This window comes from Malurus melanocephalus, unplaced genomic scaffold (genome assembly GCF_030028575.1).
Source record: "Malurus melanocephalus ecotype Western Australia unplaced genomic scaffold, MMel_1.1 scaffold_261, whole genome shotgun sequence".
Classification (NCBI taxonomy): domain Eukaryota; kingdom Metazoa; phylum Chordata; class Aves; order Passeriformes; family Maluridae; genus Malurus; species Malurus melanocephalus.
In genome coordinates this window covers 243957-308383 of record NW_026623493.1, presented here as the reverse complement: position 1 = coordinate 308383, position 64427 = coordinate 243957, and the positions used below count along the sequence as shown (strand labels likewise).

The following is a 64427-nucleotide window of genomic DNA, read 5'->3' as shown; positions in this document are numbered from 1 at the left end:
GTGAGGGTCCCGGCGGGGCCGCGCTGAGCGTTGGGCGCTGCCGCCCGTTCCCGGGCCTCGGAGCCGCCTTGGCCGCTTTGTTCCGATCTCGGGTCAAACCCCGGGGSAATGGGGACAGCCGGTGCGGGAGCTGTGCTCGGGAGCGCTCGCCCTGGCTCGCCGCGGCAGGCTGGGGCACAGCGGGGACGGAGCCGGCTGCCCCCACACGGGCGGGTCGGGGCTAAGCGCAGCCACCCCCTCGCTGCTCAGGTTGGGCTRAGCTCAGCTGGCCCTCAAGGCGACCCGGGCACCCCCTGCTGTCGGGGCAGCCCGCAGGCTCCGGGTCCCGGCACCGCCCGCGCCCCCGGCCGGTCACGGCCCCCTCACAGCTCAGCCCCGCCAGCTGCCCCAGCCCGGCTGCTGCTRCAGCTCCAAAGAGGGTAGGGGAGCACGGGTTATAATCAACAGAATTAAAAATAGGCCTTGAATAAACTGAACACCCGGAGAGGCCAGAAATTTCTTGTGCAGCTGGCACGTTAGGAGGAAAGTGAGTGATATTATTCAAACAAAGGTAATCCCAGACACCACAGCGCGGGAGCTGCGACTACCAGGCAAGTACCTTTAAACTTGTTTACAAAGCAACCCCCAGCGAAGTGAGCGCCTGCACCGAGCAGTGTAACCCCCCACAGCCTGCTCCGCCAGGCAGCTCCAATATTTGTGAAATTAGAGTTTGCTTTCTAGCTGGACTTACAGCTTGAGGATCTCTCGCTGAAAAAGATGCTTAAGAACCCAAACCCGTTTGATTTAAATACCAAWCTGGTTTGTATTTAAGTTTCTTACRGAGCTATCTTTAAGATAATTGCTCTGAAGCATTGTATGTGGGTTGCCTCAGCTGATGTTCACAAGTCGATCCTGGGAAGGGAGAGACTGTCCAGCCAGTTACACTTGAGAAAATGTGAAACAGACTATGAATAAAATGCTAAGTTCAAAAACAAAACTTGGGAGAAGCAAAATAAGAGTTTTTTTTCTTTTTTTCTTTTGTTAATATTTTAAATGCTGTTTATAGTTCGGGACATTTATGGGTTTTTTTATAACTAGGATAGAATTTTCAGACAGAAATGGGATTTTTAATATCAGCAGTCTTCCTCAGATCATTTTTATTGAGGAAATATGCTTGTACGGCTGTGGAAGCCATTGTGATGCTTGGAGTAAAAGAGTACAGAAGGAGAAGACTGGGTTAAATKAATTCCTACTAAATACCTACCAGCAGACTTGCTGTCTGTATGGGGAGCTGGAGACAGAATTGTACCAGGGTARAAAGGATACTGTGTCTATTTATAGTGCTGCCTTCAACACCATAGGAATTCAAAGGAAAACTCCAACTCGGCACACARTCTTCTCATCATCTTCTTCTGACAAGATTAAATGGGGCCTGAGATAATTTCCCCTAAAAATCTTTCCTAGGAAGGATCTGTTCCTTGGTGCAACAAGGAACTACCATGGTACAAATCACTCCAGAGGTTAAGTCCTCACCCAGTCAAATATCACCACTTTTCTTTCGGTAGTCAGAGGAAGGGGAGAAAGAGACTCTTACAAGCCTCAGCACTTAAGCAGGAAAGACCAAAAATATTTCACCTGCCATGCATCCCTGCTCCTTATACTGTCCCCTGCCCTTCTTTCTCACACTAGGTGCTCTGGGGCACTTGCAAACCAAAGGCTAAGTGTAGGTCCAGTGCAATCCCAGTGCCAGGCAGCAAAGAGGAATAGGAGCTGGATACTGGCATACAGTCATGGTTATTCATGGTGTAGCTTGAGATGAGGTCCTTACCCTGTGTGCTCCTCTTGCTGCTGCAGAACCATCCATCTCTGGGAAGGAATGGTCTCCAGTAGGTGTGTGGAGCACCTATTTATCAGTAGAAACTATCTCTAATGTTGAGAGTACAWATGAAAGCAGCTTTGGAAAGGGTATTAGCAAAAATCTGAGTGCCACTCTAAAAAACAGTAGACTCCTGGAGTTCCTTAGCTCCATTCTTCTCTTAGCATCATGGTGCCTCAGATGTTTCCTTCTCATCTTCCACCTTCCAGTTTCTCTTTAATAAGATCTGCTTTTTTATTCTTCACAAAGCACTACCTACCCTGTCTCAATGCTCCTCTTTTGTAATTCTGTTACCARGCTGTCTGCTAGGTGGGGAGCAGAAGGTGCAGCACTTGGTGCTGCCTTTGAGGTACAGGTAATTATTATGTGCATCTGTTATTGTGGTTGCTGCCTCAACAGGTGGAAAACATGCTGCTCTCTGATAGATGGAAAACATGCTGTTCTCTGATAGATTCACAGCACTCCATGCTCCTGCCTTGTCTTTTCTCTAAAGCTAGTCGTGTGGTGTTCCTAAAATAACAAACACAGCCTCACTGCTGCCACAAAAACCCCTGGTAAATATATTTTTATGGGAATGAAGTATTAAMGGATTTGAACACTTACTCACTGAAAGCAAAATATGAGCAGTAAGGTTGGGTAAAGATTCAAAGGCTGGTTTGCTTCCTTTCCCTGGGGCATATCAAGGCTATACTGTTTGCACTTTGGAGATGGATAGTGGGGAATTACTTAACCCAAAATGATGGAAACAATTCAGACTATAATAATATAGCATGAGAGTTTCTCATATTACATCTATTCCCTATACTGCTGGCTATACTCTGCCTTCAGATTCACGTGCACAACTCTCATTGGAATCTGGAGGAACTGTATTTGAAGCCAAAATGCATTTCATTGTCATTCTGAAGTCTCTCTGCAGTTTAGTGGCTAATCTCTGAGCTCGAGAACTGGGAACAAAGCTTGTCTAAACATTTCCCAGTGTCTGTCTCTGTGAGATTCCCATCTGTTGTGTTTTATTTTGAATTTAATCTTCCTACTTTCCTAAAAACACAAACCAAAAACAGACATTTCCTCTACCCCGGAGTGCAGAAGTCACCTAATTTCCCAGCAGGTTCTCTCACAACATACAGTGGATCCAAGTTTGTCTAAAAAATGCTACAAGCCCTTTGTGGAGTAGTGAGGGAGGAGACTGGAAACGCGGGCCAAATTTCTGAGTGTTATGAACACCCCAGTCCCCCAAAGGGACTCCATTTCCTGTTTCCTCTCTCCCAAAAATGTCACCTGGCTTTGGATTTCATTAACAGAAATATACATTGCTTGAGTCCAGCTTCTACTTCTTCGGTTTGTGCTTCCTGCTGACAATGCAGAGACTACAAGAGCCACAAAAGCTGAGTCTGACTTTGGGACTTCAAATTTGCTACAATAGCAGAGCAAATTAACTGGAGAGCATGTTAAGTGGATTGGGAGATTGTTGTTGACCAACAAATCTTCATTAAGTTCCAGCACCAAGCTGTGCTGCACCTCTAATGAAACTGATCATTGTTTCTCCTATGTTTCAACTATTTCTCCACCAGGTTTAAATGAAATTGAAACCTTCTTGAGGTCTAATTAGACATAAAATACAATATTAATCCATCTTGCTCCATACATAGAGTTTGGAGGTGTTGGTGCATCTTTCAAATAGGCCAAGTTTCACTCTGTTCACCACCAGTTACTTACCGCCTTGGTTTTTGATAGCTCTTTTATTTACTGCCAGTGACTCATGGAGACTTTGTTCACTGGTTTAATGTGACTTTCGGGATCACTGGTTTGCATCACCATTACTGGTTTGCATCTCCAGATGTTTCAGTTCAAGAGTTGCCAGTATGAGSCCCAAGAATTCATATGATTTGCACCTCCCAAAAGCAAAGCCTGTRCCCAGAATAACATAAGCTTTCACAGGATTAGAGCAAAGTCCTGTTGTAATTATGTTTGTGATTGAAGGGAGCTATCACAACTGGGATCTCTGAGAGACTTCCCCACAGACCATTACCAAAATACAGCTCCATAGGAATAACTCAGGTGCCAGGTTACTCTGCTGTACGAGCTTTAAAAACACTCTGTCCAGTTTAGGACAGAGAGGTTCAAGGGAAAAATGCAAAGTAAACACAAGGAAGTACTCAGCCTTACTGAGAATGACACAGCCTTATCATCTGCAGGGTACCTGCAGAGCAGGATCCTCTGTCCCAGACTGTCTTTGCCACAAGAGAAGAAACAATTWCTGAGCATCTCTTTTAAGTACAAGGTAAGAAGCAAAARGTACCTGMAAATACAGCATAAATGGGGAAGTTASYCTTCAGTATTATTCTTTGACAGATRCTATTTATGGTGGCAAACTACTTTTTGGATGTGGAGCTTGGCCATACCCCCTACCGTATTGTCCTCAGAGTCACATAACWCTTGAMCAGTTCAGATGGCCCTCAACCTTTCCCATATAGAAAAAARAGAATCAATTATTTGGGTTTATGCAGTAGCACCCCAGTACACAAACTTACGGGTTCCCAGCACTTGGGCACTGCAACCTTCCCTTCACTTGCCTGTTTGTCCCAGGCAAGACTGGAGAGTGCAACCACAACAGCTGCCTTCTAATGGGATACAATTTTTTTTTTATATATATATTAGAAGTTACCTGTTTTCTATGCTGTAGAAGAAAATATGTTCTGTTTTGTAGTGGGTGATCTATGACATTTGGGGGAACATTTTTAACTGCTAGTTTGTTTTAGAAAAATGGTAAGAGTTAACCTGAAGGAGGAGAAATGATCAAAAATACCTAAAATCCCAAGAGCTAASACAATTGCTGGGAAATTTTAGACCTCAAAACAGCTCTGCTACAGAATATGATGAATTCCTATTTTTTCCCCCTCCACAGGCTTATTAGTGAGATTTTACAATGAGAAGAAAGCAATTTGCTTAGCTGACTTGGGATTTCATCTCCTTCCATTGCATTACTTAGACTATACACAYATCAGCAAGCAAGCCTCAGCTGTGTTCAGTCTCACTCTGACCTTGGTACTAATTTGATTTACTGGTTTTAGTTCTCAAATAGTGTATTACGTTATAACTCAAAGGATCTGATTAGAACTAGCCAGTATTTTAATGATTTATGAGGGGCATCTGGGACTGCATGGGTAGCATCACATTGTGTCACTGCTGTAGGAGGAATCTGTACTGATCATAYCAGCATGCTCCAAGACAAGAGCGTGTCAAATTCCTATAAGCCTTAGTTCACAAACCTCATCTGACAGGTGGCCAAGCTTGCACTGGGACTGGCCATAGTTCTCATGGTGGGAATAAAACAAAACAGCTGGATTGCTTCTAGCCATTGCATTATGAGAGGATTTCCATTCCTTTCTCTTGTTCTATTTCTATCTTGCAGTGCTTAAGAAGGTGTTTATCCTTCCCAGTTTTGTAGCCAGAAACCTGGGCCACAGGAACTTGCAATCAGCTCTGTGGTTTATCTGTCTGCCAGAAGACATTGGTGTGAAATACAGGCTACTGGAACTAACCTTCCAAACCTCTCCATGTCCTGCCATGGCTATCACATTGCTAGCAAGTCTCAGATCAGAGAGGCCTGGGGTGTGAGAAAGATAAAGAAACAATTAGCACAGTTAGTTTAAAGCCATTATGTCGCTGCATATAATAAGAGATTGTACTATTATTTTTTTTTTTAATAACTGTAAAAAACAACTTTGCAAGCACAGAAAGAAGGGTACCAGGAGTAGAGTGATAAAATAGTTTCTTGTCCTTGGTTTGATTTTATGTGTTCTGAGTTTTCTTTTGAGTATGGAAGGCARCATCTTCCAAGGTGCTTCTAAAAAGCCTCGTACTCCAGCATGGAGGTCTAACCTTGACCATTACTCAATTCCTATTATAAACTGCCTTTCACTCACTAGAAGTGAGTAAAAGCTTTTGACCCACATTAAACCCAASGGCAATTCTTTACTCAGGTCCAGCTATCACTACCAGTGTTTGGCAGCACTTTGCCCCTAGGCTGCCTCCCAGCTCAGACTTGTGGAGAGATGTAGAAAATCATCAAGCTTAATTTTACCACTACCTGTGCAGCAGCAACAGCACTGTTTCTCACAGGATCACTATAATAACAACTATGAAAGGCATTCCAATGCCCAAGAAACACCAGGGGATCTTAGCTGCCTACTGTTTCCCATATTACTTCCTAGCAGATTGCTCAAAACTCCTGCTGTACCAGTGTAGGGGATGTCTGCTATCTCCTGTAGGTTGGGTAGCACAGAGCTGTCTTTGTGGTGCTGGTAGAGACCACAGGACACGAACAAAGAGCAGTGAAAGAGCAGTGAAACTTTCAATGCCCTGAAACAGGAAAGAAAAAAAAAAAAAAAAAAAAAGCAGCAATATATTGTTTTTAAGATAGAAGAACATACCAGAGCTAGTCACAAGGGAGAAGGGCTTTGCATTGTGCCATCCTTTTGGTTAGATCCTTGGGGCAGAAACCATTCATTTGTAACGGGATTCTTTGAGTTCTGAAGCCTGATGTTTTCAGTTCTGGGCTGGAGGACACTGCTGCACTAGTTATTGTTAACAGCAGCCTCATTAACCTTCAGATGTGGGCTGCTAGATTCTCTTGGGCCACAGGACACAGACCTAAGGGACTGCATTCCAACTGGGGTTTTGTGCAAGTCACAGCGCAGGAAACCCTTGGCCTCTAAACCTTGGCAAAGCAAGAAAATACCATGACTTCAAGTCATTTAGGATGTGACSTGGGGAAATTAGATGAGGCTAGATTAAGAGTATGCAACATGGAGTAAATCTGAAGAGCCAAACCATGCTTGAGAAGCTGGAAACARCACTGGAAGTGACACTTTGTCCTTCTTTGAATAAGCTCAATGTAGCACGCCCAGCAACACCCCTAGTTTTCTCATGCTGTGTTCAGCTGGGTGTGAGCTGTCCAGGTCAACACCCCTTACCTAGCAGACTGTCTACAAAAGAGTGCAGGATTTGGGCTGCATGGCAGTCACAGTTTCACCCCAAACAGCCATGGAGGTGGAGCAGAGAATGGGCCTGTGCTACAGCATCAACAGGCTCTATCTCCCATGCAGTGACAGAGTGAGGCTGAAGTGTATCACCACAAAGGTGAGCCTCCAGTCTACTAAGTCTGCATCAGAGATACAGACTCAGCACATTTCAGGCCTTCTGTGAATAAATTCAACCTTGTTCCTCTCCCCAGGGTCATGCTGTACTAACATCATCCAGTAGYGAGAGCAACACAGGCTGCAAATATCAGTAAAGCATTGCTACAAGCCATGAACAAGCAACTAGGATTTATGGTCTTCAGGGATGGTGAGGGTTTTGGAGTAGTTGTACCAAAAGAAGCAGTGTCAGCCAGACAATCCAGCTGGTTCTACTGGCAGCTCCAAGAGGAAATCAAAGTGGCACATGTTGCTCCTGATTTAGAGCCACCTGCATCAAGTTGCCATCCTGTCTTTCAGAAATGTTTCRTCTTTCAATTTTTCCAGTAAGCTTCTGAGAGTGCTTCTAGAAGGACAAATGTGGAGTTTACCAATTCAGAGAATACCAGTTTTCACCCCCAACGTGTTATTGCTGGAGGCAAAAGAGATATAACAGTTCTTGAGCCCAGAAGAAGGGCCAACCTTAACACAGAACAACTACATTTTAGGTAAGCTTGTCTTCGAGTGCAAGCCCAGTGATATCAAGAGTGTTTCATAGCATGTCTAAGAGCTATTTAGTGCTACAATGCTGTAGATTGGGATTTTTGTTTTCTCAAGTAGTGAAACATGTCACTACTGAATGGAGGATGGAGTTACAGACTGTCAGAATTGACAGTGAATTCTGATGGCTGAAATTCATTGCAGGAGAGGACACCAGCAATGATGTTCGATGTAGGAGCAGTAGCCTGGCCAGGAGCTAGAGAGACTATCAAATAAGGGCATGGTGCTGCAGTCACAAATAGCATGGAGATATGGTAGATGCATTTTGGACCAGCTACTGCCTTTGGGTCATATAAAGTGTGTCGGCTGGTCTAGCACATCAGGTTGGGTTAATGGGTGTAAGAATGCACTTGGCAGCTGAGAGCAGAGGTACCAATGGGCTCCAGAGGGCCTAGTTCTGCAGCTGAACTTCTATGCTCACAGCCAAAAGCCACATCTTTACTGGGACTAGGGCTGGAAGGGAACTGACTTTGCTTTACTTGCTTGCCAATAGCCAAGTTCAAGTCCTTAGAGCTCTACAATGCTCTTACTCCAGCTGATGACTTCATGAACACCTAGTGCTGGGAGGAACACAGCTCCCTGCACAGCCTTAAACTCTATGTTTCCCTGCATATGCAATGACATCATTGCCACCTGAGGGCCTAAACTCTGGTCTTGGCMGGTAAAAGCCTTTTGGGTCACCTTACATTGGGGTTCTTGCTCTCAATGCATATTTATGTAATGATTGCTGGATGGCTGTAATTAAATGACTGTAAAGCACTACCTAAAATGCACCAGTAATAAATTCTTAATAGCTGATGCTATAACAAGCAGTTACACAAAAAAAAATATCGTAACATGCAGATTGTTAACAGTGTCTGGGCCTGTTTAATACTCAGCTTTAAATAGTTACAATGCACAGTATTAAAAGGGCATGTAAAATTTGTAACTAGTAAATAAAAAGTCCAATTCAGAAACAAAATATACCCAAGTTTCAGTGGTATAGAAAAGCTTGGGGTGGATAAACTATCTCCCCTTACCTCTGCAATCCTTCTGGTGGTGCTACCTATTAGCCATGGTTTCTGTAAAGCATACTACATGTACGTTCCTTTGCCTGCTACAGATTCTGTCCTGACTCATAAACATGGTTAAGATTCCACTTACAAATATGCAACTATGTACAGCAAACTGTGGGTTTGCATTTTGTGAGGAAGGGATGGATCAGGGAAAATTAATTTTGCTGTTCTTATTTTTCACTTCTCTTATCCACTCAAAGCTGCTGTGTGGGCAGTAACTCTACAGCGTTGGTTTCCCATGGCTAAAGAATGAAATAAACACAGGTTCAAGACCCAGAAGAGTTAGCAAAATCAGCAGGTGGCCAGGTTTTGCACACTTGGTACAACATTGCTGCACATCAAAGGATGGCTCCGTCTGTCAGCCACTGTCAGSAATGCATACATGGCTGGTGTATACAAATGTACTAACCAGCTGATGACAAGAGAATATTTTATACTACAGTCACAGAAAAAAAACCCTGAGGCCACCCTGCCTTGGGGCCTGCTTGCTAATGTACATCCTAAAACAGTCAAGATCATCAGGTCTGRGAACTCTTGCCTGGCCCACAGACTTGCTATGAAAGAATTAGACATTTTTGAGGCTTTTGAGGCCTGGCAATGGATAATATCAGTGGAAACTGTGGTAAATTCAGCATATTTGAGAACCAGGATGGGTTGATTAATTTCTTCCTTACATTTCAGTAGTGCTTTGCATCAGAAATGTAACTTCTGATTTCCCTGGATGGCACACAAAGAAAATTTTACTTGGACAGAGGGGAGGTATCACAATTCCTTTTAAGTCAGGACAGAAAATTTTCACCAGTGCAATACYGAGAGGAAAAAACATCAGATGTTTTCACCTGCCTTGTGCTGCTCAAATCTGTCCAGTACAGAGATTTAGTCTCTGCTCGTCAACACAGGCCTTGCGTGGTCTGTGGAGAACAAGTCCAGCTAATGGATTTTGCCAAGTCACACCAGGTGTGTGCCTTGCTCTAAACATATAGCTGGATTACACTTGTGGGTCTGGAAGCCTCTACTAAATTTGGAAGTGCTGTTCAGATTACATCCTCCAGCTGCTGGAGAGATTTTCTTACAAACAGTTGGCTACTCAAATGCCTTATGCCTCCCTAGACACTGCCTCTATCTCAGCTTTCAAGTCAAGCCTGCCCTACCTCAGTCATCGCTGTGTTTGATTCATACCATCTATATCTCATAGTGCTCCTAGCAATTGATAAATTATGACTCCAGCGAGACTATTGGGTTAAACACTAAGGAAGAAAGAATGATGACAGTAATACTTGTCATTTGTGTGGCAATGTAGCAACACAAAACCTTCTCTCAAACATACGTTATCTTGGAGGAAGCTTTAGGGGATAGGCTTTCTGAGAAATATTTATGGCTTTTGAATACATGATGGGCGTGAACTTGACATGACCTGCTTGGCCAAGCCCTGGGCTTCAGCCTAGTCTTTTATCACCACAAATCAGTCTATTTGAAGTATAGTCAGACTGATATCTTCACTGGGATGGCAAGGTTATAGCACATACCAGCTTGAGAAAACACAGGATGGAGGCTACTTTGCTCTCAGGATTTAAAGACTCAGAAGTATCTTTACTAACACCATAAGAAAATGTCTATGTTCCACCCATACATAAAAATCAGCACAGGCCCTAGKATGATTAAATTATTTGATACATGATTGAAATGAGAGCATTGGCATCCTTGTATTATACACAGCCCCTTCCTTTATCTTGGTACTGGAAAATGCTAGTTAAAGAAGAAATTGTAAAGGCTTTCTACTAAATGTCCTAGACACAAGAGTTGTTTTCGCTCCTGACCTACAACAGCATCATGCTGCAGGATTTTCTGCTGCTTAATCTCAGCCTTCATACCATCCTCTCAGCTTGATCTCATATCAATGTAATGTCAAACTGTCAAATTATACTGACTTTTGATTTTGTTGTTTAATTAAATATAGTGGAATTGGGGAAAGTTGATAAAATGTGCCATATATTTCCAAGGACTGATAAACCTGTGAAGGAATACCTGTCTCTAAAGACTCTCTCCTCAGCATGACAYTGAATAGCATGAATTATGTTGCAGRTAAAGCTATAGTCACTGAATTAAGTGAGACCCAACCAAAGCATCCACAGTACATGCAGTCTGTAGAGGCATTCACTGCTGGGCAGATGGGAAGCCTAGACAGTCAGGAAGGAGGCATTATCTGGGACCTCTCACAGGACCACTTTCCTTTCTTCCTGGGATAGTTGAATACAAGGAACCATTGACWAAATGAAGCAGAGTCACCAACGCACATCAATCCGGGGAGGTGGCACATACAGCCTGTGTCATACCCGAGGTCACTCTGCATCAGAATGATCTGATGGGGCTCTTTGATTGCAATCCTCCTGCTAGTTGTAATAAAGGAAATTCTGATGCATAGCTCAGATACATTTACAGTTGCAATACAAACCAATTCAAAATTCATATAAATGTAATGGTAAAAGTTCTCCTATGTGATTGTATAATTACCATAATACAACTCCAGTAGGGCAAAGATCAGGGATGTTTTATGTCATCATCATTCAGAAATCAGCATTTTGGAATTGTGTTGTTTATTCATACAACACATATCTCAGAAGCAGATCCRCTGTAGAAAGTCAGTATAGAGGAATTAAGCTGAGAATCATTAAAAACATGTTTTTTAAATGAACAGACATCACGTTATTACATGCAATCATTTTCCTATCACACTAAACTTTTTAATCTGTCCAGGTTCCTTATAAAACATTACACAAAATTTTAGTCATAGCATTGTTTTCTTTAAATAAATGCATTTCAGTAATGACACRTGCATGTATAAATTTAGTGAGGTAAGATGTTAGATGGATGCTAGAACTGAGTAGTTATCTATTCAGAAAAAAATTGCCTTGTTTTCCTGTTTGTAAATTTTTTATGAAAAGCTATTATTTTTTCAATGCATTCACTATTCAACATATTAGTTGAATACTCCYACTGAGGCTTCTCTGTTTTTGAATCATTCACAGCCTACTAGCTGCAGTTATTTCACATTTGAAATTTGAACTCCAGTCCTTCCTTTTTATTRGACATAGGGTTTACACAAACTGATGCTGTTCTCCAGATAAAAAATGTGACCAAAATGAACATGAAATAAGTTTTGTATACAACATCAGCAGTTCACATCTGTGTTTCAACAGGAGTAAATTCCTTAGCCGTAATACAATATCCATGTGAGCACAAGCTGAAAGTCATCTTAGGATAATTCTGAAGAAGCAGTCCATCCTATAAGGACCATTATTCCACAGCTTTCAATATCCACGTAGCACACAGTACCTCCCTTTGCCCAGCCTATGCAGTTATGTTCCCTCGTAGAAAGAATTTTAACAAAACAAAACAAGTCTCTGAAGGAGCACTTTTCAATAGGTGCACTATACATTAGAGTTATCTGCCCAGCTCCTGTTAGTTTTAGGAAAGCAAGGCTGGCAGCAGCCTTTTTATACAGTGGAGAGGGCAAGAGAAAAGGATGACAGGAAGTACTGAATAAGAGAAAAACAAAACAGTTTAAAGCAACTTCACAGGAATGAGAAGTGCCCTAGAGTGGTCATTAACCACCCTGCAAGAAATTAGGTACATCAAAAAAGGGCAACATTTGCTGCAGATATTATGAGGTGGGAAGGATTGGAGGAGGCTGTTATTCTTGAAAGTRCTTAATGAACTGGCAGATGGCCCTGTGGTCAGGGCACAGGAAATCAAAGTCCCATTTCTGCTGCAGACCTCCTGTGTGGGATCAGAGAAATGTCCAAGATCACCAGCAGGAGCCAGGCAGAGCTGGCATAGGAGGGGGGACAGTGGGGTGGCCAGTGTCAAAGCAGCAATCAAAATCAGTGGGAGATGCCTGTTCCAGTAAGGAATTCCTCCATTCTCCTCTTGCATAAAACCATGCGAAATGRGCAGGAACATCTGCTTTTGTTTTCAGAGTAAAAGCTGACACTGGAGGAGATATGCACATTCCACTGTGGAACTCTTTGTAATGCTCTTGTAACAATACAAGAYCATTCTGGGAACATCACTTGGTGTAAACTTACTAACTTACTGTGTCCAAGAGGCCAAAGCTGCCATGAAAGCGGCAGAAGGAGGTGTACKGAAATAACAGAGGGCTCCTCTTGGCAACTGGGTGGCAAGGCACATCACCCCACATGCATGGCAGAAGGGTGACTTGTAGGGACTGTTCTGTGCCCTAACTCTGACACTTCCCTCCTTTTCTACAGATGTGTCAAGGAATTAGTTGCTCCATTTGCCCTTCAGCAAAGCGCTATATTAAAATGAAGGTGCCATGAGGTCCCAAAGCAATCTGGCCTTCTTGCTCAGTCTTAGTGCATGCAAAATAAAATTACACCAAAATGTGCACTTTGAGCTAGAGAAAATACCTTGTTGGGAAACTAGAAGAACATTTCACCACAGCTGGTGTTTGGAAAGGAATTGTCAATGAAGGTGCTTGAACTTAAATACAACTTATTTGATAATGATATGTTCAGCAGAAAAATGAAAKATTTCAGATTTGCTGTCCTGGACTGTTCTACCCCAAACCACCCCTCAAATCATTTATATAGAAGACTGTGCCAGAGCAAGACTGACTCACTGACTRCAACTTCACCCATGTCCTTGACAGGTGCTTCTGTTTAAAGACTCATGAGTTGACAGACTTCCTACTATCTCTGTAATGCAGATGTTTGGTTCATWTTTAGAACATACCAAAAGAAAGTTTAATATTTTCTTAGAACAGAACTCTGGGAAAAATATAATTTCTATTCCCCTCTTAAAAAATCCTCCCAACAGTTCAAATCCACAGGAGGAACCACTATTTCAAAAGAAACGTACCATATGGAACAGTAATTCCAGAGATAAAGTGATGCCTAAAAAATTGTTTCTCCTTGTAACTGAAGCACATACTTCAAGACTGGAAATAGGACAGTTTGTGGAAGGAGCAGAGAGGAGAGGAATGCAAATTAAACAACTTGCTAAAAAAAATAAATTAATGCTCATATGAATGACAGCTGGACTCACTGTAGCTCATCTAGATTTTTCTAACATAAGCATTTGTCATGAGGACAGCCAGTATGGCTGGTGAATACTATTGGAAAGAACCAAACTACTCCTTACAGAGTTTTCCCCATTGAAGTTGACAATAGCTAACCAGTGAATAAGATTTTGCACAAGTGGTTCTACTCAGTCCAGAGCAGTTTGTGGGGCAAATTATAAAAGACAAATCAGATTAAGTATCTATATGGAAACCCTAGTTACCTGGCTAAAGGAAAACCTCAGCATACCAAATTAATACCTTGTCTCTTTACCCTTTGAGTAGATATACTTACACAAGACATTTTCCATAGCATAACGTCTTTCCATGTGAAAGCAGAACTCTTGTGGTGGCATATCAAGGGCTGGTCTTTTTCACTGTGCTAATAATAATAGTGTTTAGAATTCCAGACACTAGTAGGAACTTCCCCATTTCCTATGAAGAAAATAATCTTAAAAAATATAATGAAGTTTTAATCAACTGTTTGACAAGGTGAGAGGAAGAAAGGGAGCCATCAGAAATATATCTGGGTGGTGGTGAATGTCTGCCCTCCCCTTCCAGGATGGCCTGGGACTCCTTGTGCAGCCAGGACTTACGGCGGCCCAGGATACGAAGTGCCTCAAGCTGGATGTCTGACAGTGGGAGCAGTGCTGGGACACCATCGCTGGAGGAGCTGCGGCGCCTGCTCTGCACACGCACACACCCCACAGGGCACGTGGATGAAGTCTGGCCGAACCTTTATGTAGGAGACCTGTAAGAGACAGGGAAGGACTGAAGGTTATTGCAACTCTTCCCCCCAAATCTTCCACTCTTTATTTAAAAAAAGGGATAGGCACTAATTTGAGAACCTCTCACAACAGGTCTAAGCATTGAACAAGATTGAACTGCGCATAGGATGCTGTAGCATAGAGAAAAGGCACTCTAACCAACTAATAAGAATACGCCCCCTCCTGGTTTCTCCTCCTACATTAGTTCAGGAATCACACACTGCAACAGCCCACTGGAGCTGTGGGATTGGTACAGCAAGCAGTCATGCCAGAGCTGGGTAAAACAGGATCCAAGCTCATTTTCTCCTCCTGGCATCAGTCCCCTGAACTGACAGAGGTGACTTGGTAAGAAAGCCCTTGAAATCAGAAAGCCCTTAGCTTATGCAGAAGTATCTCCACCACCTTTCATCAGCTGAGGACCATCTAAACATACATTTGGAAAAAAAATTAGGTAAATCTAAGAGTCAGTTTCTTAAGAAGTCACTTCTGTCTCAAAGTGATAGACTCTCATTTTGATGGACACTTTGGCCTGATATACCTGTCCAAAAAATAGCCACTACCACTTCCTGCAGTTGTAACAAATTCACCATCAACGGCATGTTCCTCCCTGACTTGCAATGCAGCAGGCAAATATAATTCCCCATCTTTCTTCAGGTACGTTGCTCGTGACAAGGCCCAGCTGAGCCGCATGGGCATTTCCCACATTGTGAATGCTGCTGCTGGGAGATTTCGCATCAACACTGGGCCCAAGTTCTACGACGACTTGTCTGTGGATTACTACGRAGTAGAAGCAGAGGACAACCCGAACTTTGATCTCAGCATTCACTTCTATCCAGTTGCTCAATACATCAGAGAAGCACTGAATTCCCCAAGAGGTAACTAGACTGTCTGCGCATGTTTCGTATCTTCTTCACAGCAGACAAGCAGGGCAAGTTATCAAATATTATTTGACATAAACCAACCATCTGCACATGGGTAAGAATATAGATACCCAAACTAAGGAACATCCTACCTGCCTCCTRAACTCCTGCAGTGAGTGGGAGTTCCCCTGTTTCCCTGAAACAGARAAGGATGCACTGAATAGGCTTTTAAAGGGGTTCTCCCTAAGCCTCATGTTACTCATCAGCAAAAGACAAAATAGCAGGTGTCCTTTGTTACCTACTGGGACACACTGACCTGGGAGGAGGCACATTATTTGATCRTTTCAAATTAGTGATGGGGTTTAAAATAAAAGACAAGGGCAAGCATCATATTTGAGCAAGAAGATTCAACTATCATGCTACATRACACAGAATAGGGAAGAACTTGCTAGAAAGCAATTCTATAGAAGGGAACTTAAGCAACACCACCAGCTAGGAATAATGTCATGCTGTTGCTAGAGAAAGTATAACCTTGAAATAGGAAGATAACCCACAAAATCCTCAGTTTCGCTAAATACATGCCAGGTAAAATGCCGGAGGCTTGGGGCTAATGGGGAATCGTTACTACTAAGGGCAAGYTTTCACAAGTCATTGCTGTGCCACAAAACTACAGACACTACTCAAAAGTAAGTGCTTTCTTAAGGAAATAGTTATACACTCAGAAAACTGTTTTCTTGCATCATGATGTGCTTTAATATCAATCAGGCTCCTAAAGTACTAACTGTCCAGATTAATTGTATGCATTAGTAGATCTCATCCACACCATACTAGCCAGGAAGAGAAGGCACAGTAACTGCAAACAGTATACCTTCAYGCTAGAGACCTCTGCATTTCCTGCTCTTTGGAGGGCTTGATCTGTTCTGTTAGAAAATCTTTGCYTTTGTGCTACTTAGGGCTGCATTTGGATTTCAAAATCACAAGCATATTTGGGGAATTTGGATTTTCACCCATTTCTATTACAGCATACACTATTTGCAATTGAAGTCATTAYTGTCAGTGCTCCAGAGAAAGGTAAGATCCAAAATCTGTTCACATATGTGAAAAAGCAAAGTTCCAAATCAATTGACAAAACACAGAAAACAACAGATGAATTGTGGAAGCCACAACAGCAAAYAAAACTAGTGTTTTGCAAAAGGCATGCCGAAATACTAAGTTACAGATGCAGAACAAGTTACGGCTCAAGGCATATTTATCCCTACTCCCATGCTTTTAATATTGCTTTACTGAAGTCCATATGGAAGCAGGRTTCTGGGAATGGAGACAAGGTGAAATTTAATCATACGCTGTCCAGCTGTTGCTGACATTCATCATTTTGAGGAAAGCGCAACAGTTTAGAAAATATATAAACAAGATGTTCTGGAAGTATAATTTCCTGAGGTACAGAAATTTAGCAGCTAAATACCCATGACCTATGCAGGGATGAGACAGGGAGAGGAATGTTATTCACATCATTTAGAAGAAGGAAAAAAGTAGTGTTTATTATTAGCAGTGAAGTTGAACAACAAAACAAAATATATAGCAAGTGACAAGAGGCCTGTCCATATTAAATACARGATGTAACAAGGTACTACTGTTTGGTTGAGAAGTCATTTAAGACTGCTGCTTACYATTACAAACAAATTCAACTTTTTTTTCTTTAATGAAAATACATTATCCTTTTTACCRGAGAGGATAAGTCAAAGTTAAGACTGTATGAGGCACAGACATATTTAAAACTATGAATCAAGTACTCATTAGAAATTAGGTAAGAACTGTTATTCCCATCATGCTTGAAAAAAAAAAAATCTGATGCTTTTCACCACAGGTCCTGAAAACAGCTTGGACAGATTTGTTCCAGACTTCTACCTTAGCTGAGCAGAATATTATCTTTAATGATGTAAGGAATTTGTTTTTAAGGCATTTCTTAAAACTCAGATGCCASAGTGTCAGCAAAAGAAGCAGGGGAGTGTGCACTCACTTGTTCCTAAYTGGGAGCTTTTCCTGTCACAGTTGTCAATGGCTGCATCACACACTGATTGACTTCCTTCATCATCTTTGTTGCAGAGATTAGGAAACACATGCACTACTATTGCAGCCATGCCATGTAAGCCTTGCTTTATGATCTCTACTTCCTTGGCAGCCTTTTCTTCAGCACAGCCTGGCTGTTTGTTTGCCCATGTAACAGAGCTTTTGAGAAGGCTCAGACAAGAGTGAGCAGATGCACAATCTGTCCCTGTTCTTAGAAGAAGAAACATGGAGCTTGGAAAGTACTGACCTTCTCCCTCATGTRCTCAAGCTCAAAGGACTGACCTTTTGCATGGCCACCTGTACAATTTGCATTTCTCTGGAGTGCAGTTAAACCTAAAGTAAATCAGCAGAGTTTTGTAAAGTCTAGCAGAAGAGGGAAAGAGAACTTAATGAAAGCATGTCATGAAAACTATTAAACACTGCTGAGAGAGAGATTCCCAAGTAGASAGCTTTGCATTTTATTGACTTCTGAACATGTTCAAAACAGGCGGGTTAAAATCACTCATTAACATCTTGAAATGGCAGAGTCCYTCAAAGACATTTCCCTTCCTCCACTTCAGTGGAGCAAGTGAAAAGCTAGGCTCCCTGTCCTGTTGCCTTCTTGTTGGTGGGAGTTATGAAAGCTGCATTGGAGAAAAGGGTCCTCTTGCTTGACTCCACTGTAAGTKTTTTACATACATCAGTCTGACCTCCCACTCTGCAGCAGATGACAGCTCTTACCTGCTCTRAAGGCGTGGGAAGAAGGGACATGCCACTATTTAAAGCTCTCTGTAGGCTTCTTGTTATTTTCAGCTGTGACAAAACAGATCCTGGATTAATCAAGAAATAGACAGTGGATTCTGCACCTGGCTAAAATCTAACTGGAGATGAGAGAATCGTGGAAAGACCCCGTAGGGCCCATTAGCCCAGCTGAGCTCTCCGCCTGCAGAGCAGAACACTTCTGCTGGATCCAATGGAATGAGGGCAGCTGGGACATCGACTACAAGTGACAGATCTGGAGCCTCGTCTTAAGCCAAATTGAATCCATCCTGAAAGAAAGCAAGGCTAGTTTAGGACATTTAGCTCATTTTATGATGATTAGCAAAAGAACAATAAGTTATTATGTGTTTTAATGGCTGATTTTGTTGAACAACATTATATTTCCCAACTTGAATTTGGCCAACGAAGTTGAATGTGCAGACTTTATCCCCAGTGCAAACCCTTTGATGTTAGTAGAGTTACAGCAGGCATGAGCTGGATAGAATATCCGTAATCCACTGTTAAAAACCAAGTATTATTGTTCTGCACAAATCCCAGCCAGATGACAGTTATTGTCTGCCTCTGCAAAAAGTAGCTCGAGATGTGTGGTGCAAAATTTCAAATAAGGATTGCAAGATTTAATAATGCCAGCAGCTAAATGCCCCTACTTCTCAGTTAATCCTATTATTCCTAAGGGATCCTGTTTCATGTTTAGAGAGAAGGTTGCAACATGGTCCTCTAATGTGGGACCAGCCCAGCTTCTCTTTGCACTCTGTGTTAAACCAAATGGGTGTGGGAAGGCACAGTTGGAAGACAGCAGCTCATGGCATGGATTCTGTGGTACAGAAGATGTGGTTATAACTTCCTTGCCTGCCACATGGCAGGGAACACACAATTGCCTCTGTGAATGCTGCTCTCCGTGGCTGTGGTCCAGCAGCCACCCAGGAATCTGAGCCTGAATGCTGGGACATCTCAGCTGTGTCCCACGGGGGAATGGCTGGAATTGCCCACCRCAGTCAGCCCATGGAGCAGACGTGCTCCAGGCTCTGGTCACATGCAGGATGTCACCAGGGGTTCAGGGTGTCGTTTCACCCATTTGCAGCCACTGCTAAGAGACAAGGGTCTGAGCCTGTAAACAGAACCAAATAGCAACACAGCTTTTGTTTCCTTACTCAAGTTTAACATTCAGTTTGTTTGCTAAAAATAATCACACAGTAAATTTAAATCTGCTTTCATTTGAGCAATTTTACATTAATTAAATAACTTTCACATGACTGATTTATCTGCAACAAACAAATAATTTTATTGTCAGCGTACCAGCATTTATCATAGCCTTTGTTTCACTATGCACAGAGGTTAACAAAGTAGAATACATATTGCACTTGTARAAGAGATAATATACCTGCATCCTCATGGGAACAAGTGTATTAGAGAGTCATGCAGATTAGGACCAAGGTCAATACTTGGGGCTTGTGCAGGCTTTTGCTGAGACACCTTCTAAAGCTGTTTGCTGATATAGGAGGAGTCTTCTGAAGTGCAGATAAGCCAGAGAAACAGAGAAGAAAATTCAGTGGTATTCTTTCTGGACACTGTCTCCTCTCAGACACAGGCATGAAACAGTAGAGGGCCAGCCTGTACAGGTAGGAGTCTGGCATTTGTTCTGCTTTCTGTGCCTCCAACAAAACACAACAGCAACATTGAACAGCAGCATCTATACCTGTGCTTAGCTTAGTCTTCAGTTCAAGACTACTGGTGGGGCAGAGCATTTTCCAAGGCAGAAGTCTTCATAAAGATGGGGGGGAAAAAAGGGCTCAATTTTACAAAAATTGGATCCCAAACATCAAGTCTGCCCTCCCGCATCCAGTTTATGCCCAAATTAGATTTAATTTCAAAATATGTAGTCACACAAAATCAAATCTAACATCGAGGCCATTTCTTTCTTGTTTATTTTTCTCCCTTATGATGCAGTTCAAACCATAAATTCCTTTCCTTTTAGTTGTAGAGTGCTGGTAGCTCAGAAGTTTTCAAAGAAAAAATAAACAAGAGTGCTCCTGATTCCAAGAAAACTTTTATAACATTTTGTTCCTTGGCTTCTGTTTTTTGGGGTGCACATTTGGGTGAATGTCTGGATTTCCCATCCATGCCCTACATTAGAGTTAGGCCTCCTGCAAACTACTGAGGCAAAGATTTTCCAGAAAAATCTTCTGGCCTAGCCCTATTTGCAGTATTTTTCAAAGCAAAATTGTACTACTGATTCCTTTATGCTCCTCTCAGACCAGGGTTATTTGGATCCCAAGTGCTTCCTCTGGGGAAGATAATACAACATACACACCCTACCAGGTTGGTGGGAAGTCTAATGAATGTGCAGCACATTGAAAAAGAAGTCTGATGGAAATTCAAATTAGCATTATCTTTTAGTAGGGATGCAGAACATTTCTCCATGTGCCCATAAAAAGCAGGACTTCACTTCCAAGAATTTTCATGAAATTAACGGAATTGACAGATAAATGCAACTTAACTTAAATAAGGGCATCAATATCTCAGTAAATTCTATGAAACTGTATCTGAGTGAGAAAACAGATTCTGCAAAACTGGCCTTACAYTGCAAAACCTCTTCCTTCCCCCAAAGGTTTTGATGCCTGGTCCAAGTCTGCTGTCACCAGAGCTGTTTYTGCCACTTCCTTGGAGACTATATTTGTCCCTTTATTTCTACTAAAGGCATGTCTATCTTTAGGGCTGCRCTCGGATTTCTCATGCCGGGATAATGAGAGGTGGCTGTGTCACATACATTGTGGAAATCAACACTTATCTCAACCTGCTGGCCAGAGCAGGCTTTCACAACACATGCTCATGCTCTCCAAGCATGTGGCTATGCCATCATCATTAGTCAGAACTAGAATGGTTGCTAAATAAATACCCTGTAATAAACAAAATAGGATTTAAGATTAAAAGCTGTGCACAAAGTACCCAGAATTAACGCTTGGGGAGAGGGGGGCAATCAGTCTGAGGTTTTTGTCTGGATCTAGGCTCATCATCTAACAAGGATATTTTTGTCTCACTCCCTAGTAATAGAGAAATTAAGATGCTGTAAGCACAAACAAAACAAGGAACTAGCCCTGAAAASCTGTCCCTTCTTTCTACCCCTCCTTACAATTTGCAGAGAAGCAGCTTATTCCATCTCCAAAGGAATAAGGCAACATGGGATTGTCGTCASTGATTTTTCATCTTTTCTGTATATAAATTGTACTGCCACTAAATTGCATTTTGTACAACTATACAATTAGTGAATAAGAGACCACAAATGTGACAGTCTAAAAAAGTTTAAAATTAAAAAAAAAAGGCAGAAAATACTTTGTTTCAAACTTGTGAAGATTTCCAGTGAAGAACTATTCTGAAATTTTCATGCTAAAAAGACAACATTTTCTTCAGCTGCCTTAATGGGAGACAGAGCTGTCCATTAGGTGGTCAGAAGTTCATATTTGCTTCTAATCACTTGTTACTCTAATAATGTCAAGGTGCTGAGCCACAGTCTCTGAGAAGAATGGATCTGACTGCAGCAAAGGACAAGAAAGTTTGAAAATGTTCAGGCATGGCTATAATTCAGTAAAACAATTATACAACAATTTCCCCCTCAATTAAAAATTTCTCATTGATCTTAGAATTTTCGTGAAAGTTGAAGCACTTTACAATATTTACAAGATGCAAATTTTCAGGTTCCAGAATGAACTCTTTGTTCACATCTGGAGGGAAAGGACTACAAACCTGAATTCTTCCATCTGAGAGCAAAATTTTCCTTTAATTGAAAAATTTCTTTTAATTTCAAACTAGACCATTTAAAAAAATGTTCATCTTCTTCCAACATGGGTCAGAGTCACACATGAGAAACCTGGGAGRCAGTTTTGATACAGATTGAGCTTCTTGGGCTGCTTCTGTTCATGATCACAGCGGGAAAAGCAAAAGCAGAACAGAGGGAAGGAGGGATTTATACTGTTGGATCCCTGGAAGGTTTTGCCTGAGGCTTACTTACAGCAATAGGAGAAGGACTCATAATTTAGKCTTAATGAACTCTGAATGAAGATGCACACCTTGCACTGAAATCTCTGGAAAACTAAAAACATTTCACAAATTGTTTTCCTACTGGTCATTTAATAAAAAAGGAAAAATAGTGGCATTAGAGAAGGACAGTGATTAGTACAGGGTAGGCTATAGAAATAAAAATGCACAAGTGAGCTGGTACAAATGCCATATACAAATAGCCGTTCTTAATGATAACATCTATTTTCTTCACACACTTCCAAAAAAGTCTGGGCAGCAGTCAGCACCCTCAGAAAGCATTACCGCCCTAAACAAAGAGAAAACAGAGCTTGTGGGAAACGGGGAGTGTTCCTGTAACAGCAGTGAGCAATCCTGAGCATTGCATTTCTGAAATCCCAAGTTTCCAGGCCCTCTGGTAGTAAGCAACCTGCCAAAACTGCTTCCCACAGCATGGCCTTCAAGCATGAACTCTTGAAACTTTGCCAGCAAGTACATCACTCCCAAAGCTGAGCAAGCAGGGACACAATGGATGACAGGCTGGACAGGAGGGATAAGGGCGTGCTGTCAGGCTGACAGCTACGCTTAAACAAGCAACCATGGATCCTGGAACACAGGAATTTTCTGAAACACGAATTTTCTGTCCCTAGCAGTAAAACCTCCATGTTCCCCAACCAGGGGAAGTACAGCAGGGCTGCTCTGCAGGGCTGCACACCCCAACTTGCCCATCCCCAGTACCAACTTCCATCTCTGCTCCAGCACAATGACTCCCACCATGAGACCTGCTGTCRTAATTGCAAATTTCTCTCCTTTTTCCAGGCAAAGTACTGGTTCACTGTGCAATGGGAATCAGTCGGTCTGCAACTCTTGTCCTCGCTTTCTTAATGATTTGTGAAGGTCTGTCCCTCACCGACGCAATTCAGACTGTGCGCTCCCACAGAGGGATCTGCCCYAACTCTGGCTTCCTCCAGCAGCTTCGGGAGCTGGACCTCCGGTTAGGAAGGGGCACAAGCAGAAGAGCAGAGGCCTTCTAGTGCCAAGAAGGTGTGTCTCCTGGCACCAGATCAAGAAATTCTGCCCTCACTGAAGAGTGCAAGGATGCTGGCAGGACTGCTCTGTAGCTGCATGGAGAAATTCTGGGGAAAGGCTGAGCATGAGCAAACGGTTAGGCATGTATTTTTTGGATAAGCCTAYTAATTGGAAAGAAAATGAAATAAAGAAGGATTCAAACTGGCAGTTTTGCTCACCTGGGCCTGTTTATTTAACTACCTGTTGGGCAGGGCATAGGGAGCAGTTGAGTTTTTCATGCAGAATTAGAAGGCAGCACAGTCAACTTGAAAAAATACTTTTTACYTGCTTATAATTGCATTTATAAGGCAAGAGGGAAAATTACTAAACTAGTAAAAATAAAAAGAAAGCATGAGGCTTTTAATCTTTAACATTTCACATCCAGCTGGCTTAGGGTGAGACTGCAGGTTTTGCAAGCTGACATGGTCCTTTGGTCTGACATGGCGACACCAGTCAGGATCCAATTCAGACCTTGGGCTCCCTCTGTTACAAGCCATGGAGGCTCTTGCTGGATCTTCACAAGTCGTTTTTGCTTCAAATCTGTGGCAAACACTYGGAACTTAAGAACCATTATATCCTCAGGAGCCAGTTCTGAAAATCTGAAGCAGTTGCTGCATCCTGGGGCCTGGCTATTGACAGCCTCTCTGCTGGTCAAATGGAGGAAGGTGTCTCTTTGCACGCTCAGGGCACGCTGCCTGCTGGCACACTGCAGGGCAGTGCAGTGCCAGACAGAAATGTCCTYCTCTTAGCTTGCAACCCAACGCTTGAAATCACATTCCCCAAATTTCCCTGTTTTAATGGGAAGTCAGAACCTAGTGTCATCATGTCACAGCAAAAATGAGCAATGCCTCTAACAAATCCAAAGCAGCAGCTCTGCATTTCAATTACTCTTTTACGCCCAATTGGCCACATTTAATCTTGTGAAGAACTCGAAGCAGATATTTGCTTCAGTGCAATTACAGCCACATACAGAACATTGGCAAATGCAAACAATATAGAATTTCCACTTGGCGGCAGATTAATTTGGTGTGATGTTTTCCCTCGAGAAGTCTTAAAGGCTCTCAGTTCTGAAAGTACCCTGCAGTTTGTATTTATAGCACCATGGATGTTGAATGGAAAGAGGGAAGCATCTACTTCTTCTGAACTGAAGTTTCTTTTACCTCCATATATTAAAAATATTAACTGAGCATAGCACATCTTCACTGCATTTCTCCTAATGCAATATAGAAACATGATTTCCCTACAGAGTCTATAGAGGAATTCAGGTGGTGTTTCCACTTTCATAAACATATTAAGTAAAGCATAGCAATGCTACAGACTAATTTCCTCTCAGGGAGCAGAGGCACAGATCTTCCTTCCAGAAAGGGTCTCATCCTTTGAGACTGAAGTAAGCAGTCAGAAGCGAGGTCATAGCTAATGATGGAAAAAATCAGTGAGGTTATAGTTTTCACAGGCCTCTTATTGCCTGCCACAGCAAAGAGATTAGATTTCAGTGAGCATGGTTACTGAACCACTCCTGGCACTTGGGTCTCTTCCACCTTGGTCTGTCTGGGGATTGTTTTTTATTGCAGACCATGCTTAAGCTGTTTTGTGAGTGGTATTTTCAGYTGCCTTACTAACCACTCCCTTCGAGCCTCTGTAACTCAGCCCATGCCAAGCACTATATTAAATCACAAGGGGTGTATGAAACACAACAGTTCAAAATCTCTGTGCACTGAGCCCATCAGGACAGGTCATAATTTCCAGTGAGTTGCACATCTGGAAACATGGTTTGAAGCCAACATGGTTTGAAGTGGTTGCAGGGCAGAACTTAAAGTGAACAACTTGTGAGATTGTTACCCCAGATGAGGCCTGTTGGCCATTGTGAGATTATTTTAGCCAGCCAGRGCAGGCCATCTAATTTCCCTGACCATCCATGACTTGCAGCTGGGATCAATAAACCCGTCTAGAACTGCAGCCTGCCAGATAAGCTAGCACACTGGCAGAGGGAGGCTTCTGGCTCTTGACACCATTACAGGTGTATAGGGTTCCTTCTTCTACCTGGGGAAAAAACCAAGTAAACAAAAAAAACAACAGGTCAAAAACACTGACCCAAAGAGAATAAAGTAAATGTCCAACTCTGGGACAAGAAAAATCCCTTTCTAGACATGCCTTAGCTAGTTCAAGTGCTTTGCATTGCTGTGAAGTTCAGACATTGCAAGACAGGTCTCCCCATCTCCTTCCAGGCTCTCCATCCTTCAGGAGACAGTGCTCCTGAGCCCACCATTAGCTCCCTTCTCTGTGAGGGCTGTAGCACCATGGAGKTGGCCGGCCAGGCTCTGTATTGATGACAATTAAGTCCTAACCTCTGGCCCACATGTCCTGCACACTGGGGCTGATTACCGCTGTGCGTAGTTAAACAAAAGCTTTTTATTAATGCAGCTGAAATCAAGGCAGAATGAAAACAATTTTGGGTGTGGTTCCAGGTATATGTTGTGGTACAATTTCAAGATCCAAAGCTGTAAACCACCAGCTCAGTCTGAGAAATGARGAATAACTTCCTTCCCCCACAGCCACCCTTGCTAACACGAGGTATTTGGTCTTGGCTGCAGCTGTCCATTGCAGTGCTACTGAGGCAGCTGAAAGAAGCCCTACTCAAACCTGCAGGTTTGCTTGCCTCTGTGGCACTTGCCCAGTGCCCTGTTTAAACATTTCCCGCCCAAGGCATGTCAGTTGAGGCTKCAGGCAGGGTGGAAACAATCAGAAAAGCAGAGATGTTAATGGGCAGAGTGGCAAACACCACCACAATTTCCATGAACAAYTTCACCCAGTGCAGAGCAAACGCTGAGGTTTATTTATGAACACCTGTCCTTTCTGTCCTTGTGAAAGAGAAAACTCTGAGCACAGTGATGGAACTGGTTTGCCTCCAACACAAAAACCCTGCCAAGGAGGATGGGTGCCATAGCCCCTTTTTGCAGACAAGATACCTCAAGTTTGCCTGAGTTGCAGCAGGATGTTTAGGGAAAAGCACAACAGGAGTGCTCTTCTACCTCCAGAACTAGCACAAAAGCATGAGAATAGTTTTCTCACTCAAGATATCTTGCCTTCACCAGCTTTTCCTTTCAGACTTTCAGCAGTGATACAGAGAATATTGCCATGGGCATGTCTGCACTGTGCTATTTATCCTTTGGATTTGCACTTAGGGTTTTATTTGGAAAAGGAAAATGAGACCATAAATCTGCTGTGCAAGGAGTCAAGGGAAGAGAGGACAGAAATTTTCAACAAGTTTCATGCAAAAAGATGGTGCCAAGTACTGGTTTCCCAWAGGAAAGAAATGCCAGCCAAGATATTGTCCAGGTACTCACCATGTGCAGTGGCAACAGCTAAGAGTGTCAACCTTTCTCTCACAGGTGCATTGATTCATTCCTCCTCACACAGGCTGCTTTGGGGTTGCTGCAGCAAGGATGGGCCTCCTATGGGAGCATCTTCATCCACAGTTTTTGCTTCCAACACACACAGGACCACTCTTTGGGTGCAATGCTCTAAATAAGCCCCCGTGCCTGTAAACAAGGGTGGAGGGAARTWGTCTCGGGGCAGATCCCTGGTTCTSTGTCACACTGCCCTGTTCCAATTTAGCCCGTGGCTCCAATTCTGCTTTAATCTTGGCACTRCCCACCCAAGAGCAGGCRACATTCTCCTGCATAGCCCTGATGCTTAGACCAGATCTGCCCAGCTCCTGCCAGCACCACCAGAACTGCAGAGCACGTGAAGCCCACTTGCYAGACTTGGTCCTCCCTCCCATTGTCTTTTGTCTTCTATTTTTCCGATAACAAGGCTGAGTTATGTGTTATTGTGGAAAGAGTCTTCAAAACAACTTGTGCTTTGCAAATTTACTTCATAGTCTAAGGTTCAAACAGTATGTGCAGCTTCTGAAGCCAAGTCAAACAGGAATCTAGGGCCTATGGGACTTTCAATATTTAAGTTTTCTTTAGGTTACAATTATTTTGCTTAGAAACTAGACCCTTCATCTGTTGCAAGAGTTTAATAAAGTCAAACAATTTGCTCTTTGCAATGTACTATTTGCAGTACAAGTATCATTGAGTTACACTGCTCCCCCTCACCACTGCCTCCTGGAACCTCGACTGTTTATGTACAGAAAGCACTCTCAGGAAGCACTCCTAAAAATACCCAGCAATGCTAGCTGAGGATCTGGCTCTGCCTCTCCTCCCCCTGCTTCTGCCTCCATAACATTCTTCCATCATCTTAATGTTAACAACTCCAGCCATTCGAGCAAACCTTTTCCTGTATCATTCTCTAAAAAATTGTCATTTTCTTTCCTCCTCTGCCAGTAGCCATTCTTACCCTGCCACAGAGCAGTTTCCATGATGTTGCCATATCACGTCCTATCTAGTGTTTTCTCATTTGATTACCAAATGAAAGTGAAGCCCATGTTGACTTTCCCAAATCTTTGAGCTCTGCCCACTTTTCAGACAATAAGGTGGCAGCAAGTCAGACTAATAATAGTACCAGAAAAAACAGTAACATCTTTTACTTTACTATTAAAGGGGCATCTGAATACTGCAAAACAAGATGCAGTATTCTCCACAGATTAATTTTTGAAACCACTCTCAGGGAAGTTACTCTGAAGACAAAGGCATCTGCCAATGGAAATAGCAATAATTTCACAATAGTACAAATAGAAAATCTGYACAGCAAGTCCAGCCAGCTGATAAAAACATCAGTTCTTAAATATCAAAATCAAATGCAAGACAGATTCAGCTCACACTCCTAATCTATCTGTGGCTAAAGACATGGGCAGAGCCTCCTYTCAAACAAAATGTTACTTGTCAAGGAGTAGGGTCTCCCAGTTGCTGCAGCCTGGTCCTGCTTGGTGCCAGTCATCTTCATGACCACAGAGATCTTCCAGTGCTTTAAGCAGACATTCAGCACAGACCAAATTCATAGCATCATAAATGATATTTGATGCTTCTGTCTGTCCACACATAAGCCATTGAATTGCATGTTTCTCTTCTGGAGGTGTTCAGCAGACAGACACTAAAAATGAAAGCTCAACAATTCTACTGTTGTAGTAGACAAGATCTACCCCCATGGTTATTCCAGTGTAAAACTCTTCTAACAGTTGATGTTCTATGAACCCCTTCCTATGAAAACAAAGCATCTAATTCCTCCTAATTCAATAACAATTATAATTCATAAATTCATCTAATATTAAGTATTAAAAATGAAATATTCACAAACATTTACAACCAGAATCATCCATCAAAGCCTTTAATATTGCTTTTGGAAGATCAACAGCTCTTCAACAAAAATGTCCAAGAAGCACAGAATTGCAAGAAGTGAGACACTGAAAACTTTTGCACCAACATAATTTAGGTTGCTTACAATGAATTAATAAATAAATCAGTTCTTTACAAAAACCCCACCCACCATTAGAAAAATCCATCAGCCAGTGAAGAGTAAGCAAGGAATTATTTGCTCAGTGCTGGCRACAATTGGCTGTTACTAGAGTTATTCTGACACATTGTTTTCAAGAACATCTGTTTCCACTCTGATTCCTTAAACTTTCAGATGTGAAAAACAAAAGCTCATTTTCAAGCCATGTTTCCCATCTTCAGTTGGCAACAGTTGCATGATTATGAAGTTATTGTTTTACTGGATGATCTGTTTGTCAGTTTATATTTTCCTATCATATCTATTTTTAGCTATTCATTAGTATTACTTGGAGCCTCTCCTACAAATCTTAAACATTTATAGCACATTTCGACAATTCATCAAATGGAGCCAACCTCCAAGGAAAGGAAACCCAAACCACTTCCCCTGCTCAGCTGAATGAGATTCAGATCCTTGTCTTTTAAACTTCAAACTCAACATTTTCCCATCTGCTCTTTATACATAACAGCCCTTTTGCTCTGCACCAGTATTTTATTCTCCATTCATAACTTTTTACTTCCCTCCAGAGGTTTCCTGATGCTTTTAGTCTGCTGGACTCATAGAAGACTTGGATTTTGGAGGGTTTCTCCCCCCACATCCCACTGAAGGGGAAAAATAATCATTTAGCAATGAATGGCCACTTTTCATTGCTCATTCACAAGAGAGACACAGCAGGATCCCAGGGCTGGACTCAAAGATGCTTTTCTTTGCTATTCTCACTAGAGGGAAAAACATTTTATCACAGACTATTCAAACAGAGAATATTTGGAAAATTAAATTTACTTTTTGTTCTGTTCATTGACTTGCATTTCCAATCCTCTGTGTGTGTGTAACTATGAAAAAATTRCATCATTTTTGTGGCCATGGCCATGCTTGGAGATACCAGTACATGTGACTTGGCCATGCAGAGAACACTTCTAAAGGGTTCAATCTATAATGGCCAACAACAAGATGATTTAAAGAAATAATAACCAGAAGATGTTCTCTAGCCAAGACTTTTGCAGAAGGAAAATCTACACTGGTGAAGAACTAGCCCCTTCAGCCAGGCAGCCCTTGGCTGCAGGGAGAGGCTGTGCCCCAGCTCCTGGATCCTGGAATCAAATACTGTCACAGCCAGGGAGACTGCTCTCCCCCTCCTCAGCTATCATAGGGAAGTCCCAGTCTTGCACGCCCTGCTCAGTTGAAGCCTAAGCAACACATTTCTCAGATGCAGCTGTTAATTGTCTACATGTAATTAGCTGATATCTGACTAGAACACACAACTGATTAAAAATCAGTGACCATCTTTTTMATTTCCTACATATTTGAATTAATCAAAGGAGGCATAATATAGAAAGAAATTAAAACTGTACCAAGGAAAACAGTTCTGGCATGCATTTTAGTCTCAGAGTGCTTTTAATTTAAACAGCTCATCTGATCAGGCAGAATACCAAGATGTTCCTCTTCAGGGAGGTAGGGAGGGCTTKGGAGAAGTCAGTAACACAAAGGAGTATTTAGATTTTTTACAACCAAAATTATTTTCTATCAATTCACACCATTCTTCAATTCACATGATGTTTTYTCCTACTGCCAATTTTCTGGAAGGAAAAAAAATAGTTTATAGTTTGTTACACCTCCATGTGGTTACACCCTGGTTTTACCATCASTATTAACCTCCAGCAAGTCCTCCAGTTTCTAATTCAGCCTGCTTCACACCAGACACGTGTCAATTTACCTGCATCTCTGCTATTCCACAACSTTTTGCTCAGATGTCAAGTACCAGTGCCATAGCAGAATGACTGGCCAGCCATCCAAAAGCATTTTAACAGACAAATGCTAATACATCTTTTTCAGGCTGGTTATCTAGGCATCCCAATGCTCAGAAATGCTTGCCTGACAATAAAGATACTGATCTACTGAAAAATAAAGAAATTAGTTCGGGGCTACTTGGAAAAAAATCCTAAAAAAAAATCTGTATATTCTAATAGTTGTCCCATGCAATATGTTGGAAGAGCTCTTCTAGAACTCCATGATTATACTGACAAAACATTGCACCACAGAATATCAACTTACAATGTGGAACTGATATTTTGAAAACAAAAAAGCAAACTGTGCAGGCACAATGATTCAATTACAGCAGCAAATCCAAGCAAGTAAAAAAAAGAGCCATCATATCAGCATCCCTTCCCACTCAAACCACTCTTCCCGTGAAAAGAAGTATGCCAAATCCCTTACAATTCTTTCAAATTAAAACACAAGATTAAACTGAAGACTGACACAAACTACAAGGTTCAAATCCCATCCAGATTTCCCTTAGCACTAGACATTTACAGATCGGGGATCTTAAAAATTTATTAGGATAATAGCAATCTTGGATCCAGAATTACAGCTAGRCTAAGAAACATGCAAAAGACTGCTGTGTCTACCTAAGCAAGAATTGTATTTCTGCCAGCCCCAGATGTTCAGAACTCTTGTATCACACCCCTTTTCCCATTAAGTAAATCCATGCTTTATAAAGCATGGGATTTTATTATTTGTCTAAAAGTTCTTTGTTTTCATTATTTTCTTGACAAGGGCCATAAACTTAGATTCCTCCTCCTCTTCCATATCAAGGAAAGCTGAGATTCTCTGGTAGATTTAGGAGGACATACCRTGTTACAAAACATAGAAAAAGAGCTACAAGAGTAGAGTCCTGCCACCTGGCACACCCTGTCCTAGAGCTAAAGCAGCTGGGACCATATGCTGTTTCATTGACTTGGCTATGCCTCATAATGAGCAGTGCCAGGGAAGGATGTATGCATACATATATRTTACAGCATCATCAGCATCCATGACATTGGAACATTTAAGAAATCTTTTCATTTACCAGCGATTCCAATCCCTGCTCTGTCAGCTTTGGGAAGAAATAATCCTCTGTGAGCTGTCGGTCACACTAAGATCCCTACTCAAACTGAGATGATTCCCACCAGAAAGTGGAAATTTGACCAGGCCCTGCATTATCACATGCAAACTGATGGAACAAATCAGTGTTTCAATTTGAAGGGGATTGTTTCATAACAGAGCCACAGCCAATCGATTTTTTTTTAAACATACAGAAAGACTATACAATAATATGATTTATTCRAGGCTTTAGTCTTCCGAAGGCAAATTTAGCTACATTAGCCCATAAKATGCATGAATTGCCCAGTTTTGGAGCTATCTTTTCAGCAGTTTCAGATGAGTTTTAGGCTGCAAAAGCAGAGAAAGTTTCATATCACTAAAAAGTAACAGTTATAAGATGAAACACTGCATAGTCCAAAGGAATTCATCTGTAACAATGAAAACATGGTTATTTGGTTTAGTAACTAATGGTATAAATATTCCATAGCATCAGGAAACATAACTCAGAAAACACTCCCAATCACAGTTCACACTAGCAGGATGCAAGAGCTTGGCCCCCAACACTGCTGGGACCATGAGCTCACACCCCGTGTGTGCTGAGCCACCCCCTCTGTGCCTGCCTTGAGAGCCTCCTCAGGTGCTCTTGCTCACTCCCACAGCCCTCAGCACACAAATGACAGTCACACAAATGACAGTCACACAAATGCCACAGGATCAAGAAAAGAGCTAGAAGAGAAAGGGGTAGGGCATAGTGGGGATAGAGCCCCTGAGTCACTCCTGTGAGTTGCAGCTCATCTTGTCCAAAGGTCTGAACTCCCACCAGAGCACAGAGATGATTCACCCAGCTTGTTTCTTACAAACATTAATATAGACTTGAGGTTTCACTGTCCTGTCATGGCTGCCCAAAGGATTTAGAGTTCAGGCTGAARACTTTCAGTAATTTCTGCCACAGCAGCATAGCAGGGCTCTGGAGACACTGATGATATTTATAGCAGCCTGAAAATTGTACCTCTTCTCACCAGCTGAACCAGTTCCCTGAGCTGACTGCTACAGCTAATTGAGAGAAGACTGTCATGTACCATCAGCTAAATTTACTGCTGGTCCTCAAGATCGGGTTGTGCTGACTGCATTGTGACAGCAGTGTCTAAAGGGAGGTCATCTTTGTTTCTACTTTTTCTCTCTAGGAACAAGACTTTCTTCTGTATCTGCACTGCTAGTTTCTATTTATAGGCTTGAACCCTGTGATGTAATCTTCCTTTTTGTTTCCAAGGAAACAATATTTGATGTATTCTGCTTTCAAATTTTTCTTCCTTTAGGTTTTCTCCCCTCTACCTGCTCTCTWCCTCTCTCTTTAAAGAGACAAGTCAATGGGTAAAACCTGTATTTATCTCTGGCATGCCATGTAGTTTTCTCTCTCTAAAACCAGGCTTATTCAYAGCACTAAACAATTCAAGACACTTCAAAAATACAGTTAGCAATAATTTTATGCACTGTTTATACATACTACTTTTCTGATAACAAATGAGCTATAATTGCATTAGGCAGCACCTCCTGTTGATAGCTCAATTTTCTCAAAARCTTACATTCCACACCTCAGCCCCAAGCCATCTTTTCCTGCAAATATCCTTTTAAAAATGTCACTGACCACACAGACAGTTTTCTCATGGTTTTACTCCTTAACTAAGGGTGCTTGATGTCCAGTCCTGTCCCCTGGCACTCCCTTTGTGGCAGCAAAGCATCTCCTGACACCTCTTTCCACGCTCCTTTCTGCCACTTTATTCTCAGGTCTGCGGTGGCTCGGAAGTAATTTTCATTCATGTGAAAGTTCTCTACATGAATGTTCTTTTCAAATAATTGGTTGTCACTTCACTGTCTGTAAGTCAGGAAAATGCAGAGGACTGAATCCATAATTTATATTGAAATCAGCATTTGTAACARCTGGAATAAGGTCTGTTGAATGATACTTGCACAGATGCAGGTGCTTTAGAGTCTTACTGGAAAACAGTGGGTCAAGCTAATAACTATACTTCAAATTTTCAGCATGTGTTTATGTGTATGGGTTGAAAGATATGGGAGAGACTGGCTGTTTTAACARGAGACTTAGCACTGCAGAAAAATTAAGAGCAGCAATGTTCATAAATGTAGTTGATTAATTCTGACTGGGAAACATACTCATTTTTATTACTACTGCCTTGTAGCTCCATGRTATAAATACAATAAATGAGCTGGACTGGTGATACTCTGCTCGAGTGACAACAAAGAGACAAAATTGTTTTAAGGACCACCCACTTCAGAACATAAAAGGGCAGGTGAAATTTCAACCTAAAGAATATGACGTGAGCCAAGAACACTCAAATAGGAGTTTGTGTGGTAAAAGGGAGAAAAGACGTTAAAGCACATGATAGATATAAAGTCAACAAAATATACAAAGTTTTTTGCTGTCAGAGAAATTATCAAAGTAAACATGGAAATTATCTGTAGTCAGCATCTTGCATTTTGGGTCATGTTATAGACTAATACCCATCAATTCCTGTGTCAGTCCCAAAAAAGGCCAAGCTCTATTTAAAGGCATGTGATCTTGATTCAGAGGCAACAAGTCCTTCCACAACATCTCTGACTCGGCCACAGCAAAGGATGTGGAATGGGAAGGCTTACATGAACTAGACCTCTGCCAATATCTCTGGATTCTTTTCAAAAATTCATCACACTATTTCCTCAAATCCCAAAAATAAGGGTTTCCCACGCTTTGCAGCCTACTAGAAGCTGTTCCAGGAAGCCACTTGTCTCCTCCTTCCACCTCCAAAGCTTTCATAGTCAGTTTTTTCCCAGAAGACCACGGTTGTTATCAAGCTTCCATGTCTCCTTATCTGGTCATGATTTAATAACTTGACAACAGTCTCCTTCCTAATGGTTACTCAGACTAAAGAACCTTAATAAAAATCACATTCAACAGGAATGAAGAAAGTAGCAAGCTTCAGGTGTTTGTCACTAGCTTTTGTTCTTTTATTTCTGAGATAGAATATTTCTGGTAGCTAAAATGCAGATCACATTTCATGGTCTGGCAATGCATTGCTTTAGAGATTGTGTAAAAAAAGAGCTTTWTCAAGTTTGTTTGCTTCTCAAAGACAATCCTTGGCACTGGACAGGTCCAGTTGGGTCTCAGTAAATCAAAAGCTTATTTGATGTCAGTGAAACTAAGATGCAACTGCTGTTTTGCTCCAGGTTGTCAGAAAGCTTTTCAGTAATCACTTTCAGCCAGAATAGATGCTCAATTGTTCTTTCCTGCTGCAAGGGGGGAAAAAAAGCAGCTTGCTCTTCCTCAATAATTCTTTCATATTTCATTTTTAATCTCTTAAGCAAATTACAAGTGAAGACCTTTGATGTATRCGCCAAACTCATTCATTTCTCAGTACTTGCTGGACTAGAGAGGATCTCCCGTTCTTATGCATGTGGATGATAATAACAACTTCAAAGCCCCCAGGCATGTGTTAGCTGTCCCTGATTTCCTTTCTAAGTATGCATTTCATGGGCCAACACCATTTAAGAACCATAAACAGCTGTACTTGAATGCCATCTATGAAGACAGGCTTGCTATCTCTCTCATAATGTAGCAACTCTATTTCTGCTTTGCAGATCTACTGTCTGGATTTTGCATTTTTCCTGAAATGGAGTACCTCATTTCCAGCATTTATGGTGTTCTCAGCTTAAAATAGTCTGGAACCTGATCAAACTCAGAGCAAAAAGCCACTAAAAGGCACTTGTCCTGAGGTGGTGTGGAGCATTCCTGGTGGATTACGAGGCATTGTTTTGTTGTTGTGGGGTTTTATGACATGAAGTGCACTTGATGACTTCTAGAAGGATGGTAGGTCATAGCCATACGGTACTACAGGACCAGATGTTCCAAGTACAGCACAACAGCTGCACCTGAGTAGTGGTTGGGCAAACTTTCCCCAAGTTTGCAAAGGAAGAATGAAAAGGGGACATATTTCAAACCAGTTACTGTTATAAGTTATAGTTGACATCATTATTCAGTCTGTTCAACTCACTAACAGAATACTTGGAGGCAAAGAGCATAGAAGAGTTAAAAAGAATATCRTATAGTCACATAAATAAGAAAAAACACCACCAGAGACAATTTACATTGGAAAAAAATATAGTTTTGGAAAAGATTTAAAACTTCAGGCTTTCAGCCAAGCTTTATCTAAGGAGGTAGAGTGGGAAGAGTAAATAGATTTTCTCTAGGGCAGAAAATTTATCCCATAAGTGGGGACCACAGATTTCATGTCGTTTCCTTTACGGGGTTTGTTACTGCCCATGGTCAGTGGAACGGACACTAGATCAGTGACACCAGCATGGCAACCCTGGTGTTTCCCCATTTGCCCTGCCAGCAAGCCAGAAATCTTTACCAAGTGGACTGCACATATCAATCCAATTTCTGGCTCCCAGATCCCAGCTCCATACCCTAGATTTGGCACTCCATATACTGTGAGATTACTCTGACCTGAAATCTGCTCTCAGCATGTCTGGACAATTTTTTTGATCAGAGTTACATACCAAATATCTACTATTTTGGGGKTTTTTTTAAGTATGCTATGCTTAGGAAATAGCTTGGACCACACATTTCTGGAACCTCTGCAGCAATATGTTATTAATGATACAGAGAAGTAGAAGAAAGAAAGCTTCTTATCCCCATGAATAGTAAGAGTAGAAACAGACTGTGGCAGTTTCCCAATTCTCTTGTCATGAGAATTAGGTGCAATTCTGTGTGTGTTTCTGTGGTAAATTAGAGACAAAACCACCTTGAATTTTGGCAATGTCATTTTGTTTAGAGGTCAGTTTAAACTGACAACCAACTGGAGATGCCCCAGTTTTGGTCCTCAGGACCACATCAGGATGCCCTGCATGGCACAGAATGAGGTACTCACTGGGTACTCTCTCTGCATAGCATTCCTCTGGTAGGTGTTTGCCTTGCAGGGCTTCCTCTTAGCACTGACTGAGCAACAGGGGACTCCGYAGTTTGGGGCCCGGGCCCCAGGCCCTTCCCAGAATTCTTTGGTAAGGGGAGGTTACAAGAAAGACCTCGTTCTTATTTTCCACATTACGATACCTTGGGATCTATACTCCATTTCAACACAAATCTCCCAGAACATTTTTTTCTGCTGACAGTGAGAGAAAAAGCAGAACAGTTAACAAAATCTGTTTCAGAGCCCTGGCCCCTACCTCACCCCACAAAACCAGGGAATCTTGTTCAGGACTAGGGTCCTTCCTTCCTAACCCCCACAGAACTTTYTTTGTCCCTGCTCTCACATACTCTCTTACAAACACTAGCCACCATGCTGGGCTATTAGCCCTGTCACAGATAGAGCAAAAGATGCACCGGGCCGTAAATTTGACTCCCATCAAGTCAAATTCAAATTACCATCTTGACAATGATGCCTAATAAGCTCATAAAGAAGGATATCCGCTTGTTATATGACTTGGACAAACAACATCAACCTTTATCTACAAGTACATTTGCTTATTGAGTAAGAAAAGAAAACCACAAAACATAAAAAAGTAACATAACACAAGTCTGTAATTTCTGATGGACCTTTCAGTTTCTCCTATTTTCAGACTTTCAGAAGTGCTCCTTAATGTGTCAACTTAAAACATTCAGACACTGAAATCCTTGCTCTGTGAAGCAAATCTGCCCCTTTGATTTGATTTGCAGAATGGCCTCACAAGTCAACATAATTCTGATTCCCCTGCTGATAGCAGCAACAMAACCAATGGCTGGCTGAAATGAAGTAATGAACACAACCGACAATGCTTATTAAAGAATCAAATAAAACTTTGGATACATCAATCAAAAATAAGCATACAACTAATATTTTCTGTCAATCGTTAGCTGGCAGATGAAGAGGGAAGCACAAACCCTGGCTCAAACAATGGGTTACGTAGGGCAGCTATTGTCATTTTTGCTTTATAGGTCTGCAGTGCCTGTCTCAGCAGAGCCCAACCCTGATGGGGGCCATTAAGCAATAGTTCAGTATAAAGAGAAATTAAATGAGTAACACCCAACAGCATACTCCCGCAYGCAAGGTATTGTCAGACAAGTTTTATGTAGTGCTGTATAAATGCCAGTTGACTTCAGCAAGAATCAAGGGCATGCAGCATTTTGTGAGGAGGGTGCAGTCATTTAAAGCATTTCTCTCTATCTGCAGTAATCAAAACAAGTTATAGCCAGGCTACAACTCTATGTCTAGTTTGAAGACTGCTTGTCTGTGCAAGACACAACCATCTGGATTTACTTTGCAGTTAACTTTAAAATATATATATAAGGTTTCTTAACTTTTGCCAAACAACTGGAAACATAATGGTTTTTGCATGCTGTTAGCATCTCCGTACAGCTGCAAATGTCCATTAGGACAATCTTATATAATTATATACTTATTCTTCCCATGAAATTTTTAAAAACCCAGCTTTTCCAAGTTTGGAGCAAAGAGGAAATCTTCCAGTTCACCAGGTTGAAATGGGGGAGGGAAGCCTTCTAAAGCAGAACTTTAATCAAAGCTTTTTCTTTAACATAAAAATTTCAAGTCTTAGTGTGTCAGATTTTTCCAACTGTACCTCTAGTGTGGTCTGGCCAGAAATCTACAATTTCTTTCTGTTTTTCTTTTGTTTGTGGAAGAAACTCATTCCTTCTAAGATTTTTTTTTTTTTAAAGAGAAAAAGCTCCCCCCCTCCCCAACCTTCCCTCTGGATGGGACTYTAGTTCTCATCTTTTCCACAGTTCCATATTCTTGTTCCACAGAAAGTGTCAGTGGCAGCTGGGGCCAGTGGGTGACTGCCCTTGGGAGCTGATCCCCAGCAGCAGGGATCTGCACACAAAACACCAATAGGCTGGATGCTGGCAAGGCTCCAGGAACAGGGAGTGTGTTCAAAGCACCATCATCAGCTTGGCCAAGATTTTCAGAAATTACCAATAAAATGGCAAACATTAGCTTTTAGAAGTCCAAGGCAACAATTCAACTTTCCAGAAGTCAGGTGCTTACTTATCCAAAATAAGAGCCTTCCTGCTGTGTTTTCTWTGTGTCCAGGTTCAAAGCACTCCAAGTCATTGGCCAGTCTCAAAACATCTCAGCAGCTAGGATTTTTTAGTTAACAAAAACAAAACTAATGGAAACACAAACAACTAGTCCCAAAATTGGACACAATCCTGTGCAATGTGCTTTAGGATGACCTTGCCTGAGCAGGGAGGTTGGACCAGATGACCCACTATGTTTCTTCCAATCTTACCAATTCTGCGACTTTTCCAGAAGGTAAGTGATCTTCTGCACATGTTGTTGGGACCCTATGGAGAGAGCAAGGGCTCATGCTGTTTTGACAGCYATTCAAGACAGAAAAATAGTTCTTTTTCAGATGCCTGACTGAAAATAACAATACCACACAACATTGTAGTGCTATTGATCTGACATCAGAAAAACAGCCTTGGTCAGAGACCAAGCAACAGAGCACTGCCCATYCCTGGGGCACACAGACCTTGCAGAGCAGCTTCCTCTTACCAGCACTGCCTATTTGGATCATCTTACCCGTGTCACTCATACTGGGTCACCTCCAGGGATAAAGATAAAACAACTGCTGCTAGTTTCTGTTATACAAGGTCTGTATCTCCTTCTCCACAAAGTTTCTCTGTTATCAGTATAGAATTAATTTGCACAACAACCTTACAAGGTAACTTAGAAGGCACAGCAGGTTTCTAACATCTAAGTTCTTTCTSATTTTAAGAGTGACTATCAGAATAATTAGTGGGGTGGAGCTTGGCTGTTTTGTACTGCAAAAACTTGGCTACAGTGATGCTGTTAGCATGAGACAGCAGCAGATCCAGTGCCCAGAACTTGAACTGAAACTGTTTGTTATTATTTYACATCTGTACTGCAGCATTAGCCGCAGGCCATGACCAAGTCTGGCCCTGGTCCTTCTGGGATGAACTTTTATCTTTTAAACAGAMAAGGGATGACAAAGGTGATTGAAAGGATTTAAAGCAACATTAAAAATAACTGACAGAGTCAGGAATTTGTGTCTCACTGAAAATTAATGACAACAACWCTAGGGCTTGGATACTTTGGGAAAAAATGCTCGGGCAACCTGAATCTTTGGTAGGGCACAGGCATTTGYAGTCACAGAAGACTATTTCTGTTCTTGCAAGAAATGAAAAAAATTCCACARTAAATTTCCATCAATAGCTGGCTGCTTTATGCAGGCACTGATATGACAGTAGAGTGTACTATGAGCCAGAAAGATAGGCAAGCAATGCATGAAGGTCTGCTCAAAGAGATCATTCCCAGGATGGTCAACTCAACAGAGGGATTGATGTCTGGAGACCAAAGAACTACTTCCAATCTCACATGCCTGTCTTGACTGGTCTCTTTGCCTTCTTTCCCTACTCCCAGGCAGAAGGCAATCGATCTGAAGAATTTATCTTAATAAATATCAATACTCACTTGACAGCTGGATCTTAAATGTCATCACAAGCCTAACTCCAACAGCACCAAAATTTCATCCTCCTAATGCTGTTGTGTGAGTTGCAAGTTCTGAGAGAGGGTTTGCTGCAGAACAATACCTGGGCAGAGGATGCTGTGTAGCAGCTGCTTGTGTGGGATCCCCGAGCCCTTCAGCCCCATGGCCATGAAGGTCACCACACACAGTAGACAAAGTAGTGGAGTGGAAGAGCTGTGGCTCTGACACCAGGGAATCCAGCTTTGATCTTTGATGAACCTGACATGGAATTACTAGGGAAAGTTTTAGGCTTTCTTCAGCAGGAAGGCATGGAGCTTTATAGAGAAACAGAGAATTTTTCAAAGGGTGGAGGGTGCACCTCTGCCTCTTCTTGGCGAGCTGTGCTCACATCACCAGAACTGAACASGGCTGAGCACCACATCGCTCTCTCAACAAAGAAAGGCATTTCATAAGTCAGATGGATACTGAAAGTGTTGGCACTAGAGAAATCCAAGASAAGAGGTGGGGAAGATGGTTTTCTGGTGGTGCACATGCAAGAGAAAAGGACCTTGTCAGGATGCAGCCTCTGCCATTGCCCATTGTTGTACCAGTGCCAAATCACTTGTGCACCGCATGACAGGAAACAGCAGTGTAATTCTCCTCACCCCCATGCTGCAGTAAACATAGCATYGGCCTTGACGAGGGGACAACATCAAAGATGAGGTTTGTTTTATTATAGTCAACATGCAGTCATTTTATCTTGGTCATACCAAGACTAGGTAACTAAACTGCCAGGTTTAATGTTTCAGGTCACATCAGGGAATAGTTTTACCAGCAGATGTAAAGATCGTCATTTGGAGTGGGTAGCACTCAAGGTCAGAGTCAGCAAATCCTTCTCTAAAAATAGACTCTGGTTGAAGTTAGTAAAGTTTCTTTTGTCGTTCTGCCGCACTTCACAGGACCCAGTTACCTACAGCACCCACCTAAGCTTACAGGTAAGGCCAAGCAATATACATTTTCTGCTGCACTTCTGCTCCTATTCTTCCTTTTATAATCTAGTTTAGTAAAGCAGGGAGAGGACTGAGAATGGGAAAACTTGCCACGGTAGCTATTAATTTCATTAACTTGTTGCAGAGAAAGAAAATTTTTAATTATTACAGAGTAAAAAAGGTTTTGAAAATATAATGCATAATTTTAGAAAACCAAATTTGYCATGTTACAGAAATCACATTATAAATTAAGAAATTAGGTGCCAAAAGTGTATTTATCTTGGAGATAATTTCAATTCAAAAGTTAGGAATGAAAATGCAATTTAAGACTTGTAACATCTGTCCCAGAATGTTTTGCCTATTCTTCAATAATTGCTCCACCCTCCAGTCAAATCTAGCTTTTCCAACTGAATTAAAATTCTCTCAGATKATGTGGTGTTTTAAGTTTCTTTGGACACTCTCATAATATTTAATGAAATCTCAGCTTAATCTGTTTTCAATTAACCAGGCCAGTCAACAATAAAGAGTGAGGGCAAAAATAAGTTTTTAAAAAGTTTTATGTGGCTTAGAAATTCATTGAAATAACTGGTTAGTTTTGAATATTCACAGCAGGAGGGTCTGGGAAATAACTGTGCAGAGGCTACAATTCTTCTGGTTTTAAGCTGTTTWAAGATGACTGCAATAGCTGAACTATTTTACAGTCCATGAATGCTTTAAGCATAAGAATGCAGGGATAAAATGAAGGAACTGAAATACATGAATTTTGGTGAAGACTAGGACAGGAACACAGGATTCTACTTTTTGCTTGAGTGTCCTGCAAGTACCTGGGGAATTCCAGTTTTGGAATTTGCTAAATTCTTGCAGGGGTCTTCTAGAGAAATTTTTTWAAAGACTTTGCCATCACAAGAAGGWTTTGTAAAAAATTCACCTTTTTGGCCTATTGTTAGGGAAAAACTCCCAGCAAAACAAGACATAATGCCACCCAAGGAGCCTTTGCAGCACCACARCTCAATGCAGTACCCTGGGGTGCAGCAAGCGTGAGGTTACAGTGGAAGCACACAGCTCCTCATGGCTGCTGCCAGCCTTTGGAATCTGAGCGAAACAGCATCGGGGTTGGTATCAGGGAGCAGCATTTTCAATTCATTTAGTTGAATCACCTGGCAAGCAAGATTTTGTTACTGTAGCTGGCCAGCTCTCAGCTCAAGTGATGTACTTTGAGTTACAAAAAGCTTAGAAACCAAAGCACTGTTTACCCTCCTCCCAAGTGCAAACACYGTGCTCCAGACATGTGCATTGGCTTCTGCAAGAACTTTCCAGTTTATAAAACAGCCCTCTGCTTAGTCATACTCAAAAAGGGCAAGCACTTTTTCACCCTGAAGGGAAGTATGCATCTGGCATGTGGGTTGGAAATGGAAGAACAGAACATTTCTTAAAAATTCAAGAACTTGCTGAATAGATCCTCCCTCATTATCTCTGAAGACAGTCATTAGATSAGACTTTTGTCTGCCTTCAGCACTGAGAAAGTGCTTACTTGAAGACGTTACTAAACTAGATTCAAGTCATTTGCACATATTTTTGAAAGTTTAGAATAAGTGTTCTCCATCCTCACCTTCTCTTGGGTCCTACCTTTTCCCACTTTTTTGTTCCTCTGCTGAATTTAATGTTCATGGCAGTAGATTAACTAGTTCAGTCCCCCAGTTTTGAGGGTCAAACCACCAATTAATTTCAAGGGCACTGTGTGTATCTCCTTCTGCACTGARGTGCATATAAGGTCCAGTAGATATGTCATTACTTCTGCAGACTCCTCATGAAAGAGCACTCATAGGTAGTTTTCTTTCCTTCCCTTGGCATCTTGGATAAAAATTCCTGATGATATATCATGGCTGCACTCCTTTCTCAGAGCTGACATCAGGAAACAGGTAGGAAGCAAAATCTGAAAGCATCAAAACAGGAATATGATTAAAATCTGCCTCCACATTTACAAGCAGGCTATACATTTTGGTGTTTGCTAAATGCTGAAAACTTTTACTTCCCAGCTAAAGCAGATAAATTTGCGACTGCTTGGTATTTTCAGGGAGAACTACCTTTTAGAYTACTCTGAGTACAAAACCAAGGCATGTACACTTGTGCACACCAAATTAAATTTAATAAAGCCAGCATCAAAAGCACCACTAGCACAAGTGATCAATGTTGTAGGGGCTGTGAGAACTTCCAAGAGCAGAAAACATGGGTGATAAAGAAGTTAAACTATTCTGCTATATAAATATGGACTGAAGTGGGCATTAAGGCAAGAAAGCCCYGTGACCAACATGACAGTACAGCTAATACTTCTGAAGGAAAGAGAAGGAAAATTGTCTTTTGTCTCCATTTTTCCTCCCACTTTTTACTTGTTTAGCCTCTCWTATTGCACATTTGTACCAATGCCACTGGGTGCTGATTTTATTCAAGATTTGAAGCTTCAGGCACACAAATCCAGCTACAAGTTGGCAGCCAGAGTACATATGGTTAGGACAACAGCAGTGAAGGAGGAACCCCCTGTGTGGGTAGGAGTGCAGAAAAGCACAGGACAAAGGCAAATGCAGTCCTTGTCTGTGTATGTCTGCTTTTTTTTCTTTTTTTCCTTTTTTTTTTTTTTCTTTTTAAGTCTCTACAGCTGACTTGGATCTTAACTCCCAGGCATAAATCTTGCCAAATTGTTTGGCATCTTTATACATAGCACGTGGGCTTGCACAGCACATTGAGCCAAAAATATTAAGAAATATAGTATTTTGTTATGTAGCTAACAACTTATAGCTTTCAGTCTTGAAGTACTCAGGAACTTCCACTACATGTGGAAAGCCAGCATTAGAAATGTGCACAGCACCACTGAGGCTCTGACGTTCATCTCTAAAACCTCAGTTTTCCTCCCCATCCATGGGATTACCAAACTGTAAAGCTCATGACTGACATTTCCAAAAGTATTAACTCACCCACTAYAAATTTTGTGGTGGGAGTGGACATCCTTTCAAATGAACAAATTTGAAAATGGGCCACTACATTCCTTGACTTCAGAGGGCTTTACTGGAAATTTTGGGTTAATTTGAGTAGTTCAAGGGACTCCAAACATGGTGCAGAAGGCAAATCTTTCACTGCCATATTAGTTGCATCACTAGACTGTGTTCATGCYCTGAATTAAACAGCAGATAGACTGGCAGATTTTCTTTTTTTTTTTGCCTTGCATTTTGTTTCCTCCCTCTCTGCTTTGTTAAAAATAAAATAAGAAAAAGCTAAAGAGCTGTATAAGAAATTCCATCTGGCAGCTGTAGAGTAGATAGTGAACATAAAGAAGAGATTCCTTTGCTGTGCCTAATGCATGCTGCTTATCCAAATTAGCCACACAATTACTTCTATCAATATAAAACTAGTTTAATGTTTTTTTTCTAGTGCACAGCACTTGAGAATGACTTAAAATGCAGTGTAATTTGCCACAGTGTATGTCCTGAAGTGGCTCACTAATGAAAAGMGGATTAACTCTCCATTATTCTGAATTACCATTTTGTGAAATCWCTAACAATATTTTCATTTATATACATATAACCCAAGGGGGACAAATATTCCAGCCATCCAAGCGATTAACAAAYAAAATTTATTAGATAACATGCACTTTGGTCTTATTTATGAAGAGAAAGATTAGGGTATAAAAATGCAGATGACTGGATTTTTATCATCCTTGTTCTGATAATACACTTAAGTCCATGACAGCAGAACTGGAAGCACCAGCAGTTCAGTGTTCTGGGCACATGCTGGATTGAGCTGTAGAACACGCGGGATGCCAAGCTCAGCAGGCAGGAATCCYGCAGGCTGAGCACCTGTGGGGCCCCACCAAGGTGTGCCCTGCCCTGGGGTCTGCCCAGCCACCACGGTGGCACAGAGAGGGAACGGGAATGTCTCACCAGCTCACACAGCCTGGCCGTGGCATAGGCCAGCAATGGGCCTTTGGGCACAGGGAAAATGTTCCTCATTGTGCCTGGAAGCTGGGCTCAAACCCTTCTGCTGGGGAGAACCCCTGTGGGACAAGGSCAGTTCCACAGCCAGCTGAGTTTTCATCCCTCCCCCATGAAATAAAAAGGCTGTCTTGAAGCAGCACTTCCAGAAGCAAGCAGGGTGCAGAGCTGTTTATACAAGGGACATAATGACCGTCCCTACTCCACAGAGCTTCCGCATGACCCTGGGATGAGCCCAGTTGGTCAGAACAAGGTGCTGATAATGCCTATCACAACCTCCATGTGGGCCTTTCACTTCTGATGATCCTTGTGGGTCCCTTCCAACTCAGACTRTTGTGTGAGCTAAGGTGGTGTCTCCAACACGGTGCAGTGCCATGAAGTGACTGCCAAGCTGGCACAGCACTGGCACAGTATTCAGCCTGCACTCACTCATCCATAGCCCAAATGAAGCACCACAAGGGGTGGGAGCCAGCTCCAACAAGCCTGTGCAGAGGTAACCCTGCAATCTGTCTGCCATCTGACTGCACTGGGTGAATGCTCTGCAAGAGGTTGTGTCCTCTCCACACAAGTCTGCCAAAGAAATCTGAGCTTTCTCTGCCTGGGCTTGTGCTAAACATTCATCCCTTATACCCACAACAGCATTAAGAACAACTACTCAAAAAAAATCCAACCTACTTTTCTTTTTTTATTTCAAGGGAGCTGGCCTAGGGAATAGTTTTCCTGGAGCTCTGTTTGGTGTACATAAAACAGCTAATATGAGATGAGGTTAGACATCTCTGATTCCTGGGAAGATAGAAGCCTTTCTGCACCCAACAAAATGTTTCATGGCAATTATTTCCACAGTTCAAGCAGCAAACCAGCCCCTTTGACCCCCTTCCTCTCGTCCTAGTTAAACACTGTTACTTCTTACTTAGTCTAGAGTCAAATCTGAAATACTGTTTTATTAGAGGAATTTCAACTGATGCTTTCCTGTGCTCTAATTCAATTTTAAAATCCCTGCAGCAGATAACATTGGCAAGGCTTAAAAGAACATAGCGTACTTGAAAGTTCAGGGAGCATATGGCTTCCCTGGACAGACAGAAACAAGGATTTCTCAGCAGTGGTCGAGCTTTCAGACTGTTAACCAAGTTTCAAACTGTGCYGGTGTTCCAGTACCACAAACGATCATTTGCAGATGTAATTGCCCTGTTCTGAGGTGTAACAAATCAATGCACTGTGGCCACCAACTGTGATTACTGATTACATTTTTTTTCTCTTCTTCCCTTCCTTTCCTCCGTCCCATTTTATGGAGCCATGAATAAAAGCAGTCAGTCCTTCAGCATCAAGGCAACTGTCTCTCAGTTAAGATAAYTCCTTACTAGACAAAGAGCAGTGCTTATCAAGTTCTAGATAACAGTCTAATCACTCCCAAAAACAGACTGTCTTAGATTTGTATCTCTGACAGACAAACATTATCTACACTGCTGAGTCTTTGTATAGAATTAGCATAATTCTGGCATAGGAAGGAAAAAGGCTCTCTCAGGCCATGGCTATTGGGGCAGAGAGATGGGACTTGATGCTACACRTAGGCATGCAAGACAAGCCCAAGGTAAATTTGCTATGAGCTGGAATTCTCAGAGCCCTTTAAAAATCTCAAGAGAGGACCACTTAGCTAAACATMATCATCATGTTTTAAGAGGCTTGGCTGAAAGATAGATCCCCTTGCCAGTGAAAGCAAGCCAATTTTTGAACAAAGGTGTACACTTGCCAAACAAAAACTGACTCCACAATCTTACACAGATTTGGAGTAGGAAAACAGGAATCATTGGCGTTTTCAAGCTTTGCAGAGAAACAGAACATGACAGACACAAAAGAGCCCAAGCTGACAAACAAACCCCATGGGTACATGGGATGTCAGTGAAAAATGGACATGCTRCATTCAGGAGAGCTCTACAATAGCAGCATGAAGGCATTAGCCAAATTTTTCGAATTAAAAGGACACAAACATTCAGCAGGCAACACAAAAAAAATTGGGAGCCACTATAGGATTCACTGCCTGCAAAAAAGGTGGATTTTTGGCAGGCTCTACTTGCATACTTTGTAAGATCAAGCCCAACTCCACATCTTGTAAGTMTCTTGCAGAACCACAAGGTTCAACTTCTCCCTTCAAGGGAATAAAAGACTCAAAAGCAACTGCTACTCTGAGACATTAGAGAGTCCAGCAGGAGAAATAAAAACAGAGCCCAYGGGGAGATGCAGCAGACAGGCAATTTGCAGCTGGCAACAGAGAAAAAAGAAGAGTAGAAAAGAGTAGAATGGTACATGCAACATTCAACYGAATAGACACATTTCATCTCCCTACATTGCTGAAAATTGCAAAGGACAAGCTTTTAGGAGAGTCTTAATGATAAAAACTCTAACAACTAAAATTTGCACTCAGTTCCCCAAGGTGCTTTAGATCCCTAGGGTGTTAGACCTACTGAATTCTTACCAGTGGATTTTTCAAGAAACAAATTTTTGGCAGAGACTGAAGTTTAATAATCACAAACCTTAGGGTTTTGTTCCCATTGCTGGCAAGCTCATCCAACAACATATTCCTCACCTCATTCAGAGGAGGCAGAAATCCGGGTGCAAGTCTGTGTTTGCCACAGARCAGGTTCATCTCAATCACACCTGGTCAGTGCTGCTCCCAGGGTCCCACAGCTGGAGCAGGAGTCATTTGCTTTGTGCTTCCCTGGGTTAATGTTCTGTTTTGGTTGCATTCCAGTTTCTTGCCCATCCTGAGAGCACACGAGGACAAGATGTCATCAGGAAGCTGGAATGCTGGGAAGAAAAATGCGTACGCAGCAGTCAAAGTAGATCCTGATGAGGACTATTGTACTCCAGGAGCATTTGAACTGGAGCGGCTTTTGTGGAAGGGATGCCCAAAATACACTCACGTCAATGAAGTCTGGCCCAACCTCTACATAGGAGACGAGTAAGTGCACACAGTACCTCGCTACACAGCAGCAAAGTGTACCTGGTACATCTCCTCTACATATGGGATGATTAAGCTCCACTAAACACAGGTCACAGCTTTGCAACAGAGCAAAGTGTTTAAAACCACTGACAGATGCCAGACTACAAAGCAATCAGCCTGGTGTGGTCATTAGTGTTACTGCTTCTTCAGGAAAGTGCAGGTTAAGTGTGGCCGGGTCTGCTGTTAATGACAGTGACAGCACTGGTTGTGGCATCAGTGTAGGCTGCAGCTCATCATGATCTATTTTTAAATGGCTCATTTTAAGGAGAAATTTTTGATTTATCTCTGAGTGAAAGTTGTTCCACAGTTACAGAAGAGCATGGCCTAGATGTTTTGGCCACACCTTASRTTGGTTTAAGCCTACAACATAATTCTTGAAAAGTGACTGAAGAAACAGCTCACCCTGCAGTGGTATTTCTGCATTTCCAAGCCTGTGCTTGTGTACATGGAACACTCTGCATTTCCAAACTGCTCAAGAGATTAAAGCAAACAGAACCCTGAGGAAGGCAAAGCTGCAGTGATGTGTCTCACTGATCAGACCAAGTGTGACTTGGGAAAAAACCAAAACACAAAACAGGCTTAGTTCTGTTAGCATAGGACTAAACTAGAAACAGCCWATTCCAAGAAGCAGAGATGACTGCTGCAGCAGGAGATAAGCCATCAGAAAATCCCCCAACCCAAGCCCTGAGCAGAGCAAGGGGGCTTTTCTTACCCCTTAGGCACTTTTGGTCCAATTCCCATTTTCCTCTATACCCAGCACTAACATGACATTTATTTTTACATCATCACTGAAAGACACAAGTAGGAGCCCCAGTGGCTCCAAAGTTCTCAATAATTTTTTAAAAGKTCCTAAAATTCATCTGTTGCCAGCTTATAAAAGAGGAAAGATATACAGCTTTGAAAGTTACAAGACTCCTAATATCATCCACTAATTACTTCTGTGGCGCCAGAGGCAACAGAAAGACACAAGAGTTCTGGTCTTGAACCAAGCCAGGGCWCCCACTTTTAAATATGGGAGTGGGACAGCGTGTGTGTGTGGGGGAGGGGGGGGGTGCGGTATAAAAAAAATAAAAAATAAAGAAGCCATGGGAACAGCCTGTCCAAATGATTCAGGAATGAAAGAAAAGGGGGTTGAATTTTTCTCTCCACATCCTACCATGCCCCTCCTGTTAGATATTTCTAACTCAAGATGTATTATAAAGAATAGTCTCTTCTGGCATTTATTTCCTACTTCCTTGTGTAGAATCACCAGAGGAATTATTCTGAAAGAAGCTGTTAGAAGAATTTCCCTCTAATCTCTGTGATGAAGCAATATCTGTGCCCACTGAGCAAAGGGATGTAACCAGACAAGAAGTCAGTCTCTTAGCTCAGGACAGCAGTCACTGACTCTTYCCTGTAATCTTCCTGTAGCAGTGGCTTCTTACATATTGTAATTTAATAAATGCTAGAATGTGTGACTGAATACACCACACACCTGGCACTTCATACAAACTAACCAGGGGAACTGAAATASAAGCTTCTTGTGGTGCTTCAAGRGGAAACAAGTCCCCCACATGACAARACAAAAGAATGAGAAAACCAATAGAGAAGGAAAAAGAAGTGAGGAGCTGGAAGGGAAGAGAAATAAAACTTCACAAGAAAATGGGACTCCCTAGTAGACAACTATTGTCAGGCAGGTAAGGGCAAACTTGACAKGGCAGAGAATCTGAGAGAACTGGTCTACAGGCAAGATGCAGCCTTTCAGTACCATAACTAAAATTTGGTTTGAAATAGGTGAAGTCCACAGAGCTCTATGTATCTTTCCTCAGCCAGCTCCATATCTTACTCCTGGCCATCAGCTTACACCCTCAGTGTTGCAGGGTTTTTATATTGTTTTAAGATCTTGCTTTAGCACTGGTGGGCAGAGATGCCAGGGAGCCATGAACAGATGTTGGGTTGCATTTRCATCTTTAGGCATGCTAAATTAAGGTTGATCTTGAAAGAATTTAGTGGAACTTATCAACAAAATCAAATGAACACACAGAGGCAGAGAGCCTTATCTTCAGAGCCTCCACATCTGTRCTTCATTCCTGCCTCCTGCATTTACAAGGTTAACAAGACTTGTGACTGCTTATGGAAATGCAAATTAATTACCCTGACTACGTAACCACATCTTCCTTCTAATGCAATACAGGCTATCAAGGAGCCCTGTGAGGCCACTCCATCCTTTTGTTACAAGGCTTCACTGCAGATGTTGCCCAGAGGCAATGAAATCTCCATGAGCCTGTCAGACCCAGAATAATCAAAGCCTCAAAATATAACATGCTGTGTTCAGSTCCAATTGAAATTTTCCCCCAGCAAGTTCCAAGGGCTTTTAAAGACCAGACACTGGAACTTGTATGACACAACCCAGTGATAGGAATAAAACACACYTGGCCAAGATTTTGATTCAACTGCTACCAGGATTAGTGTTTGCATGTATCCTCCTCATATTTAGAAGTCTTCTAAAGGGATAGAAAGCAGCCCTGTCTCGCTCCTTTGTTTCACTGGCCACCTGAGGCAGTTTTACTGGCTAATCCCAAACCTGCCTGGTTCACTGGGATCACAGGGAAAGTCTCCACTAGTGACTCATCTTGTAGTTTCATCTTGTAGCTCTACAGTGATGGCCTGAGATGATGTTTAAAGTTTCACATTTCTGAAGTTCAAAGAATATTTCAGCTCAAGACAAAGGCCTCCCAAGAATTTGTTTTCCTCTTAAGCATCCRCTAGATCTCATTAGGATTTAAGGCCTGATCACAATTTCAGGTTTTGCCATGTTCTGAAATTATTCCCAAAGAAAAAGAAGTCTTCTGAAGTCTAATTCTTTACAAATTTTGTATGAAAAATAATATTTGGGATATGCAGCTGAACTAAGCTTGCAATTCACAAAAGCTTTGGTCTGTGCCTGTGCTATGGCTCATGGTCTTCAGAAYGAATGCAGATAGGGAAGATAAGTAATTCAAACCTACAATTTAGAGTGCATGGTAATTAAGATAAATAACTAAACACTAAATATATGCTTAGCTAAAACGAATTCTGTCCTCTTACTTTTCTGCAGAGAAGCAATGCAGTCACTTTTCCAAGTGACTAAGTAAAAAGAGAGTTTGCACTAACCTAGAAGAAAACAGAAGGCGCTCACTCAGACTAGAAAACAGCTACTTCCTACCATTTAGCATTACAAACTCCTATAATTTTCACCAGTATTAATAWTATAAAAATAGAAGCAAATGCAGATTTAGATTATAACAACACTCCTGAGGACATGGTTTTAACTGGGGCAGAATAAGAATCTGCCAGTTGTAACAGCAGTTTAACAATCCAGAAAATCAGATCTGTAACACTGGACAGTAAACCTCAACGCTCCAGTGGTTTCCRAGACAAGTAACACTTCCCAATATAACATCTCTGTCCATCAGTGATTTCTAGCATTTGATGAGTGACTGAGGTCAAGACCAGGAACTGACTGACTACTGCACGTGTACTTGGTGCCTTTGCTGTATAGAAAGCAGAGAGCTATCACTTTCAAAAACTACATCCACCATTTTGGGCTAGAGATAAATGAACTACTAAATCTTTTTCTACCCCGTTCAGTATTTTCAGTGGTATGTAAAAATTCTCTTAATTCACACYGAACAGGAGGTACCCAAGGAACTGGAGCAACACCTCGGAAGGAAAAAGGAATACAATGCTACACTATCTCTAGTCTCCCTCAGTGCTGGAGTTACTGAAGAAAATTGGGTCAGTATTATTGGAAATTCTCAACATCTCTCCTCAGGAGGGAGAACTGCCAGATTTTCTTAAGAAAGTGTCAATATTGCCTATATTCAGCAAGCTTCTTTCTGACACTGACCATCTGGTAAATTATCATCCTGCATCGAGCTTTCCTTTAGCGCTTAAGAAAATGGAAAAGTTTGAGAGAGACGATTCCTCTCCTAGTAACATGTTGCCTCAGATTTCCTTGTGCTTTGTCAATCTGGGTCACATCAATCTGTGGCTTTAACAGTCTATACTGAAACATGTTTGCAWTGCACAGTCTTTACATGAAGTTTAAGAGACTTGGCTCTACTTAAAGTTGATAAGCACACAAGTCATCTGGTTGAGCAGTACCAGCTGTAAGGTGCTGACTTAACCTGTGGAGGGATTTGCTCTACCTACACCCTCATGAGGTATTTTGGGGATTATTTCCCTTCCTTTGGGTGTACTTGTGTTTTCCTCATGAGCTGCCTTCTCTTCCCTTTGTTAGCTGCTTTCAGTATACTTAATACTGCATATGGAGGTGCAGGCTGCAGTGCCTGCAAATTCTTTTCCCCTCTCTTCCAATTCCATTGATTTGGGCAACTTTCTAACAAAAGCAGCTGGGACTAAAGCTTGTTATGACAGTATTTTTGAAAAGAGAGAGAAGGGATTTGGTACACTGGAGACAGCAACCTGAAAGAAAATGTTCTTTTTTCATGTTATAACTACTTACATTGTTGCTTCCAGAAAAAGACAGAGCTGGCTAGAGCAGTTGCTATTAATCCTATGAAACATTGCCTGCTATCAGTCTTAAGGCTCAGTTAAAGTCTCAGACAAGCCCTCTACTTGCCTTTGCACAACCCAAGAGAGGTAAACAGTCTTTTGGGAACCATCTGAAAATGGATGACACTTTTGTCTGGGTCATTTTTGCCTTTCAGTGAATCTGTTAGTATCAATATATCCATATGTGAAAGTGATTTTATCTCCTGTTTTCACCACTGAGGTGGGATTCCCACGTCAGAGTACTCTTCCTTGCCTCAGAACTTTAAAAACATGTTTATGAGTCCATCTGCCTYACAGTAAATGCAGGGTCTGATTCAGCATAGCACTGAGCTTTTGCTTAACAGAGAGAAAAGGACTTCTGGGTATACTTAAATTTTAGCATAAGTTTATGTGCTCTGAACTGAAGAGCTGATGAGATTTTACATGGGACCAATCTGCCCAGGTCATGTCTTACTAAACTGAACTACACTGAATTTTTCTCTGTTATCTCCCAGTGCCACACTTCACCTTCCTTGCACAGGAACACATTCAAGGCAGACACTGGAGACCACAGTTGCACAATGTAAAAGGAAATCAAGTGCTAATAGCACAGATGGTGGAGATGTACAAAATGACAACAATTGCAAGAGYATCAAGTGCTTATGGCTTCACCTATACTGGCATTTATAGCAAGCTCATCTTTACAATAGCTACTTAAAATTCAACCATAATCACAAAAATGGAAGTATTAATTGCAATTTAATAGGAAACAGCAGCACCTAAAGAGGGGAAAAGAAAAATGTTGTTAGCTTGGCTATTACACTCTGGTAGTGAGCCAGCCACAAGGGAAACAAAAACAACCTGTGTAATTTCTAGTCAAAAGTGAATTAGAAGTAGAGTTATAAGTCCTCCTATATCGTATATGACTCATATATACTTGAATGATCCTATGCTATCATAACCTCAACCAATCAGATATTTGCAGATATTTGTGCCTGATTTATTCCTCCCTTTCCTCCAAAATACTGATACGTCAGGCATGGTTAAAACTGCAAGGAAGACCCAGAGCATTTCTTGAGGTGCAATCAGAAGTATCACGCATGATGAAACATAWTGAACACCCCAGACTTTGGTCACTGTATAGACAGAGGGATGCTCTCACAACAGCATCAATTCTGCAGATTCAGCTGAGGGTGCAAAGCAAGCCAGTCCTTCCCACAAAGCCAGAGCTCAACGATGGCTAYGGGCAGCCCAAGGAAACATGCTGAGGGGCAGATTTTCATTTACAGGCACACAGGTCCCCACGTGAGGCCTTACCAGGCTGTTTCCTACTCTGTTAACTGACAAATAACCTGCTGCAAACCCAGCATGATCCCAAGTTTAACTGCCTGTACCATGGCAGTGTCTGAGTCTCAGCATAGGCCATCTATGCYTGGTAACGTTTATGATCAAAGAACAAAGTAAAAAGATGGCTGACAGGAGGTAAAAAGCAGACAAACCTGAGCCAGTGTGACAAGTGGTGGTCCAGCTGGGCTCTTGGCCTAGATTTTGGGAAAAGATTTTACAAGAAAAAAGAAATAAAAAWTTTCAAAGAACAGTAGTAAAATCTCTTATGAAAATATAACTATTGAGTGTAAGGCAGGGAGGATGATGAGAAAGGAGAAAGAGCTAAAGTACTTTCTAATCACCAAATTAGGTTTGAAACCAAGCACTCTTGCTCTCGAAAAAGACCAAGTRTCATTTCAGCTTTCTTCAAAACATGCAGATTCTAAAGCCCAAGGCAAGCACCTCTTGCAGTCCAGTGAACCCTATTTTCTATTACACAACAGCTGTTTCTTCATATCTCCACACAACATTATATATTAGAAACCTTACGAAAAGCTGTCCATAGATAAAAGTGTCCAGGATATCTGCTGTAAGAAAGGTGCCTGACATCCTCTTTACAGACTGCAATAGCTCAGCCTGMGGATACACAAGCTGTGTAGCCACAGGACCTGTACTGGCCCTGCTCCACATACACAGGGCAAGTATTTTAGGTCTTGCTTCAACTAACAGGTTCTGCAACACCTACACACAGTCTGAGTGATAGCTGTTCCACTGAAAATGTGGATAACTTAACAGATTTGAGTGCGTGACACTGAGCTTTCATTTTCTTGAAGTTTTTCAGATCAGCAATGTCACTAGAAAAAAGAAAATATTCATCTGTGTTATAAAGAAAACAATTCCATTGTGTAAAGTTCCATTCAGTCCAAAGGGTATTGCCAAATCAGTCTGTATATCAAGCACAATTAGGTAGCAGATAATGTTTTAAACTCAGCCCATCCCAAGCATTGAGGAAAATAGAGCATAAATTCTTCAGTGTCAACAAYAGTGGAGTAGAAAGCCTTCTAAATATCTCCTTGGTACACTTCAAATTAGCTGTTAAAAGAAAGTTATTTCATAGAAGATTTTTTAGTTACATCTGAGCATTTATAATGASTTTTTGCAACACCATTCAAGGTTGATATTTTGTTGCTTCTGGTTCCATTTCCAGCCCAAGTCAGGAAACAAAGGGAGCAAACGTCTTTCAATGTGCATATTCTGAGCCTCCGACAGGTTAAGGGCAAAACAACAGCTAATGCATTTGTGATGCAAAGTGAACACCTGCCTTATCCTTAACTAGTGAATAAAAAAGAGGAGGATTAATTCCATCCTCAAAGTCACAGAATGAAGTGCAGGCAAGACTGGAAGACGAAAGGAAAAGTTCACAATGGCTTGGCCAGGCTTATAAAAGTTACTTCTTTCTGAATACCTACTGGAAAACTGAGGCCACTCAACACTGCAAAATGAGATTCTGAGACAGAGAACAAGACTGTAACTATGACAGAAAAATGCATTAGTTCCACCCACTGTGTCAAAAGGCAATCTCCAATCAAGGAAACAGGAAAATTTGATTTCATATGAATACAAGTGCCAAATGTTAATGACTGTAATCTATYGTTTGACATTGTCCTCACTCAGAACAATTTCATCATTTAATTCTAGTGCTATTTATTAGCCTGAGCAGTGCTTGCAGAAGCTAAATTCTGATCATGTCTACAGTCCATCAAAAACCTTTTCTACTGACCCCAAGCACTCTGCAGTCCTGCTTCCTACTGAGCATGTAGGTCTCCACTTGCAAGAGTTCTGCTTGTGCATGGGCCTCAGATCTGCAGCCCTCGGTCTTATGTGGTTTGTTGGATACATGCTTTGGACCAAGTCTGATGAAGGAAAAATGTATTTTTGCTATTCCAACATCAGGGAGCTAAAACAAAAACAGACTTAATTTGAAAGCAGGAACTGCAGCTCACCTCAAGGACATGAAAATGAAGAGTAGTAGTTATTCACTGGACCCTTACWCTTCAGCCAGGACATTTAACCTGTTTCATTTTAAGTACTCTCCATCTTTTCAGTATAGAACTGAGGCGTCTTTGCTGGCARTGTGTACATACAGAGCACAGACACCTAAAAGGAATCCTAAGGCAAAACCTCCTAAAAGAAGGGAGGAACAGGAAAGTCTTTCTAGATCAACCACTGCCACAGGAGCACAAAGGGAAGGAGCAAGCATTATTTAACATGAGGTAAAAGTGGCAATTCCCAGCATGAGCAGCAGGATGCTGCTCCTCCTCTGTCCTCGAGAATCTACTGAGCTTGTTAGACAGGCATCACCACACAAAATGAAGCTTTTATTTACTTTTTACATGATCATATAGGGGACATGTGACCTTATTTCATGGCAAAAATACCAGTAATGTCAAGACATTATCATTTCTGACCAGAAAGGAATTTCTGCAGGGCAGTATCTACTCAGAACACACAAATTAAGCCAAATGATTATGGGCTTCATTTAAATAAGAGCAAGCATAGGGAAAACCTTCAGTATCCATATCCCAGTTAAATGCTCTAATCATTAGGTTCTTGACTGCTCAAARTGGGGTTTTGACTTAGTGGTTGGAAATGCAGTCAACTTCAAGCTATTCTGAGCTGTCACCACTAGAATTATGAAACACAACAGGTAGCCCACCACAATGTCCTGTGTGACAGCAGCTACATTTACACATGGAAGTGTTCAGRAAACATTCATGCAGAGAGATACTTTTGTTTTGAAAAAGCTTTTTCACATCATGCAGTAGTTATGTGAAAATATATTAAGAGAATAGAGCCATTTTTTCTTTTCGTAAAAAGCTTTGTTGTTTTCCTAGGCACTAATGAAACTTGACAGCTTTTTCAGAACGGAACTTTCCCAAACTAAAAGCTTTCTGTAATGGAACAAAGAAAGATTTTACATGCCTGGCCACAAACTCTGCATTTTCTTTGGAATTTCATCCTGCTGGCAAGCACTTACAGTGGGTATTRAGCACACAAATCTAAGCTTTCCTCTCCTATCTGACTTCCCTTTTCCAAGGGAAGAGAGGACAAGAACAAATGAGAACRTTTGGCTAAATATATGACTTGCAGCTTCCTCTGAAGGCTAATATAAAATTTCCATACCTAGTCCATTTTGCTTTAGGCCTCTGGTTTGACCAACCATGACAGTAAAATGGAGTTGTGATGAAAAGTTGTATTCACAGAAGGGTAAGGGGTTTAAAATTTTGTTTATGTATTTTTARAAGAAATTGAGCAAAAGTCAGTACATGCCTTTTGGGAAAAAGAACTGCTTTCTGAATTCTAGATTATTTTACTTTTCACATATTATTTACTCTTTTATTATTTCTGCAGTATCAATTGATGGAACAGAAGGGGAAAACAGCATTCATGGTCGTAGTTCAAGTTCTGTCACTGATTTCCTTTTATGACTTTAAATAATTCCTTCAATTTCTTTCTGCATCTCATGTTTCTCCTTGTACAAGATGGATAGAAGCCAGTATTGCCTATGTTACAAAGGAAAATAAATTCATATTAAACATGCTCTAAGGACCTGGGAGAGATAATTATGAATTCCAAAAAGAATTACGACTCCAAACTGAATGACAATATCGTCAGATCCTTAAAATGGTAAATGTTGAATAATTAAAGCATTATCAGTTTCACTAACATTTAGAACCAAATCTGAGGTTKTCTTAAATTTATTTTCTATTCTTGAGTAAGAAGCTTTTTGACTTACATGACAGCTCTTGTTTTAACAGAAAAACTGCGTTGGATCGCTACAGCCTGGAGAAGGCGGGATTCACCCACATCCTCAAYGCGGCCCAGGGGCAGCGGAACGTGGACACAGGACCAGAATATTACAACAGCATGAGCGTGGAGTACCATGGAGTGGAAGCAGATGATCTCCCCACTTTCGACCTCAGCCAGTTCTTTTACTCAGCTTCCAAATTCATTGATAACGCGCTTCAGGATGAAAGAAGTAAGGAGGGTGCTGAAAAATGTTTCAAACCAGTGTAACGTTTACACCATCTGATTAAAAACATAGTTCTATGGTATTTAACCTTGTGGGAATGAAACAAGTCCAATACAGTTTAACAAAATATAAAACTAGTAGTAGGGAACCAGTTTAAGAGAAGGTAGTGATGTAATTACAACCCTTCTCACTAACACTAGTCCAAGAGCCCCTTASCAAGCACTTTGATAAAAGTTCTCATCCCAGCTTGCATCAAGGGATGATGCAAAAATCTGTCTGACAGATTTTTTGTTGTTTTGACTCCTTCATAAACACATCAGAGACAGCTGGACATTGCATAGGTGCCATGAATTAGCTGTCTTTTCYTCCTTTTACTAATTAGTCCATCAAGAAAGGTTTAATGAATATTAGTTGCATAGTGGTGGGAGTAGAACACGAGTGGTCTCAGGCATTCTATGTTGTCACTMCACAGCTTCATGCTCTGCAGCATTAGATTCTCTCTATACCTGACCATCAGATCTACACCAATCTATCACATTCATTTCTCTGCCATCTTCCAAACAGCAGGGAACTGATACAGTTTTGACAGSAGTAATCTAGAAACATTTCATTAAAGTGTTCGTAATTTCTCAGCTTGATTACTACAATTCATTATTTGCTGATCTCCAGCAGTGTTCTATCAGAAAGCTTTACACCGATGTGAAGTGCTACAGCCTAGGCTTCACACTGGCTTTCAATATTACTGCTAGTCTTTACCCCTACATACTTTCAAAAAAAAAATCTCTACAGGATATTTTACCAGAAACCAATTGAGAAACTTAAGACCTTCCTGCTGACCTATAGAGACCTTAATATCAGAGGGTCAGATATCAAGTTTCTAGCCTTGTGTCAGCTTCTGTTCCTGGCTGTCTAGCTCAGCTGCAGACTTGCTTCCAATAGCCAGCCAGGTCTTTACAATTTTACCCTTTCAGCAAGTACAGTCCACACAACAGTCCCTTCCCTTGCTCAGGAGAAAACCTTGAAAGTGGATCAGTTTTAAAAATCAAAGTCCTAATAGCAGGAGAAACTGCTTCAGGAGCTTACTTGCTTATGAAGAAAGCTACCCACCATTTCAAAAAAGTGTGTCTGAAGCAGTGCCTTTGGAAAGGAGAGAATAACTAACACACAGCCGTGTCTAGCCATGGCTGGAGGCCAAAGGTCAGTGTCAGACTGGAGTAGCTGGAATAAGAAATGCAGACTTCCTCATTCCCACCACCCTCCTGTTCCCCTAAGACTTCAGTCTGCTGTACTGAGGTAAAGAAACAAGCACAAAAGAAGCAGCAAGGGCAGGAAAAAAGCCTTGCATCCCAATAAATATTGTAGGAGGAAAGGATGAGATGGGGGAGAGTATTAACCTTTTTGTTTCAAAAGCACATCCAAGTCCAGAAGTTCTGAGACAGTATCAAGCACTAGTCCAGCACTGAAACACAAAACCAAATCGAAGAGTGACTGGGTGAACTGCAAACCAAAAAAATAATCTGCACTCAAGTAGATACTATAAATTGCAGTAATTTCGGTAGGTGTAGTAATTTCTGCCACATTCACATGGCTTTTAAACAAGTTAGCGAGGATCTTCTCTGATGAAAACCAATAAAATAAAGAACAGCTGCAATATTCATGAGGTAAAAGAGCAACCTCTTAACCTTCTCATGAGGGAAAAGTAAACTAAATGTACGTACATTTCTTATCCCAGCCAAGGATATGCATAAAGATACTTTGCATGCCTCAGGAAGGCTCTGTGGTTTAAAACATGACCATAGGTTCCCAATACACATTAACAGATTAGCTAGACTAAAGTGTGGACTGATGCCTCTGWGGAAGAAAAGACTATAGGCAACTAGTGCTCTCCTCCAGCAACTTAAATGCATTATCTGTGAATGCACATCTAGTGTAGAAAAATRTTCTGCATTTCAAGTGCCAAATGAACAGGCTATTTTTGTGCACCTTCCTGACTGACAAAGAACATCCAGATTCCCAAACAGGATTTTGTATGAAGTAACCAAGCACCTATCTCCAGTGGTATGACAAAGGACTTCAGTGTATGGTGCTACATACTTCTGACCACTAACACCTTACATTGCTTTGCTGCTTTATGTTAGAACTGAGCAAATGCAGAGAGGGAAAAGGGGGAAAAGAAAAAAGCTTCAACTTGTGTGACAAGAGTGCACGTGTTAATGAATTTACTTTGGCTGTATCACGTCATTTGGGGTGCGATGACCTTCAGCTAAGTGATCGAATTAATTGGACAGAAGTCTTCATATAATGATTTTTGCTGGGAAGATGCTCAATAGTCAATGTTGTTGAAACAAGTCATCATTCAAATGAAGAAGACCCTSTCTGCAACAGACCAGAGAGCTTGGCAATTTGGATGCTTTCAAAACAGTCCTAATACAGTAATTTTGACAACATTCAAAATTTTCGTGATGGTGCMGAAACTCCCCAATCAGAACAGTATTTGCATGGTTTAAGTATRGGCTGATGGGCTTAAGAACAGTTATAAGAGTAAGTGTTAGAGCCAAACTCTAATGGGTCACAATTATGCATGCTGTCATKTAGCCATGCATAATGCTTTCCCAAAGCATGCAATTCRAACCATAGAACAGCTTAAAATTTTTATCACTGAGGCCTGTGTAACATGAAAGGAAGACATTATTTTAAGAATTTTTTAGGTTTYCTACTAAGCTACAGATTTAATATTCATTCCCTTATAATTTTAKTTCYTCAGAATGCACCATAGAGAGGAATRGTATTTTCACTTCATGTTAAAGTGTCAAGGAAGTATACACCAAAGACAGAGATTATAAAAGAAAACAAGGTGGGAAGAAATATAAGAGACAGATAAAAAGACACGAGGCATTTGACCAGACACCTCAACACTGATGGCTCCATCTGACTCTGGAAAAGAAATGCTGTAGCTAAACAAATTTTCAAGAAACACAAACCCAAAATCAAGTGAACAAAATATTTCAGAGACCTCTGTCTCTGTGCACTGATACTGCATATTCTGGCACACTTTGAAGATGACAGTGGTCAGAATCCAAGGCAGAGTCCCTTTTGGGGAATGAAGATTCAGAGTGGTCCTTATGTAGAATAGAAGAGACTACAAAATAGTACAGAAGGGACATGGRTCTGCAGAAGAATGTCAGTGTTCTGCAGGAACAGGCAGTTGGCTCTTGACTATTCACACACAGCAAAGGACAGATTTCCTTTTCTTTAAAACAGTGGACGATTCAGAAAATTGTACAGCCATTTTTTGCCTTCGCCAACACAATATGAAACTGYATTTTCTCCTAGATCCTCTGCATTTGCCACCCACACAAAGCAAAACGTTTCTTGTCCCATCATGTATTTTATCACCTCAACAGCAACACATTTACAAGGTGGGAAGCTCTAAAGAGAAGCACTGAAGGGCTAAACAAATGAGTGTTTTTATCCATTTCAAATATTTGCAGTAATAATAAAATGGATTATCATTTTCCAGGAGAGGAAGAGGCACTTTTAGTTATCAGAAGGATTGGAATTTTGCCAAGATGCCTCTAAGACTATCTGCTGGGATTAGGATGCAGACTGTAACCATTAATCCTTTAGTGTTGGCAGTTCCTGATGCATCCATTACCCAGCAATGCCACTTGTGCCAAGACATGCTTTTGTACCTGGAAGCAAAGGAGTTAATCGRCAGGAGTCATGGCTTTGCACCCAGCACTTCTCACTAGGCATAGCTTAMGGAGATAAACTATTACTGGCCCTGATAGCATGGCTTTTATTTTTTTTTCTCCGGTGGCAATTCTGCTTAGCAGGGTGTTAGAAAGAGTGCTCCAAATCTACTTCCTTCAGCAGTTCAACCTTTTGCGAGACCCCCTCGAGGGCTTTGAATTCATTTTTGGAAATCTTTTGAAGTGTTTCAAAACCTGTCAATCAGACCTGAACCCACTTACTCTTCTCTTCCTCCATCTGCCCCAGATACTGCTACCATGGAAGGTTCCACTTTGCCTTACAACCTTGCTAGTATCCAAAGCCAAGAACTTTCTGCCTCTGGAAGCCCCAAGTTAAACCAGGCAATGTCACAAAGTTAACTGTGGCACACTTACTCACAGATGAAAACTCTTGGCAAAGACTCTGCAGTCACAGGTTCCTACTGCAAGGAGATGATCATACTAAAACACTCAGATGATGGCAGTGATGAAATATTATTTTCATTCAACACAACGGGGTGCTAGCCAGAAATTTCTACAGCTTTTCTAGTGCAAGAGGTGGTTTCTTTCCRCTTCCCAGTTATATACCCTTTCTTATTCTCTGCCCTCAAAAATGGGCATAAAGTAATGCAATGTAGATCTGAAAGGACATTATTGTCAGAACAACAAAAAAAAAAATCAAATTTGGTTACTTTTTGTATCTAGTTAATAGAACTGAGAAAGGCACTGCCTGTGCATACCATTTATCCTCATGGAAGCAGAGCACACCAATCCCTCCCGCACCCTGTGCTTTGGTCATTATTCCCAAACACAGAATTCAGAACACAGGTCATTATTCCCATACATACCCTTTGTGAGGCATGTAAGAAGACTGCAGCAGGGTTTGCTATGKTACTCAATGCAGCCCCCAGGCCTTCTCTGCAAGCTTTGTTCACAAATTAAAARATACTTGATTTAGGATTAAATGGATCATCTCCACTGTACATGGTGTTCAGTTRTAAGATTTACAGCCTCAGTCTTCCCTCATGTGAAAACAGAGACTTATCAAATGCTGAAACGGGTAGTCAAACCACCAAAGAGAGCAGGGGCATTACAGAAACCTCCACTGTCAAAAGAAAAGGATTACCCAGTGTCACCTCAGCTGGTGTCCCTTTATTTCCACAGGCAAGGTGCTGGTTCACTGTGTCATGGGCCGCAGCCGYTCAGCCACGCTGGTCTTGGCTTACCTGATGATCTACAAGAACATGACAGTGGTGGATGCCATTGAGCAAGTGTCAAGACACCGCTGTATCTTGCCAAACMGGGGCTTCTTGAAGCAGCTGAGAGAACTGGACATTGAGCTGGCACTGCAGAGGAGGAACAGCAAGAACAGCCTATYGCCCGCTGAGCAGCAGAACAGCACCACCATCTAGCACTGTCCTGGCACGGATGTGCTGCTGGAAAAGAAACTCCATAAGAGGGAATGGGAAGGTGCAGTTAATTACACAGTCACAAGGTTAATTTGTTATTTGCTAGGAAAAAAAAAAAAAAAGGAATTTCACCTACTATAAAGAAGAGAAAAAAGGGAAACCAAATTTAAAACTCATAATCTTAGAAAGTCACAGCCTTAACAGAACTCTTTTTTACATTAACAAATAAGTTCTTCTCTCTGAAAAAAACCCCAAACATTTACAGCACAAATGCAGGCACAACTTAACTAGCTAACTTAACTAAGCAAAATCCTGATTGATCTTAACTCAAGCAACCTTTAAAGGAGTGTACCTTTTAAGACCACCTTATTGTTTAGTGCAGTTTAATTCACAGCCCAGACACAGAACAGTTCTCCCAGCCTTGTGTCAGACAAACTTGCCTTGCATGGACTGATTTCATTTAYACTGATGGTGAAAGCTGAATGTTTTGTAGCATTTGCGTTACAGACAGGAATTCTGTATCAAATTATATATTAAAAGATAACAAATATCTGTGAGGGTCTCTTAATCAGGTTACAGGTTGTCTTCTTTCTTGTATCCTGCATGAGAGCTCAGTGACTGCTGTAACTGAAAGAGGACTTGTAGTTGATTTACATACACGATTGATCACTCTCAGCATTACAAAAAATTGTTAAGGCCATTCTTTCTATTTACTGTGCTGGATAAAAATGGAGTTTGTTTTATCAACCACCCATGATGGACAAATTAAACAGCTGATAAAACTCAGAGACATAGACAGTGATCTAACAGGAAAGACCACTACCTTTAGTAATCCTTCGTTTCTGCTTGTATCGAAGATGGTTACAATGTTAGTAAGGAATTGGTTGCATTTTGCCCCCTGCTAGGGGATCAGGCAGCCTGARTGCAACAACACTTAGCATTCTTGTCTTTGCTGAAGGGCTGAGTTCAGCTTTCAGCAGAACTGTCATTTGGCAGCTTCCAGGTGAAGAATCCTGCTCCAAAGACAAATATCTATCCTAGAACCAGGTCTTGCCTGAAGGACTCKGCTGGTACAGCTGTGCCAATTAAGYACTTTTGAAGTAAACATCTTTCTCATTTACTTGRCAGCTCTTTTTGCTTACTGTTCTCCCAGAATTAATGAGACTAAATCTGAAAAGCAGAATTTCAGGAACATGTGACTTCCACAAGGTGAGGCAACTCTTGCAARCTGCTAACCAGCTGACTAACAAGTGTCAGCAGCACCAAGCCAGGTCTGCAGGAAACACACACACAAAACAAGGCAAGCTGATTTCCTTCATGCCAGCCACCTGTGGCATGGAGCATTCTGTACGAGTGCATGGCCAAGGAAGAATCCTGCACTTCACAAGAATAATCTATTGCAATACTGAGAAGAATTTT

General features: G+C 41.5%; 2 protein-coding genes across 2 annotated transcripts; both read left to right on the top strand.

The window, feature by feature from the left end:
- The first annotated feature begins 4026 nt into the window (after positions 1 to 4026).
- Positions 4027 to 23418, top strand: LOC130579239 (dual specificity protein phosphatase 13-like). Its single transcript, XM_057375881.1, has 4 exons — positions 4027 to 4136; positions 14287 to 14478; positions 15147 to 15367; positions 23009 to 23418. The coding sequence occupies exons 2-4, from the start codon at positions 14288 to 14290 to the stop codon at positions 23221 to 23223; spliced, it is 627 nt and encodes a 208-aa protein (XP_057231864.1). The 5' UTR covers positions 4027 to 4136; position 14287; the 3' UTR covers positions 23224 to 23418.
- Positions 23419 to 47754: 24336 nt separating this feature from the next.
- On the top strand, positions 47755 to 63930 carry DUSP29 (dual specificity phosphatase 29). Its single transcript, XM_057375872.1, has 3 exons — positions 47755 to 47952; positions 57654 to 57874; positions 62764 to 63930. The coding sequence occupies exons 1-3, from the start codon at positions 47777 to 47779 to the stop codon at positions 63009 to 63011; spliced, it is 645 nt and encodes a 214-aa protein (XP_057231855.1). The 5' UTR covers positions 47755 to 47776; the 3' UTR covers positions 63012 to 63930.
- The last annotated feature ends 497 nt before the right edge of the window (positions 63931 to 64427 follow it).